The sequence below is a fragment of the Azolla caroliniana genome, unplaced genomic scaffold, assembly GCF_043228905.1.
Source record: "Azolla caroliniana isolate FFs.n. ecotype wild unplaced genomic scaffold, voAzoCaro1.0.p SCAF_2, whole genome shotgun sequence".
NCBI lineage: Eukaryota > Viridiplantae > Streptophyta > Polypodiopsida > Salviniales > Salviniaceae > Azolla > Azolla caroliniana.
Window position 1 is genome coordinate 8,182,747 of NW_028230437.1, and position 72,089 is coordinate 8,254,835.

A 72,089-nucleotide genomic window follows, 5' to 3' on the forward strand; every position below is an offset into this window, starting at 1 on the left:
AAGTGTTGCATTTCATTAAAGCAATAAAAGAGAGGCCATCCTCAACGTCACTTATCATGTTTATTGAGCAAATGTTGATAATAAATGGCATTTCCACATTTTGCTACCAAGAAAAAAGAAAACATGCACAACTTACAATGGGAGTTATTCAAAGTGGGTAAGGTGACATAACTAAACATCAAGGATACCTTTTATTCCAATATGGGGCTACATATGAGTACTAGGATGAAACATTTCATTAATATATGTGGTGCACTTTTATAGTAATGCTAGATGCAATGGATACCCAAACATATGTGTGTACAAGTTATCACTTATGACAATTATTTTGCCTTTTGTAAAAAGTTACTTGGGCCCTAGGTCTATGCACTTATGTAAGGTGTTGGTCGCTTTCTAAATCATTTTAGAGAACATGGGAGCATAACATGTGTTTAAACTTTAAAGCAACTACATTCTTGTCTTTCTATAAGATATCAACTTTGGTCAATTGGTTTATACATGCTTGAATACCAATCACTCACAATTATCCATATGCTCTACATTCATATTTAATTGTTTACAAAATGTTAATTGTAGATTAAAAGACATTAGATTGTAGATTTTAACATTTGCTTACCTTAGACAATCTCACTTTACAATTTGCTTACCACAAACGGAAGCAAACACCACAAAATAACTAATGTAAATAGGTCATAGAAACGACAGGTTACTTGTAACAAAATACTTTCATGGTATCTTGTTATTTGAATATTTCTTCCCCTCATTCTTAATAAGAATAAAACATTTCTCATTTTGACACAATTAGTTTTAGCATGATCAACAAGATTATGTTAGAAAATGAATGAAACAAATTGGTACCAATATTGGCAAAGCACCATGCATGCATGCATTTTTATCATGATGGCATGCTATGTGGACTAGAACTTAATGATGATATCTAATCTAGAACCTTCTTATTACATTCAATACATTGATATATGCAATTAACTCTTTCTTAGAAGTGAACATCCATTGCCAAGTTCTCTCGATCTCTTTTTTGTGTTCTTGCTTTATCTCTCTATGTTCTATACCATCATTTTCTTCCCTACAAGTGGCAAGATTCACTTCTTCCATCTATTTGTTTTTGCCATGAACCTCATGTAACTCGTTCTTGGGTTAGATTTTCAATTCCATTGTTAAAAACATGATTATGTATGTTCAACTCAGTTATCCTGTCCATAGATAGTTCAATCTATGTATGTGTCAAATTTATGGGGAGGGATATCGTTGGTCTCCCCTAGAAGGATATCTTTCCACGTGAAGGGCATGTTGTGCCAAGATATGCATATACTTTAGATAGAATCATAATAGCTTGTTTGTGCTTTGGGTAGGTGAGGAAGAAGTGGAAAAGAGTTTCAACCTCTGTCCCACATCCATAATACATTTCATTGTCCAAAATTTCGATAGATGATTACCACGATGTTGAAATAGATGTAATTTGGACCTTATTTATCAGTGCTTCAAAACTCCTCTAGAGGGTATTCACAATGCAAACATTGCATCCTTTACCTTATCTTTCGAATAACGTATTAATCTACTTATTTAGAACAACCTTCTAGTTAACATTTTAGAACAAATTGCTTACATTTTTAATGTTTCATTGGAATTCGTATGAGGAAATTTATGGTACATATTTCCAACCATTTCTCTCTCTCTCTCTCTCTCTTTCTCTCTATCTTAACATCTTTATTGCCATTATTTCAATATTTTCATTATAACGGACATTAATATTAGCATTACTATTTTTTTTCAGAGTTTTAAAATGTTAGCATTGTGTTTTGGATTTCTAAATAGTAACGTGCCAATCTACTTTAAATTTTCAAATCGAAAACCGTTTGAGATACTTGAGAGCTTGAAATCAACTAATAGTGGGTTTTCTACTTTGGTGATCTTAAAAATATCTTGATGACAATAGCATTGAATGAACATAATGGATATCAATGTTATACATAGGTATTCATTATCATCCTTCTAAGTGAATAAAGATATTATTAAGATCATGTGCCTATCATAATAATTTTTGATGATTCTTAGCTTTGTGTTAAGCAATTCTTTTTTATATTTGGAGACATTGTTCCTAGAATCCATCACCTTCGTTTTCTTTGATTATACTCAGAAGTATACCATCCCTTGAGAAAAGTCCAAAGAAAACATTAAACTTTGTTTGCATTCCAACTGTGAAGGTCTAACAATAGGTGTTGAGTTGGAAATTATGTTGAAGTACACATGATTTGATCAGGATGTTTCACCTATTTTGGAAGATTTGGCGGACTCCTTAAAAGGTGAAAGGAGCAGAAGCATGGTTGAGTGATGGAAAAAAGTTGTCTGAGACAAGTCCATTGGGATGGTGAAATAGTTGATTGAAGTTGTTGACAAGTTGATGTTCGAAACATTAAAAAGAGTTTCAAGACAACTTGTTTTGTCATAAGTTTACACCTTTTAAATTTTTGTTGGAAACTTTTAAATTTGTGACATGTTATCACATGTGCTGTTTGGACAAATATTGGATGATAACTTTCAACTAGAATTAATATATCAACCAACCGTGCTTCCACTCAAAATTGGATCTCGTACTTAACTAGAGAGAGAGAGAGAGAGAGAGAGAGAGAGAGAGAGAGAGAGAGAGAGAGAGATCTCTTTACATTTACTAGAGGACAAGTTAATGCTTAAGACAAAAAATATAGATGTGGAGTATGTGTCCAATGGGCATCCATTACAAAAACAATAGACATGATACAAAAATCAAGCATAAATAATGAGACCATAAAGTAAGGGGGTAACTACTAAGATGGGAATGGTTGGTGTTATGGCATCATCAATAATAAGATGGTAATAAAATTAAGGTCAACACAAATGACTACACTCAATGCTAGGGAGTTTTATAAATGGCTTCTAACCAACATTATTTAAAGTTATTATATGACTTTCATGTTTCGAAAAGGTTGAATGAAGCATGATCACTTAATGCAAAGAAAGCAACAAGTGGAAGAGAAATAAATAGAGTGTGAGCAACGATGGCAGCGATAAACAGAGTGCGATGAGCGATGGCAGAACAACGGCCAATACCTGATTCGATGCACAGAGGGGGTTCCGGTGTACCTCCCCTCGATCAACCTTCTACCTCTCCCCATATTTCAGGTAAGGTCGTCTCACTCTCCTTGTCAGATAATGATAAGAATATTGTGTTAGCAGAAGTACAATGACTACAAGAGGTTTCTCTGGTAGCTCATATGGAAGGATCAAGGCCAAATAGGCCTGAGTTGCGTCGAATGTTGTACGCTTCCTTCCCAGAAGAAATCAACACTGTTATGGACATCCAATTCATGGGCAAAGGATGTTATTATTTGGAGTTTGCCGATTCTTCTTCAGTGGATCGTTTGTTGAAGATCAAACATACAACAATGCAAGGCAATTGGATATCTTTCTACAGGTGGACTCATAATGTGGTTGCAGATGACATTTTGCAGCACAAAGAAGCCCAGATGATCTTTTCAGCCGTTTTTCCAGGATTGAAGAAAGAATGGCATCAAGTATTAGCTCAAATAGGTTCTCTTTTAGGTACTGTAATAGTGATTAAAGATGAGGCATCACAGGAAGATGTGCGTATACGAGGAGCACCAACGGTGAGGATTTTGGCCCCTCGAAATAGTGTTTTACCATCTTCAGTGTTGCTACCAAATTTGCAAGAAAATAAAGAGCCATTGCCCCAAAGGATTGTGTATCAGGGGCTTCCGGATTAATGTTTTATATGTAGGCATTTTGGGCATTTCGGGAAGGATTGTCCTCGGAAACGTTATCGATCAGAGGAGGCCCCTAAGCCGACTACTAAGGTGGGGAGATCTGACTGGACTCCAGTAGCAGCTAAACATACTTTTAAACAAATTAACTCACCAGTCAATTCTATAGTTTTGTTCGATGGTAATTTGTACAATACTTTGAATAACGATGAAGATAGGAATATCTCCTCGCACAATATTGTAAGGGAGAAGAATAACGTTGTTGAAATACAGAATCCAACAACCTCGAAACATGATCATGAAGCCTTGCCTATTAAAGAAAGTAAGGATAAACATCATGGTAATCGTTTGGGGGATAAAGGGAAGCATATCATTCAATCCTTGCCTCACCCGGTGCCTCAGGACAAGGCGCGCCAAATTGATTGTTCGGGGATTGACATGGATTGTGAAAAGGAGTTATCGTTAGTAATCTATGAAGAGGATCCATCAAAACAAAAGTCTCTCTCCATAGTGGAAACGATGGTTGCTCAAGATATTAATGATTTTTCCTTTTCGGCAGTAACTTTGGTTCCACATGATAGTATGACATTGGACAAAGCAATGCTAGCTCGTGCACATAAATACTCCAGTAAAGATATGATGATAACTAGAAGACAATTACGTGTTGCTGAAGAGGGAAAACGCTGAGGAGAAGTTTTGGCTGGAAAAAGGACAGTTTCATAATATTTAGTTTATTATTATTATTAATGGATGTTCTAAATATAATCTCATGGAATGTTCAAGGATTAGGAGGTAGTAGGTTTCGAAGAATGAGAGGGGTTTTTAGACAGGAGTTAAAAAAGCCTTATGTAGGACCAATAGATGTCCTCATTATTCAGGAGCATCATTTAGGGGAACGACGCATCTTAAAATATGGGAATCTTCTCCCCGGGAGGTGGCAACAATTCTGGTTGTCGGCTTTTGGACCGAATGATACCCAGGGAGGTTTATGTATTGCGGTTTCACAGATTTGGGCTGCACATGTAAGTATGTCTGGATCATTAGCAAATAAAAGGGCACAATATATTGTTTTTCAAATAGGAGCGATTAAGTGGGGTTTGCTTAACCTTTATGCACCGAACTATGAAGCAGCGAGGTCTCGTTTTTCTGATCATTCACCTCTTAAGTTAAAATTAGGAATCTTACCTGGTTGTTCTTTTTTTGATCATTCACCTCTTAAGTTAAAATTCTTTTTATCATCAACTAGAAGGGCTAGTAGATTTAGAATCCCTAATTCCGTTTTTCTTAGAGATGATTGTAAACATTTTGTTCAAAGTATTTGGTTTCGATATCATTATGATGGGGAATCCGATATCTTGTTTAATGTGGTGCATGTGTTGAAAGAAATTCAAGAATTTTTTCAAAGTAAAGCGAAAGCTTTGTACCTTGATTATGATTCCAAGATTGGAAGATACAAACGAGCTTTGACAGCGTTACAACATTTGCAACAAAGGTGGCCTAGGTCTGTAGATTTAGCTGCGAGAATTATTGATGTTGGGAAAACAATTACTGATATGCAATTGCAGAAGTCAGATTTTTGGTATCATAAATCCTTTGCAAGATGGACTAGACAGGTGGATACAATTTGTAAAGGGTTTTTTGAACCTCATCGCATTAAATCACATAAGTCTCAACCGACGAGTATGAGACGAGTTGATGGGTCTTTTACATTGAATGTGATAGAGATGAGGGACATAACATCCTCTTTTTATAGTCATTTGTTGACAGCAGTTCCAATTTCAAGCAATAATGTGATTAAGAGGGATGTTGTTTGGGTTTCGGTCTCTAATCGAGTTTAATTGGAAATGCAAATTTCTTTGCTTGCATCGTTGCAACCTTCTGAGGTTTTGTTAGCAGCAAAGGCTTTAGGTAAGGATGTGTGTCCAGGTGTTGATGGGATGGGGGTTTCATGGTATATAGAGTATTGGGATATCATTGGTAATGTTTTGACTTCTGCCTACCAACAAATTCTTGACCATGGTTATATGCCTTAGGAATGGACAGAAGGCCTAATATATTTGATTCCAAAGGGGGATGGCCCTTTGGATGATATTCGAAAATGGAGACCTATAACACTACTTAATGTTGTGTATAAGATCTTCGCTAAAATAATAGCAACGAGGCTGCAACCTTTTTTACCTCAACTAATTCATGATTCCCAGACGGGTTTTGTTCAAGAGAGAAGTATTTTTTATAACATTTTTTTGTTTTGGGAAATGGTGGCTATTGTAGAGCAACAACAACAAGATTTGGCTATTTTGTTTTTAGATTTTGAGAAGGCCTATGACAGAGTAGATTGGGATTTCATGGAAGGGACATTACAATGAATGGGCTTTCCAATGCAATGGATTAGGGCTGTCGCAACTTTGTATAGGACCGCTCATAGTTCTCTTTTGTTTGCAGGTGATGTTGGTTGTAGATTTCCAATTTCGAGATCAGTAAGACAAGGGTGTCCACTAGCTCCCTTTTTGTTTATTTTAGTCTCTGAAGCTTTTTCTGATTACCTTAGGAGTAGGAATGTACAAACTCGTGGTATAGCCTTACCGATACAAGGATATGCAACCATGATTGTTGATTCAGAATTTGCTGATGACATCGCTTTATATGTTTCTGCAGATAAGGAGAATTTGTTGAATCTTCAACAAGCAATAACAGATTTTTGTGATGCTTCAAGAGCTTTGATTAATTGGAACAAGTCTATGGGATTTTGGGTCGCGTCTTCCTCTCCTCCACAAGATGTGCCAACTCCAGGTTTTATTTTGGTGCCTCGGGGTATAGCAATAAGGTATCTGGGTTGTCAAGTAGGGCTAGAATTGTCAGCAGAAGATATGGTAACACCCCTTTTATTACGAGTTAGAAATAAATTGTTATATTGGGATACAACTAATTTGTCTTTACCTGGAAGGGTAGTTGTGGCAAACTCTGTTTTACTCGCATCAATGTGGTTATTTTCACGTTCCATTATATTGAAATTACAACGCTTAGTTCGTAATTTTATTTGGGGAGCTTTGTTGGGATCAAGGGCTATTGCAAAAGTTGCTTGGTCGTGTCAAGATTCGAACTCTTGACATGACCAAGTTATAATCGAGTGTTATGTGTTAACCACACATCTAACATATAATCATGTATATACTTCCTCATTGTAGGTTTTAGCTAGCATCATGTGCATAATTTCTCCCTTGTATTATTTATACTTGGCACATGCATGCGTTCCTACTGCCTACATGCTCTATTGTATCACATGCATGCAACAGGTATGCATGCCACTTAGTATAAATAGTTGAGTTCACCTTGAAGGAATTCAAGGTGAACAACGCCAGTCATGGACATATCAATCTAGTATTCTCATTTCACCCAATCTTGTCTCCTTAATCTTCATCTCTATCATTATGCTCTTGTGTCATTCCGTCATCGCTCCGCCATAGCCTCATCATCCGTGCTCCGTCTTAGTCCACGCTTGGTGTGTCCGTGACAGGTCGGTTTTAATCCGGCCAATAAGGGAAGGTGGACTAGGCTTAATAGATCCTATGCTCCAGAGTAAGGCTCTTCTTGCGAAGCATGTTGTGAGAGGATTTATGCCTGGGGATGAGTTGTGGAAAAAGTTATGGGTGTCAGATATTCGTAACATTAAGCCTACTTTAGGAGGACAGTGGCAAGATAGTTGTAGATGGTTGTTTAATTCTGAATTTCCAATTAAGGCTCAATATGTTGGTTCTAGAAGATTTTTTACAGGTATTTTGAGGGCATGGAAGGACATTAGAGAGGCTCTATTATTTCAACTGCCTTCAACAGAAACCCAATTTCTAAGACAACCATTGCTATGGAATCCTTTATTTACTGATAGCTCTGGTTGTATTTTAGGTATTAGGCCGCATTTATCGTGGGGGAAAATGGACTCGGGACCAGCTACAAGTGTGGCTGATTGGGAACGTTTTCAATTTCTCTCAAATGACGACAAAAAACAATTCTTGTCTTCATTACGTGGGGGATGTTTGATGTCCGTTCAGATTCACCAGGCTTTTCGGAATTGTTAAAGGCAAATTACCTTACATAATAATTATACATGGTACGGTCTTTTCTCACCTTTGGGCATTTTAATAGGTGCCAGGGCTTACATTGATGAGGGTGCAATTGGATTTTATGAGGTTGGAGATGCTGGTCTTTTATATTTAGTGGAAGAAGAAGCTGAAGTTATGCAACTAGCCTCCCAAAAACCCATTAGGGTAATTGCTAGGTTAGAGAAGAAGATGTTCCTGGATCCTAACCCTTTTTTGGCAGACCACGCACGTCAACTGTGGGCATTTCAAAGTAAGCCGGTGGAACACCTTAATTGGGATCCAGCTGATTATGCATGGCGGTTAAATGAACAAGAAAGTAGAACTCTTCCTTTTTTTCAGTATTTTGTGGCCTACGGGAGACGCTTCTTGTTGCAAAGCCATTCTATAAGCCCTGTTGCACAAAAGTACTGGGAATCAGGTGCAATATCGCCTCAATATTTGGCAGTTTATTGGAAAAGTCTATGGACCTTACCATGTTTGTAGAGAGCCATTTCTTTTAAGTGGTTATTACTTCATTATGCTTTACCTGTAGGTTATCATCGAAAAGGATAGGTTCATGATAGTCGTCGTGTGTGTTGCCAATTACAAGAGGAGACTTTGAAACATTTGTTTTGGACTTGTGTTGCAGCTCAACAATATTGGGGAAGAATACTAAGGTTGTTTTCTTGTAAATATAGAGGAGCGATTTTTACATGGGGAGCTGCTTTTTGGGGGTCTTTGGATGTCCAAGTATCAATGTACGAGGGGGAGCAATGTGTGGAAGCATTGTGTGTGTCGGAGAATAGAATCGAAGCAGTTTTTCCGAATAGTCTAGGTGGTAAATATTTTAAACAATCTTTTGTTTGGAATATTGTCTCGATTAATGCTTTATGGGTGTGGTGGAAGTGTAGGTGTAGCAAGAAATATGAAGTTATCGAGTACAATGTGGTGGATATGATAAAGATGTTATGGGACAACTTAGTACATACAGTTAAGGGAGAGTACGATAATATAAAAGGACTAGCAGAAAAGGTGCATAAGAAAAGAAGAAAAATACGTCGGACATGGAGGGCAATACCTCTATGGTTGGATGGGACACATGAAAACTGTTGGAATTATGTGCCACCACGATGGTTGTTTCCTCCGCCTAATCCTTTCTTATTTCAGAGCACATAACAACATAACTTGTTGATAAACATAGTAATTATGTTGTTATGGGAGGAAGAAGTATTCCTATGGTGTGATAGGGAGATATTTATAGACTTCTATTCAAAGAATCTGTATTGTTTGATACTTTTCGGCATGTTTTCTTACTTACCTAATGGACTATGAAGCAGTGTCGTTGGACATGATAAGTGATGCTGTTGGTGGAAATCAAGGACATGGCAAGCCAAAATTTGGTGCTGATTAGCGAGATGGCGAGATGGTTGTTGTGGACGTAAGAAGCAAATTCTTTTTGAAGCAACATTCTTTTGAGGGATAAGGAGGAGTGAAGATGGTGTGGGGTTTGAAGCATATTATCATGAGTTGGTGAGGGAGTTCTTTTACACTAATATGTTTGCTGTCTATATGTCAGGATGCTTTATGCAATCTGAAAATGGACAGATGGTTGATGTTGAAAATGAAGCAGATTTTTATAAAGATGGTGTTGGAGGGGGAAGCAGTTTTTTATGAGTGTCTGAGGAGAGTGATTCTTTCGATTTTTTGATGGTGTAGGGGCTGAAGCATACTTTCATGAGGGGAGAAGGAGAGCACATTGGATGTTGGTCAACGTGTCTTCCAATCTCAAGGACCTTCGTAGTAAAAGATGACAAGGATGAATGACGATGGTGTCGAGGTCAGAAGCATAATTTCATGACGGGATCCGGAGAGTAGTGTCATTATGTTTTTTCTATGTATAGGGCTTCGGTGGTCTGTTGGATGGGGAAAATAAAACAAATTCTTCTTTGATAAGGTCTGCCCCTGAAAACTTCTTTTGCAAGTATATGATGGCTTCTTTTGAATTCCAGGAAGAGTTTTTAGAGAAGTAGAGCTTGGAGAGTCCATAAGATATGCTTTAGGTGATGCTGTTGAAGTGAAATGTGGCTAATGTTCTGAGTCATTAGCTCGCTTTCGAGGAGGCTCTCTGTATATATACCCTTTGTATGGGCTTGGTGAATTAGCACAAGGTTTTGCACGACTGAGTGCAATTTATGGTGGGACATATATGCTTGCAAAACCAGAGTATAAGGTAGAATTTGATGACGAAGGAAAGGTTTGTGGTGTCACATCGGATGGAGAGACGGCGAGGACATGATTCATCATATCTTCCAAACAAGGTGAAAAAGCTAGGCAGGAAATCTGACATGAATTAGTCTTTTGGGACCCGTGGATGAAATTTTCTTTGATACCTATGATAGATTTGTACCAGTCAATGAACCTTCATTGGATCAATGCTATATATCCAGTAGCTATGATGCAACCACCCATTTTGAGACCGTTGTGGAAGATGTTTTGGCAATGTATATAGCTATCATTGGAAAGGTTTTGGATTTTTCTGTGGATTTAAGTGCAGCTACTGCAACTGATGAGTATTTCTTTTTGCCATCTCTCTTTATGGGAGACATACAGTTTATTACAGAGCCAAATTGCAATATTTTTTCTCCATATGTTAAGACTAGCCAGATTTTCTGGTGTCTTGCATAGGGTTTGCCAAGGACAATGATCATGATTACGAATGATTATTATGGTGGGGAGTCAACATCTCTCAATCTTACACAGTTGTGGTCCAAATTTAGAGGCAGTGACAAGCCTCCTATGTTTAAAGCCGTTGATGGGAGCTATGTTTTTAACAAAGGGAAGATCCACAAGGTTCTTGCTACAGATGTAGTAGCATCCCCGCATGGGTCTATTTGAGTTTGACTTGGGAGATGCAAGTTATTTAAGATATATGGGACTGCAAATAGCTTGGAATGTGTCTACAGAATAACTTTCAGATTAGTTGACTAGTTTTCTCTACTTTGGAGTACATAGATTGCTTTCCTCAAACCATCATCTTATAAAGATGAGTGGGGAAAAATATTTTGTATGTTGTTGTTATGACTTTTCTAAAAACTAATGGAAGGATATGTTCTTTTGAAAAAAAAAAAAACAAGTGGAAGAGAAGCATGGTATATTTCCTATGTAAATTAGGGTTTGTTTTGCCAATTGCAAATAGAAAAGAGACTAGAGGATGTGTGATGTAATTGTCGAAATTTGTAATATTCTTGTAGAAATGTGAGAGGATTGTGTTGTTGATTGCTTCACAGAAGCCATCGAGGAACCTTTGGAAGAAGGGGGAGCTTCCATGCCGAACAAGGTTGGCAAATGAGGCCCGCAACTATTGCGGACAAATCGGCCACTGCGAGGAGTGCCGAAAAAGAAGAAGTGAGTCGGCTTCGACAAGTCGACAACTCACGAATTACACCACCAACTCCGAATACGACGACTACGGCGGACTATTTGTAATGAGCCATAGAGCGAACTCTATGTCGGCCTCCGACTCCGCAAACACCTCCAATTCGAAAGACGCGTGGTTCGTTGATTCCGGCACCTCACATCACATGACATCCCACAAAGAGTGGTTCAATGACTTGTGTACAATGGATCGACCCGGCTACATAAAGACGAGCGACGATACCACACATCTCATTCGGCACATCGGCAACGTTCCATTCGGCAACGACGGCAAGAACAATTGCATCAAGAATGTCTTGCACGTGCCTATGATAACGAATAATTTGGTCTCAGTAGGCCAAATCGTGGAGCAAGGAATGGAAGACCGCTTCAACAACGAAGGTTGTTTCATCGAGAAAGATGACCGACTCATAGCCAAGGGACAGAGAGACGGTCATCTTTCTCGATGAAACAACCTTTGTTGTTGAAGCAGACTTCCATTCCTTGCTCCATGATTTGGCCTACCGAGACCAAATTCTTCGTTATTGTAGGCATGTGCAAGACATTCTTGATGCAATTGTTCTTACCGTCGTTGCCGAATGGAACGTTGCCAATGTGCTGAATGAGATGTGTGGTGTCGTCTCCCGTCTCTATGTAGCCGGGTCGATCCGGTGTACGCAAGTCATTGAACCACTCTTTGTGGGATGTCATGTGATGTGAGGTGCTGTAATCGACAAACCACACGTCTTTCGAATTGGAGGTGTTTGCGAAGTCGGAGGTCGACATAGAGTTCGCTCTATGCCTCATTACATAGAGTTCGCCGTAGTCGTCGTATTCGGAGTTGGTGACGTAATTCGTGAGTTGTCGACTTGTCGAAGCCGACTCGCTTCTTCTTTTTCAGCACTCCTCCCCGCCATGGCCAATTTTTCCGCAATAGTTGCAAGTTGCGGTCCTCATTTGCCGACCTTGTTTGGCATGGAAACTGCCCCTTCTTCCAAAGGTTCCTTGATGGCTTCCATGAAGGTTTGAGTTCCCTTCGTGTGATGGGCCGAATTGACCTCTTCTATCGCCGTGACCTCGTCCTCGGCCACCGTCCGAACTTGAGAAGAGCATTTGTCCTTTTGACGTCTTCATCTTGGTTCAGACGTGGTTCTCTTCTACCAATAACATTGATTGGAGGTCGAAGAATGAAGGAGGGTTTTCTCTCCCCAAGATTGCCGTCCGCAATGGATCGAATCATTGTGCGAGGCCGCCCAAGAATACTTGAACCATCTCATCTTCATCCGCAAGAAGCTGGACTTGTCTGCCGTAGGAGAAAAACACTTCGACATTCCCCCTACCGACGTGTTGGAGAAATATTTTGGAGAATATTCAACCTTTGTTAAGGCGTACAGGACGAAAGAGATCCAGAATCCTTTGTTTTGGGAGGTCGCAAAGTTTCTGCTAGAAGTTGCCCGTGCCCACGTCAATGCCTATGGGATGCCAAAGCAGAAGACATGCATCATCATCGACACGTTTGAGGGACGCGTCGTGGATTGGGGGGTAAACACGGGGCTGACACCCAGAGAGGGCCTACACGCATTCCAAGCCGGGAAGAAGTTGCGGCTGATAATACAATAATACCTAACCATACTGTTCCCACCTCGAGGACTCCCTGCCTCGGAGAATAGTAGACCTACGCCCCCACCACAGTCCACGAAACGGTGATTAGCGGAACTCGTAACAACGGAATGTGAGGAAGAACCAAACCCCTCCACCACCAACCCAGAACCGACGCAGACAGAGTAGCAGGACAACCGCGTCAAGACCAGAGAAGCGCCAACCACGACCGGCGAAGAGGAACAAGAGACCAACCGCGGTAGCCCTAGGCCTAAGCGTCGAAGTTTAGATTGGAAGGATGGTCACAGACTAGTAAAGGATATGGCCGCACCAATCGAAACTTCCACCCCCCTGGAACCCACGACCACATTGGAGATAATCCGCGAGCCACGACCAATCATTATGGCTTAGTCTCAACGTGGCAAAGGTGTGCTAACAACGGAAAGCGAAGTCCTGAAATATAAGGACATTCTGGATACGACCCATTAGTTCGGCGCACTATTGCAATTTGGGACGACATACGAACTCATGGAATTCTTGGCGACACGACAGATCAAGGTGTCCTAGAGAATGGTTGGAGAGCACGCTGAACAACAAATGATAGAGCGGGCGCTAACAAGAACGTCGGAAAGCAAAGATGAGGGCCCATTGGCCAAAGTGGGCAGGGAGCGTAATGCGAGGGTCTGCCGTGTGGGCATTGAATTACCTCCATTGAATACGGCCTTAGTAGAAGTGAACAAGGAGTTGGCAAAGGTCAGTCTAGGTGCTAAGGATATGGCTATTAAAAATAAAAATCTATGAAAGACAGTCAAGCTGACTCAGGACCAACTAAATAAGGCACAGGAATGCATTGCGCAATTAGAGAGCAATATGACTACTACGCATCAAAACCCCGAGCCTACCTCCAATGAGGACGAATTGAGGACTTTTACGGGAAAAGGTCGAAGCTCAAACTGCAATAGCCGCAAAAGCGAAAAAGGCTACATAGTTAGACGAGACGGAGATTGACCGCCTCCATGCGGAACTCCGCCAGTCCTTTGATAGAAAGGCGGACATCCAAGCAAAAGGGCACAAGGTGGCGAAGATGATTTAGGACAAGCTCGATGCCGAAATAGCAGCACATGACTGAACGAAGGAAGAGAGGGACAAGCTTCATGAAGAAGGAATAGAAAAGGACAACCTCATTATGGCGTTACGAGAAGCGGCTCGTAAAAAACACGATTGGTATGACGAACAGATCGAGAAAGAGCGTCAACTCAGTCGAGGTGTCGAGATTCGCCTCAACAACGAGATGGGCCGGCTGGAGCAGCTCTATGACAAGGAGTCAAAAATATGGGAACAATTGAAGACGCAATACGAAGAAGTAACGATGGCCAACAAGCGGAAAATAGACAACCTCAAGAAGGATCTGGAGGACTTATAGGCCCGCACGACTTGGAGTACGGATCGTATACGCACCCTCGTCCAAATAAAGCAGGAACGGTTTACGACGTAACTACAAGTAGCCTTGGACAAAGGCTGGACCAGATGGGCAAAACAAGCGGCCGAACTCCACACCTATCGAGCGGACTGGGAAAATCGGCGCAAAGAAGGTAAAGGCTTCTATAAGCTAAATGAAGAGAGCATTTCCGCAGTACGAGAAGATCTCGCGTGGGATTATCAAATGCTAGCCGATCAACATTCTGAGGAACTCACGTAGTTGCTGGAAGATTTCGGGGAAAGTCAAGAAGATACCTTCCGCCATCTGATGGAGATCAGCAGTGAGCATCAGAGGGCGGAGGAATTGAAAAAAGTGGAAGCTATTATGGTACTAGACAATGACCTTGCTGAGCGCAATGAGCCTCAACCTGATGCAAATGACACGCATGAGGTAACAACTACACCGATCAACCCCATGGACGATACGGGCGGAGAAGAGCCGCGCCCGGACGCCTGCCCACGCCAAGAAGAGCCATTGCCGGAGCCACAAGGAAATGTCCCAGGCGGCGTACCAGTCGAGGCCACCACAACAACGCCGCGTGAAGAAGTCGACGCAGAGACCGACGTGCTAGCCGAGTAGAACAACGGAGCACCTACTCACATCACGCCGCCTCTAGTAAATGACAAACGATCAGAGCTGAACATCCTCGACATTTTGGATGATGAATAGAAAGAGGATGGGTTCGACGTGCCACGACACTGTCCCACAGGCGTGACAAGTGTTGTTCGTCGGAATTGTAACTATCAGCCATAATGCATTGTAAATAGATTAGTGTATTAGGGGCGTTAAAGTAATGCATGTAACGGTTCATGCAGGAAGCGTAATTGATCAAAAGCCCTATGTATATGAAGGGTGAAAGAACACTGTAAACAGTTAGCGTATTTTTGAGAGCACCGTTTAATATAGTTTCTGTTTTCTCTGATCTTGGTATTCTGTCTATCAGTCTCTTGTCTCTCATCCTCCATTCTCTATACACGACTGTGTAACAGTAAGCATAGGGTAAGTGCGTGTTGCGTATCCACGTACAATCGGAGGCTCGGTTGTAGCCGTCTCCCTTATGCCTTTTGACCCACTCTACTGCGTAAAGTCCTTACGGTTCACGCACTACGCATTCCTATTCGCATGCAGCATGATCACCTTGAAACCTACTCCGAAGGACTGAGGGCGGGCAGTGTTCCTAACCGGTAACAATTTACGGGGGAGATAACCCCTTACCATTGTATGTAGAAAGAGTAGTCCTTTTACGGGGGAGTTTGTTGGCATAAAAGGCCGACTCCTTCCACTTTGTAACCGTAGTGTGAACACGTCCTCTAGTTAGGGCTTGAGTATATAAGCTCAACCCTATCATTGTAATGATAATCTTCGTATCTTGAGTCTTGGAGTGTAAGAGTTACAGAGAGAAAAAGAAATAATAGAGCTTCCATTAGAACTTCAAACTGTGTCTACGCTTCTGTTTCTTCTTCATATGTCATACTTTCTATGTTGTTTTCTAAGCATAATTCAACAGGTTCTCATACACACTTCTGCCTATCTGTTCGCATACTTGTCCACATAAAATTGCTTAATTTTGTGGGAGGTGGAATTTGGATTTGTATTCAAACTATTCAACATAACACCATTGAACCATACTAACAAGGTTAACAACGAAATGTTTTACACGCCAATCTAAGCACTGTAGTGTTTCATGAAAAAGAGAAAATTTGACGGACATCAAGATGGAACCCGCACCTTTGAATTTTGTAAAATCCGGTGATGCTCCTATCGGTGACGCTCATGACATGGCGAAGGTGGTAAAAGTGGAAGATTTTCCCTGACGAAGAGAAGGTACAACTTTCTTTCATCCGTAGGTTGTTTGGACCTATGCTTTGTGCCTAAGCTCGTAGGACCTAGAACAATTACTTTTAGTGCTAGTGAGAGTTAAACAATAGTTCGATGAGTGCCTCTTTACTACTCTAATGCAATAGAGAGGAAGGGAGAAGGAGAAAGAATTGAGATGACACAATAAACATAACAATCGACTTTGATGACAAACACATGACATTGAACCATAACTATATGGTGTCAAGCCTAGGTTCTAGTTACGTGCATAGCTATAACTGGTCATGAGATAGGTTTTCCCTAGTTCTCCCTAGTTCTCCCTAATCTTATAATAACGATGTGCATGTTAATTATGAAAGGAACGTCGATATGAATTGCAATATTCAAGTCTACAATGTGGGATAACTATCAAGTGTGTTATCACTTGACCACTTCACGTAAAGTAGTCATGTATGAACACACTACGCGTATAGGGTTTCTTCCTATATAAGAAGGCTAGCTACCTTCTTATCAAGGGGACTTAACTTATGTTGAGGTTATTACATTGTGGCTCTGGTTCTTGTTAAGTAAGCATGTGCGATCCTTGCAACCCAAGGTACAACTCGCACAAACCCTTGATGGTATCGGACATCAAGGAGGTTGGGGTCCGTCTCATGCCATTACTAGGGGATGGTCGGGTGGTTTGGAATCCCACTTTCAACTCTTTGGTCTATAATTCCGTATGTTTTGCTTAATTAATTATTTAGACTCTAACAATCCCCCCCCTACACGTACACCTACATTTTCCTCATTCAATAACTCACTTTTCATTTTCCCCCTCAAAAACAAAGAGTTCTAGGATCATGCAATGGTCATTTGATAGGACATTGGATTCGAACCCATGCTTCTAAGTGATTGGCAGTTTCTGTTGAGCCACTCTTGCGAGGAACGTGATCAAATTCTTGGATTAGAAATCTAATCGAAACATTTGACACAAAAGTATTCCTAATTGGAAGGAGAGTGGAATTTGAACCCACACTTTTGAGTGATCAACCCTTCCTTGTTGAGCCACTCCCACAAGGATTGTCACGAAATTTCCAACTCGGAAATCCATGCACTAGATGCAAAGCTACATAAAAAATTGTGGTACCTTCGTCGGAGCTAGGGAGCTTATAATCATCACTCTGTCCCTCAATTAGATCCAAGGACCCCAAAATCATCCATAGGTTCCTTAATCAAACCTAGAGACCTCATCTTCATCCCCTTACTGCTAAAGTATAACACATACACATACACATTTCCATTACATACACAATCACAAATGGGCACACATATAAACACAAACATGAGTGCCCTCATATACATGTAGGTACATATATGCATGTAGACACACATATACATTACATACATTACACATGAATACATGCATACACACACAAACATGAATGCACTAGTATACATATACACACATATATACACGTAGACACACATACAGATTACCCATGAACACATGCGCGCGCGCACACACACACACACACACACACATTCACAAAAATGTGCTCTTTGACAAACATATCAACAAACACACGTATATAAGCACAAGGGAATACATGTATACAAACAAACTCAAACAGAGACACATGCACACACACACACAAACTTCTACACATAAAAACAAATATCGACACATATGCACATCCCTTCACATACACAATTCTCTTCAAGCACACACATACACATACATGTACATTCACAGAAATGTGTTCCTGTGCGATCATATCAACAAAAACCTGTACATAAGCACGTAAAGATCACTCTTTCAAACCACCTACATGTTACACACATTTGCATGTGCACACACAAGAGTTAGACATTTCCATGAGAACATGCACATCCATGCAAATTTGGGCATGTGCACACACCTAACTATCTAAAAAAACAATTACAAAATCCTTTCTTGTGCAAACTCCAATCAAAGGTTCATCAACAGTATGATTACGTCCCAACTTGCACAATCGCCAAATACAAACATAATGCTCACACACATAGTGCATGTTCACAAGGGTTCCATATAGGCCGGGACAAATAATTCCATGTACATGTTGATGCTTGGCTTTTGTGGTTGGTGTAGTTTTCACTCAACCACGTGGTGATTAGCTAGATTTCCATATATATTTCCTAGTTATTAGCTCAACCTAGTTGAATGCAATTATTCTGCAATGGAAAGAGAAGCAATAGAAATTTGAACATTATCTACTTGCGTATTATTTCGTTTCTGCATGAACCACCAGGCATTACTATGCTTTCTTAATAAAACATACTCAACTGATAGAATATCTTGTTGGATCATAACTCTTTTTAAGTTTCACATGGAAAGGAAAGATCACATATTTGTACACAAGTTTTTTCTAAGCTTGATAATGGCAAAAAAACCCATAGGAAAGATGGCAAAGCATAGGATGCAACCCTCTTCATCAAAGATGTCATACACGAGTGGGCCTCTACCATCGTTCAAGAATTTAAAAAAGGGCTATCATATTTACAATAACTTAATAAGGGAAAAGCTCACTCACTACTAAAATGGGACAAAGCTTTATTGATGATACAATTCACAATGTGATAATAGCAGTAAGCGAATAAGCACATTGCAAGAGCAACAATGAACATTTTATTGTTGAAGTCTCCTTGAGAGAGATACCCATGTCAGGATATGATGGCCAACACTCTTGAAAGCCAAACCATTAGTAGGTCCAACAATGTGATGAGCATCAACAACATAAACACCCCTTTAAAGCATATTAAATTACCGATGCTAATTGATATCCCTTGGCAACCATTAGAAGAATGGGGGATCGACTACGTACACCCAATTAGTCCAGATTCGAAACCAAAAACACAATATAGTCACCATGCACAAAGTAGGTTGAGGCCCAAGCATGCGTAAGAGGTGACGGTAGAGTTACAACTCCTTGTCGATATGAAAACATGGTTGTCGGTTTACTGGGAGCTCCCTAGAATTAGTGAACCACCGAGGATTGCACTTTCATGATAAAATCTTGGTGACATACACCGGGAAAATACACCCAAGGCCTGCAATGGTGTCAAACGGGAGAGTTCAAGTAAGATCCTCTCCAATATATGTACTCATTAAAGTAGTTGGTGTGTCCAAGCCTAATGATATAGCATGTCAAAGGTTATCTCCCATGGCCACTCAAAAGGCTCTATCTAGCGGGTATGTATGGCCTTGGGTCTTCCACACTCCACACGGACACAAGAGAGCAGATGGAATCACCCTCTGCACAACCATGGCAGCGGGATGCACTAGTGGAGGCCACATGCTACTGGCAGCTCAAAGACTAGAAGACCTCCTCAATGGTCCAACAATGTCAAAGCTCAATCTAGATACCTTACCTTGGCTAAATGGAGGCCTCTCCAATGAAGTATCCTTCTTCAGATGGAATTGTCTCAAGGTTTGGTAATGCATATCCTTTGTTCATTGAAAAGAGAATACCTTAGTGGCCATATTAAAAATGGAATATAGGTTGTATGTGAAGCCAGAGCATACTGGGTTTGTTCATATGAGTATTAAAAATGGAATGTAGGTTGTATGCAAAGCTAGGGCATACTGGGTTTGTTCATATGAGTAAATCAGTGATTTGAGTCCCCCTGGGATGCCGAATCTTATAGCCTTATTAGTACATAATGTTCCATCTGAAAAACAATGCTTCATTGAATTTCAACCACCTACAATGGTAATAATAATGAAGCCTCCATTTAGCTGAGGTACCTTTGTTCATTGAAAAGAGAACACCTTCGCGGCTATATCAAAAATGGAATGTAGGTTATATGAGGGCCAAGGCATGCCGGTTTTCAGGTTTGTACGAGTAAAGCAGTGATTTGAGTCTGCCTGGGTTGTCAAATCTTATAGCCTTGTAATTCTTTTTGAGATCAGTACATAATGCTAGGTCCCTTAAAACTTGATTTAACTCTATCATATACATCCATAAGGCAAAGCAATACAATTGAAGATGAGAAAACCCAATATCTCAGCCCACACCACGGAAAGAAAATAGTTGGAAGATTATCATGCATGACAGGAGATGGAAGGAAACAAGCCAAGTTATGAATTGTGAGATGAACATGTCATCGTTAGCATTAGGACAATAGAAGTAGTACTGGCACTCTGATAGTTTATGCTCAGTGGAACTTCGAAATTTGATGATCAATGCGACATCCCCAAAGTACCACTTCAAGTGCATCGTCATCTATCAATCAATACAATCGGTATATATCATAAAAAATAATAGTCATCTGACACTGTACCAAGACCCAAAATAAGAAAGTACCACTTCGTCTCCATGGTTTTTGGTGAAGTATCATTGCACTTCACAAATCTAAGGGGAACCTCTCTAGATTCTACACTCAATACAACCAAGAACAATACAACTATGGTTGCTTCTGCTTAGGGTATATGTCAAAATTTTATTTAAGAGAAAAAAAACATTTTACAACTTTGCAGCTAGTTTTTATGATGCTAGAGAGCTACAAATCAATAGAGTATTTAAGCATTTCGTTAAGAATAACTTTCACTTCATATGGCATGCAATAGTAATGCCACAATGCAACCAAGTAATGCACCAGCAACTACCTGCCAATGAAAATAAAAGTGACTATCTAGAGTTAACTTGAGAATTCTCAAAACCTTTCAAGCATTACCAGAACAACCTTATGCAGTGCAAAAATTTTCTACTGTAGCGGGATGTTCTATTCAATTTTCAAAATTTAGGAGTATTTTATCTAAAAGCCTGTATGCAATGTCCAAACATTCAGAAATATAATCGTATCAAATTCATAGTGTCGCCATACACTTTCAGTATAAGGCAAAATTAGTTCACCTGTGCTGGTGTGTGACCAAGTGGTTCGCGAAGAGGCCTGGAATCTGCTAAACGATGCTCTGGTGGTAGTTCAATTACAATCTGATTTAGGATCTACATAAAAACACATTCTCACAATCATTTTTTATCGGAAAATCTGAAGGCAAAAAAACTTATAACCCATACAAAAATCATATAGTATTTTTAATGTATGTCTAAGCATCTTTTTGATTCCATATATAAATCATATCTCGAACTTCTCTTGCTTATACAACGTCTGTTTTTAGACTTAATATGTCCCAAACACGTCTAGGAAGTAAAAGAAAAACAATTCCCTGAACATTTGATCTTCATGTGTACTTTCCTCAAATAGACATTTGTAGTTGCATGTTTTGTTTTTATTTCGTAAACATGTCTAGAAGGATATGGCATGCCAAGATATAATTACCTTTTTTTCATGGGAGGGAGGGTAAGCTAGGTGCACAAGAAAAGTATATCGTCATAGTCGCTATTTCTGCTTAAACATTTGGAAAATTAAGAGTTCTACAGTGTAATGCTGTACATTGATTTTCATGATCAGTTTGAGCATCTGAATTAAAACAATTAGCGGATCATCTTCATGATCTGAGTGCAAGTCTGAAGATCATCGTCTTCATCACAGTCACTCACGAAATAGATTCAACACATGATAAAGACCAGTTAGAAGAAACAAGGAGAATGGTGAACTCATTGAAATATTTATCAGTATGTGCCAAATACAAATAGGTTGTCATTACCTGAGCTTGTTTTCCTGCTTGTAGTCTTACTCCAGATGCGTCATACATCACCTGGTAAATTAGATATTGGATCCACAGTTTGACAAAATTGAGTATTCAACAAAACCGAAAAAAAGAGGAAAAACAGAAAAGCACCCTAACTCTTTAAATATTTATCAGAATACAACTCCTTCAGTTTTTACAGCTTACTAAATTACCCCTCTATAGCACATTCTATTACCAAGGGTATGCATTGTAGCTTAAAGCACATAGGGGGAATTACAATAAATATCCAGAAAAGTTAGATATAGCTGATGTATTGCACTAGAAAAAACAAGGGGAAAGAACCCAAAATACCCTGTATTTTTTCTTTAGTCCCCCCCAACCCAAAAGAAAAAATGCCAGTGTTTCATCATTTACCCAAACGCCATTGGTCATCTCAGAAATATTCTAGACGTTTTCCCCAAAATACCAAGTGTCCATTATGGACTAGTTTGAAAATTAATTGATGAGCGTACCACACTTGCTAGAACTAATGCGATAGCAAAAAGGGATCCACCCAGACCATCACTCAATCCTATGGCTGCCGCAAGGCCCATGACAGTTGCTGAGTGAGAGGATGGCATCCCCCCAGAGCCAATAAGCCTTTTTGCTTCCCACCGCTTCTCTGTTAACCTAGAATAAATATAAATGATACCCATGTGATTCAATAGCCTCCTCAAACATAAACAATATCCAGGAGATACTTCTATATTCATAGGTGCTATTGCGAAAAGTAAGAAAATTTACAGTCGCGGAAGAACTGGAATCGTGTACATTTTTTTATTTCAAGAAATTAGAACATGGTTACTTGATGAATATTTGTTAATATTCAGATATGCTTTTACTAGGTGCCAAGAGAGAAACTCCAATCAAGTGCGCATTGATTTCAACTATTACATCAACAGATTGAATTCAAGTCGTGAGAGTTAAAACTGTTCTGAGGAAACGGCTAGACAAAGCGTTTAAATTTCAATAGTATAAGAGTCATACTGAGAAATATTGGTATGTGTGACTGTCCATCCACTTAATTCGCACTTAACTATTTCAGGTTCTTGTGGAAAATTAAAAAATTCAACAACAACATGCAGTGCATCTTTGAGGGATACCACTTTAATAACTCTACATCTCTGAAATGGTTTGGTGCCTAAATATTACTGCCATCTCTTATAGGTGAAGTGGAAGCAAAATAAAATAAATCATTTCTTTGACGAAATATATGCTCTAAACTTTTAGATCTATAACTTGAGACTTGCAAAACAATTACGACTGAAGATTGTTATTATCTTACTTCTGAAGCCAATTATTTACTCCTTTCTTTAGGGACAGTACTACTACATAACAGATCTTGCAATTGACAAAGGTAACTAGCTCCATGGACATCTATGGTATACTGCACTAGGCTTTCATAGAATTAACTGTCCAGTACTTTATGATTGCTTTGAAATGACAGAACCCCCAAGCTTTTGTGTGATATCGCTCTGAAGCAATTTTCTTTTGGTCTCAAATGCTAGTAATAACACACTAAGGCAATTTTGGCTTGGTTGCAAGAAACTTCCTATGGTTATAAAGTCCTCAAGCATCTAAAGTTTGACAGAAATGCGTTGAAGACATAGACCCAGGATGACATTACACTGAAAATAAAAATATATATGCTGGAGATCAATATATGGAACTCAAGTGATTCAGTCTAATCCATGCCAGATCAAACATGAGGACTATATCACATTAAATCTATCCATAAGTAACATTTTATATACAGAACAGATATTTCAACAAAAAACAGAGCTCATGTCTATAATAAAATCACAGGAAACAAGCCTAATGTAGTGAAGCTGATTCTCTGCAGATCACATTCTTCATGACAGACTATATTATATATAAGTATGTGCAAGCACAACTTTTTGGATACAGACAATAGGTCAGCTATTACTCCTGATGTTTGATGCAAACACAGAACATATGCCTATATTACATACAAATTTATCACATTTTGTATACAGGAGAATAGCTATTTAACACTTTGAAAGGAAAACAAAACGAAAGATATGGAGTGGATAATAAAGCAATGGCATTCCAGATCTTTTCCATATGAGTATATTACGTGGAAAATTTATGCACAGGTAGGATTTTGAAAGCAGACGAACCTATTTGACACTCGGAAACACACAGACAAAAAGTAATGCCAATTAATTTCAGATCACCATTTGAATATGATGACACCATTGCGAATGTCAATTTGTATACAGAAGAGCAGCTATTTAGCACTTGAAAGAATAACAAACGGATAGATATGAAGCAAGAGAAGTACCGAGTAGTGAGAACCTTCAGAAACTGAGCGAGCATGAATGCGACCAGGGCGGCCTTGAGAGGCTGATTCGAGAACAAAGATACAGAGGGGTGAAGGGGGGATGAATTGTTAGAAGAAGAAAAAGAATCCATCGTTTCTTCTGCTTATATTCCCGTTTCCTTTCCGTTACTCTAGTTTCTTCCTTAATTCGTCTTGATTCTTCTCCTTCACCTCCTCCTTGCTTGTCTCTCGTCAGCTCTTCTTGCTTCTGTCTTTTCTTGATGATAATATCCTCTTCCTTATTCCTTATTTCTAGCTTCCCCTTCCTAATTTCTGATATGCGTCTCTTCCTGGTCTCTTCAACCACTCCTACCTGCTTCTTTATTACCTGCCTCCTCCTCCTCCTCCTCCTCCTCTTTTTTTCTTCTTCTTCTTCTTCTTCTTCTGATGCAGCCTTGTTGCTTCAGTTACTTCCTTTGCTTGCTCTTCTTTTCCGAATTCTCTTCCCTTCTGTTTAGTATTTCCCCTTCGTCCCTTGTGTGCTGTCTTCTCCTGTTCCTGATCCTGCTCCTTCTTTCCTCGTTTCGTCTGTGTGATTCGTGAAGACACACGCACAGAGAAAGAGAGAGAGAGAGAGAGAGAGAGAGAGAGAGGCAGGGGGAGGAATTCTGCTGCAGGGGAAGTGGTGTCGGGAAATGGCGACCAAGAAGAAGAAGAAGAAGAAGCAGAAGAAGAAGAAGAAGAAGAAGAAGGAAAATCTTACGATGTAATTTACAGATACAAACATAACATGATACACATAAAAAAATAAGACACCCTCTTTTCACAACACACATCTCAACACATTATAAACAAATACATATACATATGTACATATCCAATACAATACATACACTCTTTCTCTTTCTCTTGCAAACTCTTTGTGATTCATGGATCATTCAATGATGAGCACAACAACACATTTGAGAGGAGTGGCAACTCGGAGTTGCCCCCCCCCCCCCCCCCCCCCCGGTTGTGACACCTCCGATGCCATCCGTCTGGACCCCCCTGCCCACCCATTCCGATGCTCCATGGCTTTCGCCTGCCATCTGGCCGCCCATACCAGCTTCTAGTTGCAGAACCACCCCGCGAGGCAACCCCCCCTTTCCCCATGGGCCACGCCGAAACTGGAACCCTTCCTATCGCCAACATCCCGAATATCCTTGCCATCCCTTTAATCCTCTTGGCTTTCGGAAGCATTTTCGTAGGATACTTGGCCATCCGTAGCCAGAACGGACATGGCTCCCATTCATGTATACCCAAGGCATCACACGTGTGGAGGCTTATTACGTTCACCCCGGAACCTCCATCGATTACTGTGCCGGGAAGTTCGTGCCCTTTGACAATAGCTGTAATCACCGGACTATTAGTGTCCACCACCGTCGGTCCCTCCTCCAGATTCGAGAAGAGGACTGGTGCCGGTGGGGCTATACCGTCTGTCATGCCCGTTTTTAGTCCTTCCGTAAATCGCGGCAGGAGCTGCAAGAGTCTTCCTAATGGCAACGTGATCTGACATTCTTGCAGTGCTTGCCATGTCTCGTTTTCTGGGTGGCTACCGCCGGCACTCCCTATGGTGTTCGCCTTTTGCCGTTCCGCGTCCGCGACGTTCCTTTCATTGGCTTCCTTCACCCATTCCGTCGCCTGTTTTCGTATGGCCTCTTGTGTTTCCCACTCTTTGGCCATGCCTTTCGACCGTGTGGTTACTTGCTGTACATCCGCCACTTCCGGAACCACCATATTAACTGCTGGTCGTTTATCGTAGCTCTTTGCCGGGCATTGGTTATTGTAGTGGCCTTCCTGCCTGCAGTAATAGCAGTACTCTTTACGGGTATTGCTGGATTCAGCATTGCTGGTATCCGGATTCGGTCCCGTAGTGAGTGGTGCGTTCTGTGCCGGTTGGCTCCTTGGGGTTCCATGTTCCGGGTCCCTAGTGTGACCACCTTTCTTGAAATTACGTTTCTTATTATTCTTATTTTTATTTCAGTAGTCCGGTCGTGGTGGATCGTAAAATCGGCCGTAGTCCTCCTGGTGCCTTCGGTAACCAGGGGAATGGTCTCTGTCGTATTGCTCGTGTCGTCTGTTGGACTCCCGATAACGGTCCGATCGCTCATACCGGTCGTAGTTATCATGCCGATTCCCGTACCGGCCATCATTCTCTTGTCTGTCTCCGTACCGGACATCCTGTGCCGGTCGGTACCGGTTCATTCTTTGCCAACGATCGTCATCTTCGTCTCGACTGCTTCTTGGCTCGATCCGTCGGACGGGTGGTGCTTGTCGGTTTAGCAGGTTATACTCGCACCGGTCCGTTGTATGACTCTTGGATTGACAAATCACACACTGGGTTCGCATGGTGCACTCCACTGCCGAGTGTCCGGCATTCAAGCAGATTGTGCATTGAATTGCCTGCCGGAACCGGAGATCTTCATCTGTGGGTAACGCCCGTTGTAGTGCTACTTAGACTGCTTAGACTGCTTCCGTCGTCCTGGTCGCGAGTTTGTTGTAACCGAAGAGATTCCTCCGCGACTCTCCGGATCTCGTTGGAGAACGAACGATCCGAGCGAATTTCGTGCGCTGCTTGCTGGAAAGTCTCACGCCGTCTTTGCCGTTCGGCGAGACGTCGAGCTCGGTCTGTAACCAGGTCGTGCGTTGGTCTCGTCATCCATTAAGCCGTCGTTCGCTGCGAGAGAGCAGGAATTGTGGTCGCCAAAACTGTGTTATTCTCTGACCGGACAAGGCCTAACACAAGGTGTCACGGAGACACTTCACCAAAGGGTGATTACGGCATAGGATTAAGATTCAACAATTACACTGACTTACGTAGGTTACACGATTAGATCGCTTTTGTTAATTACACGCGTAAGATATAACAGTAAGTACAGAACGGAAATCAACACAGAAGTATAAACACCATATGCTCTATTAATTATCCGCTGCGATTACAATGGGGTCCGGGCCTTTAAATAGGTTTCCGGCCCGTAGTACAAAACGGTGCCTATCGCACCTATTCGGGATCCGTCCGGATTTGGAACGGCATACCGTTTCCAGTCCGTCCGTCCATACTAGGCTTATTTACAACCATCCTTCATTAATTCCTTCACTCCGTATTTTGGACTCCTTGACGATAGTTGCACACCTTGGGAGGTACCAAAGGATTTAGAACTAGACACATTGTCGTACCCATATCCGTGATACAATGAGGAAGCCGATGAGGAGGCGCATGTCCGAACTTTCCTCACCACGTGGCAAGCTAACCACATGTCACAACGATTGGCCATGGCCGATGTGGAAACATCCATAATCACCGAGTTCAGATTGTTGCGAGATGGACAAGCATCAAATTGGTACTCCCAACACGACTTGGGAGAGTTTCAGTTATTCAGTTTTTTCATGATGGGTCCCAAAGCGGGAACTAGATTTTTCACAAAACTCAATCGAGTAGGTAATTGATCATGTCTTAACGATGGATAACTATAACACGCCTTGCCAAAAGATGAAGAAATCCGGTTTTGGCAAGCGGTGAAGTGCACAACATGTTTGAATCTGGGTCTCTCGGCGATTGAGTGCACACTAAGAACGCATTGCCCCATCTGCCACTCCCACGCACACACATTGGAACAGTGTGAATACAACCTACTTGTAAAAGAATGGCATGTGGAAGCTTGTAGACAAACCGGCTCAGTTAGATTACAATAATAAAACAGAGAATGAGGATTTAATGGAAGCTTAGAATACACAGTACACGGGAGTGGGAGAGATAGAGAGAGCAGAAAGCATAAACTATATTAAAAAATGATAACATTCTGTACATACAATGTGCTTAGTGAGCACTTTTATGCAAGTCCTTATACGGACTGACAGAAGTACTCACAAGTACTTCAATGCTCATACGAGCGACTGACACTGACTCCAAGGAATCTACCTATGTACTAGGCTAGATTCGTAGGCCTCTAACGGCCTACCGGTTACAATCTGATCCATCTTTACAATCCGGATATGGTTGAGCTTGTTCGCTCAACACTCCCCCTCAAGCTCAACTTGAGGTCGGATCGCGGTGTCTGTGTTTGTGGTAGTTGGTCCTCTCCTCCAGCTCCCCCTGGCGTCCTCTCGCCTTGCTTGCGTTCCTCGATCCGTCTGGTCCCGCGCACCTCGACCTTCTCGGTCGGCTTGTCTGCTCATAAGGCCCATCTCAACTCCTTTGCTATTATGACTTCGGCGCTTCTTGACTCGTTGGTTCCTCCATGTTGGTGTCAACTTCAGTTGCGTCCTTGTCCGTTTGTCCTTCAGTTGATCTGGCTCCACCGAACCGAACTCCTCTTCAAAATCGGTTGCCTCCGATTTGTTCCAGCTCTTGTCCGAATTGGCAATCTCCAATTCGTCATCAAGTTTTCAGACCCTTTACCACATCGAACCACGTCCGGGTCTTGGCCTTCCGGTTGGCTCCATCCTTCTTGACTTTGCCGTCATCACAGCTTATTCCAAATTTATCGGATGTGCCGACTTCTTCAGTCGACTCGGCTTCCTTTTTCTTCTTCTTGTCTCCCCCTATCTCTCCGCCTCTTTGTCTAGTGCCATCACCTATTTTCCCAGTTTCCGTTCCGGTTCTCCCCCTCAAGCGTGGCATGTTGAGATGCTGAAGACCAAGTATCTCCGAAAAATGTTGCAACTTGTCTAGGCCGAGAGGTTTGGTGAAGATGTCGGCAACTTGTAGTAGCCGCCGAAGCCAAATGGCTTCATAGGTCGCAATGATAGCTCCTCTGTATTCAGCCTTAGTGCTCGATAGAGCCACTGTCAACTACTTCTTGTTGCTCCATACAATAGTCACGCTCCTGAGAGAAAACATAAAACCGGATGTTGACCGACGATCCGACGCATCACCGGCCCAGTCGGCATCAGTATAACCAACTAATTGTTTGGTTATACCATGCTAGTACAACAGTCCCTGATCCTTCGTGCCACTCACGTATCGCAGTAGTTGATGCGCGCATTGAAGGTGCTCAACAGTCGGTCACTGCATGTATTGACTAATCACCCCGATGGGATGGCTGATGTCGAGTCGCGTGATAGTCGGATATATCAAGCTTTTGACAATTTTTTGGAACCGTTTCTCATTGTAGTCTAGTCCAAAGTTGGGATGTAGCTTCAAATTCTAGTGAAGGGTCGTTGAGATGGGTCGGCAATCAGTCATGCTGAACTTGAACAACATATTCAGAATGGAAAAAGAAAGTGGTAACTGATGGTGCAGAGCCGAAGAAATTTCCAAACAAAAAGGGCACCTCAGAAATCGCGACAAGTGAGGAGGAGTTGTTGTTGATTTGTGAGAAGAATGAAGTGAACCTTGTCAGGGATGAAACGACGTGTGGTTGATTCCGAAGCGTCGTTCCATTTGACTCCCAACTGGAAATGTTTCTCATCGTACACAACCAATGATCACGGATATGTAAAGGTGGGAAATGAAGGAGCATGCCAAATCATCAATATTGGAGATGTGTGTATGTTAATGTAAACCGAGTGCAAATTGGTGTTAAAGGATGTATGACACATTCAGGAGGTTAGATTGAATCTAATATCAACCGATCGACTGGATGATGAAGGCTACACGGATAGCTTCCAGAACGACACTCTAAAGTTTTGCAAGGGAATCCTGATTGTGTCCTGATCATGGAAGACAAACACATTGTATATGATGCATGCTTGATTATGTTGGGAGGAAGTAAATGTGGCAGTTGGTGCAACCGGTGAGTTGTGGCACAAGAGGCTATGCCACATGCGTGAGAAAGGGATGTGGAATCCTGTCGAGGATAACCTCATTCCGGAGATGAAGAATGTGCATCTTGACAAATGCACCAATTTCTTGGACAACAAGCAGAACAAAACCTCCTTCCAATCTAGACCCCTGATGAAAAAGAAAGCACCGTTAGAACTCGTGCATACGGATGTATGCTATGTGGATATGAAGTCACATGTTGGCTCACAATACTTGGTGACATTCATTGATGACCATTGCCAAAAACTGTGGGCTTCGATATTGAAGACGAAGGACCAAGTACTATCCGTCTTCAAGGAGTTCCAAGAGAGGGCAGAAAGAGAGACCGGCCGGAAGCTAAAAGTTGTTTGAGTAGATAACGGAGGTGAATACTGAGGGTAGTTCGAGGAGTACTACCAGTCTAAGGGAATCCAACTCAAATACATTGTGCCGAAGAGGCCAAAGTTGAATAGGCTAACCGATAGAATGAACTGAACCATTATGGAGAGAGTCTGAAGCATGCTTTGTTGAGAAACATGTCCCTCTGGATGGGAAGACGACAAGTCGAATCGATCTGGTCCGCAGGAAAGAACCGAGTGAAGATCAAGGTGGGACGGATTGGATGGATCCGAAGCTAGACTAGATCCGGAAGGCATTCGGCCGACCCCAGAGATGAATCCGGGAAAGGAGATACTTGTAAATATGTTCTAATACTCCTATTGAGGCTATATTTGTAAATATCCCTAAAGTTATATTAGTATAAATATAACTAGGGCAAAAACATTAGGTGCATGTTGTTGAACAAAGTTAGTTGTAACCGACGTATAGTGGAGAGAGAGAGAGAGAGAGAGAGAGAGAGAGAGAGTCACGAACACACCAAGTGCGGACTAAGACGAAGCACGGATGATGAGGCTACGACGGAGCGATGACAGAATGACACAAGAGCATAAAGATAGAAATGAAGATTAAGGAGAGAAGATGGGCAAAACGAGAATACTAGATTGATATGTCCATGATTGGCGAGGAAGATAGGAAATGAAGCGATGTTCATGATGGTACGGTGACGATGGTAACTCTAGAAGCAAGGGCGATGACGGAGATGGGTGATGCTTCTAGTTGGAAGGTGAATAAACTGTCACGGGAAGGCCACATGGTCGCTCACTCGTTCCTGTTCTATTTCTCGGTGAGGACAACATGGTTGCTCACGCCCGTTGGTGTTCGTGTTCCAACTCTCAGCGAGGACCGTTCCAGTTCCCGGCAAGGACCCCACATGGTTACTCATGCCCCTTGGTGTTCATGCTCCCCGTGAGTGTTATTCTCTGACCGGACAAGGCCTAACACAAGGTGTCACGGAGACACTTCACCAAAGGGTGATTACGGCATAGGATTAAGATTCAACAATTACACCGACTTACGTAGGTTACACGATTAGATCGCTTTTGTTAATTACACACGTAAGATATAACAGTAAGTACATAACGGAAATCAACACAGAAGTATAAACACCATATGCTCTATTAATTATCCGCTGCGATTACAATGGGGTTCGGGCCTTTAAATAGGTTTCCGGCCCGTAGTACAAAACGGTGCCTATCGCACCTATTCGGGATCCGTCCGGATCTGGAACGGCATACCGTTTCCAGTCCGTCCGTCCATACTAGGCTTATTTACAACCATCCTTCATTAATTCCTTCACTCCGTATTTTGGACTCCTTGCTGGCCGGTAACACATGGCACGCCCGTGGGACAGTACCTTGTACGTCGAACCCTTCTCGGCCCCTTCATTGTTCACCCAGATTGTCCAAAATACTTTGTTCCAGAGTTTCCACTTGTTCTTCTGGTTGTGGTTGTTGCGGCTGTGCTTGCTGCTGCTGCTGTGGTTGCGGTTGGGACTGAGGCTGCTCCGGCTGCTCTATAGGCGGCTGCTCCGTTTGTTTCTCTGACTCCGGCATCCCCGTTTGACTGCTTCCGGTCCGGTCTCCTTCCAGTAACGGTTCCTCATCACTGAGGTTGACCGTAACCGGTTCTCGTGCTTTCTCTTCCCGGATCCGGGACCTCTCGTAGCTTTCAAACTGGATCTGCGCCTCCAGCCTGTCGTCGTCCAGCTGAGCTACAAGTTGCCGGACTTGCCCTAGTTGGTCCTCTGCCAAGGCTTGAAAGTCTTCGGCCAGCTCATCTCTTATGCCGGTGAAGTCTTCGGAAGTCAGCATATAGCAATCATCTCCCTCCTTCCGCCGGTTCTCCACGTCGGCCCGGAGCAATTGGAGTTCCGCTGCGTTCGTGGCCCACTTGGTCCACCATTTGACGGAACCGTTGTCAATCAAGCTCTTGGTCTGGTTCAACCAGGCCCGCATGATATCCTGGATGTGACTTGCTCCCATTTGCGCTCTACTTTCCACAACTTGTCGTTCCTCCTTCAACTGCTTGATGAGATTAGCCGTATCCTCCGCCTGCTCTGTGTAGCGCGTCAGCTGCCCTTGATATGTTGTTTGCAGCCTCTGCAGTACCTCCGCCGCTCTTTCTTTTTCCGCCTGCTGTTGCCTGAGGAGCTCTGTCCGAACCTTCTCCGCCTCTTCCAACCGTCTTCTGGTTTCCGCTTGTTCATTAGCGTATGCCGTTGCGGTCCGATCAACTGCTTGCCGGAGCTCATCCGTCCGTTCCTTGTGCTCCGTTTGCAACCGTTTATACTCCCGGTGCAAGTGCTCAAATTCCTCCGTTTTTTGTTTGAGCTTGCCGTTGATCTGGCGATGGTTCCGGTCCTCCCGGTCCTTTAGCTGCCGGAGTTCCTCTTTCAGGCGCTCTATTTCTGTTTCGGCGTTTCTCCGGAGCCTGTCCTTCTCTTGCAGCATTTTCTCCTTCTCCTCCTTGAGCCTGTCGTACGCTTGGTGGCCTTTTCGTAAGCTCTCCTCGGCCCGGCGTAGATTCTCAGCAGTCTTTTTGAGTTCTGCCTCCGCTGTCGTCTTCAATTCTCTTTCGCGGCTCCTCAGCGCTTCTTGGGCAGCTAGCTCATCCTTTAAGTCCGCAAGCTCTTGGGCTTGTGCCGCATTTCTCTCCGGAACGGTTTCCGTTGCCGGGGTCTGATTGCTATGTACAGGTTGATCTGACGCTTTATTCTGTACATTGCCCGGAGTCACCGGTGCTTGGACTTGTGTTGTCAAAGCCAATTGAGCCATTTCCCTTGTGACCCTGTCCAAGTCTTGTTCAAGGCTCCGGATTCTGGACCGGGCCGTCTCTAGATCTACGGTTGTGACGAGCAACTGTTCGTGGTGCGCTCTCTCCTCCGCCTCTATGTACTCGACCACTCCGGCGATCTGCTCGCCTACCCACCGTAGCCACATGCTACTGGTGCCTTGCTGCTGTACTGGTCGGGTCGGCTCGTTCACTGTGGAATTGTCTGGCCTGAGTGCCTGTATCTGTCGTTCTGGTTCTACTTCTTGGCCGCCGTGTGTGCTGGCTGGGCTCGCCGGCTGTTGAGTTCCAGTTCTCGCCGTCTCTGGAGCCGTTGGAATGACTTCTGGTATAGAAGTCGACAAGGCCGGTTCTATACGCACCGGTTCTGGTTCCTCCCTTGTGGTTTGCTCAGGTTGAGTTGGGGGCGTTTCTTCCTTTTGCGGGTCCGAACGCTCCCCCGCTGTCCCGGCGGTCCTACTTCTTGACCGTCGTTGGAGGTGCTCTACTGGCTCCTCCGTTTCCTCTTCCTGGGTAGCGGCATGTATCTGTGCTGTCAAGGGTTCCGGTTCCTTCTTCCCGGTCGCCGTATGGTTATCTTAACGGGTCGGACCGGTGACACCTCCTCCGGGTCTGGGAGCCGTTTCTTCCCTTTCGTCGCCTTCGACGCCAGCAGCTGCTGTCGTTTGGACGCGGGTTTCGAGGTGCTTCCTTCCGATAATCTTGGCCGCTTCTTTGGCTTAACGGTCTCGACCGGCGGCACGAGCAATGTTATCCACTGCACTACGGCATGCCACAGCTTCCGGCCCTCCTTGCCGTCCTTTCCTCGTACCGTGTCGATTGCCGCGCACAAACCGTCTGCGATCAACACCGGCCAATCCACCTTGATCCCTTCATAGGTGGCTATGATCATCCCTGCCCGATTTTTTGGCATGACAGGGGGTCGGGGGTACACGTGGCCGTACTCATGGAGCACTCGAGCTATCTCCCTGAATAGCGGATCTTCGCCGCCCTGCGTTCGATAGCCTTTGCCGGCTACAGAGTACTCACCGAAATATCGGATGAGTTGCTCCGAGGTTGGGTTATCAATCTGAAAAATACCTCCCTCCGGAAGGCCTGTTAGCGCACGGATCGCTTCCTCGGTGATGACTTCTTTGTCGAGCTCCTTGATGACCTGGTCGGCTTCTTTGTGCGGTGGTGCCTCCATGATGGTCAAGAACCCATCCAGTCCGTGTTGCCTGAGCCATTTCCTGGCCGCTTCCGACAGCGTTTGTGGTTCCATGTCTGCTTCGAGGTCGAGGAAAGATGGCGAGGTAGAGTGGTGATGAGAGTGAGAGCGAGAGAGAGAGCGTTCCGAACGTGGGGGTTCTCTGAGTGCAGGTTCGCGTTTGCTAAGCTTCCACTGCCTTGGTGCTTCTGTGCTTCTTGGCTCGCGAAAAAAAAAGGTCTCCATGCGTTCTTCTTTTTCTCTGTGCGTCTTGGCGCCTTTTTCGAGCATGCGCACGTCGTGTACCAATTTAGTATTAAGCAATGTGGCGGCTCTTAAATGCCCACTACGTACCTTTTCGCTCCTTGCTTTCACGTCCGTTCATACCTCGATTTTTAATGATTTTTTTTTTTTTTTTTTAAATGACGGTATGTGATCTTACACATCCGTAGGTCCCTTCGGACCCTTACCGTTTTCCTTGCGGGTTGCCGTGTCTTCCTTCGCCTCTGCTACGGGTTCCCCGTTGTCTTTTTCTTCCATCCGTACCGTTCCCGGTATAGTGCCGGTGGGCTGCATAAACGGGTTCTTTGGCATCGGTCCTTTATAGGGCTTTAATCTAAATCCGTTGACCCACTTGCCTAGCACTTCACCGGCAAGTGTCCCTAACTGATAGGACCCGTTGTATTCCCGTGTCAGCCAATACGGGCCTGTCCATCTAAACCGGAGTTTACCCGGCATCTTGCCCATCTTCGTTTGGAATACTAGCACCGGCTTTCCGATTTCGAACATCTTTTCATTACCTTTCCAGTGACGGTCAACGAACGCTTTCCGTCGTCGTTGCTCCAGTTCCATGTGTAGGATGCTGGGCAGCCGTTGCTCCTCCAGTTCGCATAGTGCTGCTAGCCGCATTTCTTCCGACTCCTTTTCATTCAGCCGTTCCCGTAGTTGGATCCGTAAGCTTGGTACCTGAAATTCCACCGGCATGACCGCCTCTAAGCCGAACGCTAACCGGAACGGCGTTGTCCGGATACTTGTTTTGTATGCCGTTCGGTACGCCCATAGCGCGCTATGGAGCTTTGTATCCCAGTCCGTCCGGTTTTCATTGACGATTTTGCGGAGAATGTTCTGGAGCGTTTTGTTGGTTGACTCTGCTAACCCGTTCGCTTGTGGGTAGTACGGTGTGCTCCGTTTATGGACCACGGCATAGAACGTTGTTAAGCTTTCAACTACCTGGCCGAGGAAGTGCCCTCCTTGGTCGCTGATTAATTCAATCGGACATCCATATCGGCACCAAATGTTCTCGTACAGGAATTTTGCTGTGGATGACGCGGTATTGTCTCTCAAGGCCTTAGCCTCCACCCATTTAGTGCAATAATCTGTTGCCACGATGACATAACGATTACCTGTTCTCATTGCCGGTGGCTTGAACGGTCCGACAAAATCCAACCCCCACTTCTGGAATGGCTCTAGTGGAAGTACCGGTTGGTGTGGCATCCGTGCTTGCTCCGTAGGCTGGCCCATTCGTTGGCATAGGTCACATTCCTTAGCATACTTGACGGCGTTTTTTAACGTCGTGGGCCACCATAAGCCGCTCTGCCATACTTTCCTTGCCGTCGCTTCCCCGACATAGTGTCCTCTGGCAACCCCACAGTGTGCTTCCCGTAAGATTACTTGTTTCTCGTCACTACGGACTGCCTGTCTCCATATTCCATCTGCTCCTTTGTGGTAGAGAGTGTCCCGTAACAGACAGAAATTGCGGCTCTGCACCGCCAGTCGTTTCCTCTCGTCCCGGTTCATTTCCTCCGGTGGCAGGCCCGTGCTTAGGAACTGGTGCATGTTTGTCAGCCACCTATCTTCTGATGCCACCGTGTCGTCCGCTGCCGTTTCCGGGGTGATACAGAATAACTCTACGTCCGGGAATTCATCCGATACTCCGTCGCCTGATTCTCCGGAATCTAACCGGCTCAGGTAGTCTGCTACGGCATGCTGGATACCGGGCCGGTGGAAGATCTCGAATTCGAACTCCTGCAACAGCAAGGTCCAACGGGCCAACTTACCGGTCAGGGATGCCTTGGACACTAAGTACAGGAGCGCCGAGTGATCCACATGAAAGGAGAACTTCCTTCCCAATAGGTAATGACGAAACTTTGTGACACTGTAGATCATGCCCAGGGCCTCCCGTTCCGTCATCGAATAGTTCTTCTCCGCTTGGGACAGCTTCCGGCTGGCGTAATATACCGGCCGGTACCATTTAGGCTCCGTAAGTTGCATTAAGGCGCTGCCGATAGCGATGTTGGAAGCGTCAACGAACACATGAAATTCCTTGCTCCAATCCGGAGGCTGCACGACGGGTGCTTGCGACAAAAGTACCTTCAGGGCATTGTATGCCTTATCCTCCGTATCCGTCCATTGGAATGGTGTCCGATGTACCGCGGTGTGTAATGGTGTAGCCAAGTCAGCCAAGTGACGGAGCATCCGGCTGTGCCACCGGATCTGTCCTAAGAATCGGCTTAGTGCTTTGGCCGTTTTCGGCGCCGGTGCCCCTAGTATCGCGTTTACTTTGTCCGGGTCGACCGCAATGCCCTCCTTACTTACAATGTGTCCCAGTAAGATTCCACTTGAAACCCCAAAGATGCATTTTGCTGGGTTTAAGCTTAGCCGGTATAACCTACACTTTTCAAGGCATAACCGTAGGTGCTGCAAATGGTCTTTTCCCCGACTATAGACTGCAAAATCATCCAGGAAAACCTGCATGAAGGCAGGAATGTATTCGCCGAAGATCTCCATGATGATTCGCTGGAAAGTTGCTGGTGCCGTTTTTAGGCCGAACATCATTACTTCGGCCACGAACACCCCCCATTCGGTGACGAACGTTGTCTTCTCCTGGTCGTCAGGGTGCATCCGGATTTGATTGTATCCGCTGAACCCGTCTAAAAAACTATAAACTTCATGGCCGGCGACGGCATCCAGTACTCCATCCGTGAACGGAAGAGGGAATGCATCCGTAATTGTGGCTGCATTTAGTTTCCTGTAATCTACACACACGCGGATTTTACCGTTCTTCTTTGGGACGACGACGATGGGGCTCAGCCACGTCGCTTTCTTTACCGGCCGGATGAAGCCCACTCTTAGGAGTTTGTCGATTTCCTCCTTCACTTTGGCGGCGTAGTTGGGGTTCATTCGGTAACGTCTTTGCGCCACTGGTTTCGCGTCCTTGCCTAAGTGGATCTGATGCTGATATAATTGAGGGTCCAACCCTCACATGTCTTCGTATGACCAGGCGAATACGTCGCGAAACTCCGTGAGAAGTTTGATCATCGCCGCTTTATCTTCCGGCTTCATTTCTTTGGCGATGTGTACCGGCTTTGATTTGTCCTTGCTTCCTAGGTTCACTTCGTCGAGCTGGGATGTTTTTACCCGTTGGGAAACGGCCATTTCCCATTCCAACGCTTCCTGTGCTTGCCGTAATTCCCGAATCGAATCTTTGTCTGGTTCGGCCTCGGTTTCGTCCCGCTGCGGCAAGTATGGCGCTACGGCTTCAGCTACGTCAATCTCGAAGAGTGGTACGATCTTCGGGTGTTCCTCCAAGTACTGGGCTTCTTCGTCGTCTGCCAACCCTTCAAGCATGTTCACGCATTCCGCATATAGCGGTGTGCATTCCTTACCGTTGCTCGTCCGTGGTTGTGTCGGTACCCGGACCTTGGCTTTTCCGCGCCGGAAGGTAATCATATTTTTCCGCCAATTTTGCTTGATGTGTGTTGTTTTAAACCATGGTCTGCCCAGCAATAGTGGGTACGCGCCTTGCGCCTGTAGCTACAGCACTACGGCCGAGATGTGAAATGTGTGACCTCCTATGGTGACTTCCAATTTCCGTATTAAGCCCGTCGGCCGTACAGAGCTCGTATCCGCCATCCGTAGCCAGAACGGACATGGCTCCCATTCATGTATACCCAAGGCATCACACGTGTGGAGGCTTATTACGTTCACCCCGGAACCTCCATCGATTACTGTGCCGGGAAGTTCGTGCCCTTTGACAATAGCTGTAATCACCGGACTACTAGTGTCCACCACCGTCGGTCCCTCCTCCAGATTCGAGAAGAGGACTGGTGCCGGTGGGGCTATACCGTCTGTCATGCCCGTTTTTAGTCCTTCCGTAAATCGCGGCAGGAGCTGCAAGAGTCTTCCTAATGGCAACGTGATCTGACATTCTTGCAGTGCTTGCCATGTCTCGTTTTCTGGGTGGCTACCGCCGGCACTCCCTATGGTGTTCGCCTTTTGCCGTTCCGCGTCCGCGACGTTCCTTTCATTGGCTTCCTTCACCCATTCCGTCGCCTGTTTTCGTATGGCCTCTTGTGTTTCCCACTCTTTGGCCATGCCTTTCGACCGTGTGGTTACTTGCTGTACATCCGCCACTTCCGGAACCACCATATTAACTGCTGGTCGTTTATCGTAGCTCTTTGCCGGGCATTGGTTATTGTAGTGGCCTTCCTGCCTGCAGTAATAGCAGTACTCTTTACGGGTATTGCTGGATTCAGCATTGCTGGTATCCGGATTCGGTCCCGTAGTGAGTGGTGCGTTCTGTGCCGGTTGGCTCCTTGGGGTTCCATGTTCCGGGTCCCTAGTGTGACCACCTTTCTTGAAATTACGTTTCTTATTATTCTTATTTTTATTTCAGTAGTCCGGTCGTGGTGGATCGTAAAATCGGCCGTAGTCCTCCTGGTGCCTTCGGTAACCAGGGGAATGGTCTCTGTCGTATTGCTCGTGTCGTCTGTTGGACTCCCGATAACGGTCCGATCGCTCATACCGGTCGTAGTTATCATGCCGATTCCCGTACCGGCCATCATTCTCTTGTCTGTCTCCGTACCGGACATCCTGTGCCGGTCGGTACCGGTTCATTCTTTGCCAACGATCGTCATCTTCGTCTCGACTGCTTCTTGGCTCGATCCGTCGGACGGGTGGTGCTTGTCGGTTTAGCAGGTTATACTCGCACCGGTCCGTTGTATGACTCTTGGATTGACAAATCACACACTGGGTTCGCATGGTGCACTCCACTGCCGAGTGTCCGGCATTCAAGCAGATTGTGCATTGAATTGCCTGCCGGAACCGGAGATCTTCATCTGTGGGTAACGCCCGTTGTAGTGCTACTTAGACTGCTTAGACTGCTTCCGTCGTCCTGGTCGCGAGTTTGTTGTAACCGAAGAGATTCCTCCGCGACTCTCCGGATCTCGTTGGAGAACGAACGATCCGAGCGAATTTCGTGCGCTGCTTGCTGGAAAGTCTCACGCCGTCTTTGCCGTTCGGCGAGACGTCGAGCTCGGTCTGTAACCAGGTCGTGCGTTGGTCTCGTCATCCATTAAGCCGTCGTTCGCTGCGAGAGAGCAGGAATTGTGGTCGCCAAAACTGTGTTATTCTCTGACCGGACAAGGCCTAACACAAGGTGTCACGGAGACACTTCACCAAAGGGTGATTACGGCATAGGATTAAGATTCAACAATTACACTGACTTACGTAGGTTACACGATTAGATCGCTTTTGTTAATTACACGCGTAAGATATAACAGTAAGTACAGAACGGAAATCAACACAGAAGTATAAACACCATATGCTCTATTAATTATCCGCTGCGATTACAATGGGGTCCGGGCCTTTAAATAGGTTTCCGGCCCGTAGTACAAAACGGTGCCTATCGCACCTATTCGGGATCCGTCCGGATTTGGAACGGCATACCGTTTCCAGTCCGTCCGTCCATACTAGGCTTATTTACAACCATCCTTCATTAATTCCTTCACTCCGTATTTTGGACTCCTTGACGATAGTTGCACACCTTGGGAGGTACCAAAGGATTTAGAACTAGACACATTGTCGTACCCATATCCGTGATACAATGAGGAAGCCGATGAGGAGGCGCATGTCCGAACTTTCCTCACCACGTGGCAAGCTAACCACATGTCACAACGATTGGCCATGGCCGATGTGGAAACATCCATAATCACCGAGTTCAGATTGTTGCGAGATGGACAAGCATCAAATTGGTACTCCCAACACGACTTGGGAGAGTTTCAGTTATTCAGTTTTTTCATGATGGGTCCCAAAGCGGGAACTAGATTTTTCACAAAACTCAATCGAGTAGGTAATTGATCATGTCTTAACGATGGATAACTATAACACGCCTTGCCAAAAGATGAAGAAATCCGGTTTTGGCAAGCGGTGAAGTGCACAACATGTTTGAATCTGGGTCTCTCGGCGATTGAGTGCACACTAAGAACGCATTGCCCCATCTGCCACTCCCACGCACACACATTGGAACAGTGTGAATACAACCTACTTGTAAAAGAATGGCATGTGGAAGCTTGTAGACAAACCGGCTCAGTTAGATTACAATAATAAAACAGAGAATGAGGATTTAATGGAAGCTTAGAATACACAGTACACGGGAGTGGGAGAGATAGAGAGAGCAGAAAGCATAAACTATATTAAAAAATGATAACATTCTGTACATACAATGTGCTTAGTGAGCACTTTTATACAAGTCCTTATACGGACTGACAGAAGTACTCACAAGTACTTCAATGCTCATACGAGCGACTGACACTGACTCCAAGGAATCTACCTATGTACTAGGCTAGATTCGTAGGCCTCTAACGGCCTACCGGTTACAATCTGATCCATCTTTACAATCCGGATATGGTTGAGCTTGTTCGCTCAACACTCCCCCTCAAGCTCAACTTGAGGTCGGATCGCGGTGTCTGTGTTTGTGGTAGTTGGTCCTCTCCTCCAGCTCCCCCTGGCGTCCTCTCGCCTTGCTTGCGTTCCTCGATCCGTCTGGTCCCGCGCACCTCGACCTTCTCGGTCGGCTTGTCTGCTCATAAGGCCCATCTCAACTCCTTTGCTATTATGACTTCGGCGCTTCTTGACTCGTTGGTTCCTCCATGTTGGTGTCAACTTCAGTTGCGTCCTTGTCCGTTTGTCCTTCAGTTGATCTGGCTCCACCGAACCGAACTCCTCTTCAAAATCGGTTGCCTCCGATTTGTTCCAGCTCTTGTCCGAATTGGCAATCTCCAATTCGTCATCAAGTTTTCAGACCCTTTACCACATCGAACCACGTCCGGGTCTTGGCCTTCCGGTTGGCTCCATCCTTCTTGACTTTGCCGTCATCACAGCTTATTCCAAATTTATCGGATGTGCCGACTTCTTCAGTCGACTCGGCTTCCTTTTTCTTCTTCTTGTCTCCCCCTATCTCTCCGCCTCTTTGTCTAGTGCCATCACCTATTTTCCCAGTTTCCGTTCCGGTTCTCCCCCTCAAGCGTGGCATGTTGAGATGCTGAAGACCAAGTATCTCCGAAAAATGTTGCAACTTGTCTAGGCCGAGAGGTTTGGTGAAGATGTCGGCAACTTGTAGTAGCCGCCGAAGCCAAATGGCTTCATAGGTCGCAATGATAGCTCCTCTGTATTCAGCCTTAGTGCTCGATAGAGCCACTGTCAACTACTTCTTGTTGCTCCATACAATAGTCACGCTCCTGAGAGAAAACATAAAACCGGATGTTGACCGACGATCCGACGCATCACCGGCCCAGTCGGCATCAGTATAACCAACTAATTGTTTGGTTATACCATGCTAGTACAACAGTCCCTGATCCTTCGTGCCACTCACGTATCGCAGTAGTTGATGCGCGCATTGAAGGTGCTCAACAGTCGGTCACTGCATGTATTGACTAATCACCCCGATGGGATGGCTGATGTCGAGTCGCGTGATAGTCGGATATATCAAGCTTTTGACAATTTTTTGGAACCGTTTCTCATTGTAGTCTAGTCCAAAGTTGGGATGTAGCTTCAAATTCTAGTGAAGGGTCGTTGAGATGGGTCGGCAATCAGTCATGCTGAACTTGAACAACATATTCAGAATGGAAAAAGAAAGTGGTAACTGATGGTGCAGAGCCGAAGAAATTTCCAAACAAAAAGGGCACCTCAGAAATCGCGACAAGTGAGGAGGAGTTGTTGTTGATTTGTGAGAAGAATGAAGTGAACCTTGTCAGGGATGAAACGACGTGTGGTTGATTCCGAAGCGTCGTTCCATTTGACTCCCAACTGGAAATGTTTCTCATCGTACACAACCAATGATCACGGATATGTAAAGGTGGGAAATGAAGGAGCATGCCAAATCATCAATATTGGAGATGTGTGTATGTTAATGTAAACCGAGTGCAAATTGGTGTTAAAGGATGTATGACACATTCAGGAGGTTAGATTGAATCTAATATCAACCGATCGACTGGATGATGAAGGCTACACGGATAGCTTCCAGAACGACACTCTAAAGTTTTGCAAGGGAATCCTGATTGTGTCCTGATCATGGAAGACAAACACATTGTATATGATGCATGCTTGATTATGTTGGGAGGAAGTAAATGTGGCAGTTGGCGCAACCGGTGAGTTGTGGCACAAGAGGCTATGCCACATGCGTGAGAAAGGGATGTGGAATCCTGTCGAGGATAACCTCATTCCGGAGATGAAGAATGTGCATCTTGACAAATGCACCAATTGCTTGGACAACAAGCAGAACAAAACCTCCTTCCAATCTAGACCCCTGATGAAAAAGAAAGCACCGTTAGAACTCGTGCATACGGATGTATGCTATGTGGATATGAAGTCACATGTTGGCTCACAATACTTGGTGACATTCATTGATGACCATTGCCAAAAACTGTGGGCTTCGATATTGAAGACGAAGGACCAAGTACTATCCGTCTTCAAGGAGTTCCAAGAGAGGGCAGAAAGAGAGACCGGCCGGAAGCTAAAAGTTGTTTGAGTAGATAACGGAGGTGAATACTGAGGGTAGTTCGAGGAGTACTACCAGTCTAAGGGAATCCAACTCAAATACATTGTGCCGAAGAGGCCAAAGTTGAATAGGCTAACCGATAGAATGAACTGAACCATTATGGAGAGAGTCTGAAGCATGCTTTGTTGAGAAACATGTCCCTCTGGATGGGAAGACGACAAGTCGAATCGATCTGGCCCGCAGGAAAGAACCGAGTGAAGATCAAGGTGGGACGGATTGGATGGATCCGAAGCTAGACTAGATCCGGAAGGCATTCGGCCGACCCCAGAGATGAATCCGGGAAAGGAGATACTTGTAAATATGTTCTAATACTCCTATTGAGGCTATATTTGTAAATATCCCTAAAGTTATATTAGTATAAATATAACTAGGGCAAAAACATTAGGTGCATGTTGTTGAACAAAGTTAGTTGTAACCGACGTATAGTGGAGAGAGAGAGAGAGAGAGAGAGAGAGAGAGAGTCACGAACACACCAAGTGCGGACTAAGACGAAGCACGGATGATGAGGCTACGACGGAGCGATGACAGAATGACACAAGAGCATAAAGATAGAGATGAAGATTAAGGAGAGGAGATGGGCAAAACGAGAATACTAGATTGATATGTCCATGATTGGCGAGGAAGATAGGAAATGAAGCGATGTTCATGATGGTACGGTGACGATGGTAACTCTAGAAGCAAGGGCGATGACGGAGACGGGTGATGCTTCTAGTTGGAAGGTGAATAAACTGTCACGGGAAGGCCACATGGTCACTCACTCGTTCCTGTTCTATTTCTCGGTGAGGACAACATGGTTGCTCACGCCCGTTGGTGTTCGTGTTCCAACTCTCAGCGAGGACCGTTCCAGTTCCCGGCAAGGACCCCACATGGTTACTCATGCCCCTTGGTGTTCATGCTCCCCGTGAGGACCGCACATGGTCGCCCATGCCCATTGGTGTTAAATACGTCGTCTTGTGGAAGGGTTACTCCTTGTCTAGGATTTACAAAATACTTTTGAGGTGATCTAAGATTTTCATCAACAATATCCCCTTAAGCCGACAAACGATTTGGGAAGGCGCTTGGTGTGTCCGTGATAGTTTGTTCACCTTCCAACTAGAAGCATCACCCGTCTCCATCATCGCCCTTGCTTCTAGAGTTACCATTGTCACCGTACCATCATGAACATCACTTCATTTCCTATCTTCCTCGCCAGTCATGGACATATCAATCTAGTATTCTCATTTCGCCCATCTTCTCTCCTTAATCTTCATCTCTATCTTTATGCTCTTGTGTCATTCTGTCATCGCTCCATCGTAGCCTCATCCTCTGTGCTCCGTCTTAGTCCGCACTTGGTGTGTCCGTGACAAAGAGAGAGAGAGGGTAGTATCTCTATTGTAATTGTTGCCTGACGAGGAAGAGCTCAAGGTTGTTGCCTTTAGAGTCTCTTGTTGTATTTTTTCTCCCCATTAGTGATTTTGTTCGGAGTCTGTGGGCTCCTGTGGGTTTTCCCATTTGTGGGTTTCCACGTTAACATCATGTGTTGCTTTGTCTCTATGTGTGCACAATATTCTAATTTTCACCTTGTGCTTGAACCTCGGTTGTGGCCGAGACCCATTTTCTATCAAACTAGTATTAGAGAAAAGGATCGCAACCCTCAAGTGAAAGGAAACGAAAGACTCGTTCAATGGAATCTTCAAGCTAACCGGCTCCAACTACTTAGTGTGAAAGTTGAAGATGAGAGACATGTTGGTATGTAGAGATCTCTGGATGTCGGTGCAGTTTAGAGATAAAAGGCCAAACAAGGTCGATGCACCGACCTGGGAAGTTTTGCATCTGAAGACGACGGCCTACATGAGAAGTTTTATAGACATGAGTCTATATAACAACTTCAACGAAGAGACTGAGACAAACATCCTCTAGGAGAAGATCGACATAATATTTGAGAAAAAGAATGCCGTCAACAGAGTCTTAGTTTTCATGAAGATCGTAAGACTCCGGTATCAAGATGGCTCCAACAAGGCGGAGCATCTGAATGCCTTCCAAGGACTAATCAACCAAACCACCTCTCTAGAAGTACCTCTAGCCAACGAGGTATTAGCATTGTTGCTGCTAGGGTTCCTCATGGACAACTGGGAGACACTCGTTGTCATGTTGGGCAATGCTGAACTGGAAAGGAAGCACTTATCCCTGGAGAAGGTAAAGTCGAGCTTGCTGAATGAAGAAGCTCTCTAGAAAGACAGAGAGATCATTTCCTACTCGAAGGCCCTAGTCATGGAAGGTGACATCAATCGGGGAAGAGGTCGAAATAGAAGTCCCAGAATCGAGAGAAGTTGGGGACGAGGTCAAAGTCGAGGGGGAGGCCCACTTGCTTCTATTGTGGGAAGTTGGGGTACTTCTAGAAGAATTGTCGACACTATTGGAAAGACAAAGGGGAAGCCGACGGTGCCGAATCGAAGAAGATTCCGGAAAGAAGAGGTACTTCGGCAATCACGACAAGTGAGGAGGAGTTGTTGCTCATTATTGAGCAAAGTGAGCTAAACCTTGTCTGTGATGAATCGACATGGGTGGTTGATTCGGGCACATCATTCCACCTGACCCCAGATAGAGGTTGCTTCTCATCGTATACAACTGGTGAGCATGGTTTGTGAAGATGGGAAATGAAGGAGCATGTCGAATCGTCGGCATAGGAGATGTGTGTTTGACAACTTCAACTGGGTGCAGACTGGTATTGAAAGATGTGCGACACGTTCTGGATGTCAGATTGAATCTGATATCAGTCGGTCAGCTAGATGATGAAGGCTACACGGGTAACATCCAGAATGACACACTTAAGTTCTACAAGGGAAGTTTCATTGTGGCCCGAGCCCGGAAGACAAACACATTGTATGTGATGCATGCTTGATTATGCCGGGAGGAGGCAAATGTGACAGTTCTTGTGACTTGAGAGTAGGACAGAGAGAAAGATAAAAAAGATGATGATAAAAGGTATAGAAAGAGAGAAAGAACACTAGAAATGGAAACAAAGTTTATATTATAAGAGAACAAGGGTTACAAAGAGTAGGCTAACAGGTTGAAGACGGGAGTTGAACCGAATGAGTTATTATGAATGTATAGATACCTATTTATAGGTCCTGATGGAGTATTCTCGAATGTTCTAGAATATTTATGATATTTAAGATAATCATGAAATATTCTAGAATGTTCCAGAATACTCTAGAATGTTCTAGAATACTCTAAATATATTGTAATAACTAATGATATAATATACACCATATATGTTATTATAATGGTTAAAGGTTTATCACAATGACCAAGAAGTTGTCGGTTTGAATCCATGTAAGCCAAAATGTATGTCTTCATGACATTATCCCCCCTTTTTGACGACAATTTCCACGCGTCGGAAGACAAGATTTCAGACTTGGCTTATGGGGATATTTGTTGTGAAATGCAACAACCATGTTAGAGGCATTAGCAAGATTCTTGACAGGCTCCCATGTTCGATCATTAGGAGTCAACTAGGTAATATAGTTTGTTGTAGAAAATCTTGGAGTCGAAAATGGCAACAACTTCATATTCAGAACCATCGGAAACTTCAATTGGAGGTGGGGGAGAAGTAAGACGACCTGAAATAGAGCTTGTTGTGTAGGGCTCCAAAAGTGAAACATGGAACACCGGGTGAAGACACATATGAGGGGGAAGATCAAGGCGAAATACCACGCCATTGATCTTATCAAAGTTCACATATGGGCCAAAACATTGATAATCCAGTTTGCAACAAGGTCTTGTGGTTTTAATGCTACCTTGTAAGAGCCATACTCGATCTCCCACTTGAAACGTAGTCGATGAATTGCGTCAATGATAGTCGACAACCTTCTTTTGATTGTTTTGAGCATCACATAAATGGTGTGAAAGTATATCCAAGGTTAATTTCTTGGAGTCAGGTGAGCCGATCTTCAGCTGCCGGGTTTGTTGGAAGTTCGGGATGTTCAAGAATCATCAAACGAGGATGGTACCCAATGTTTGCAAAAAATGGGGAATATCTAGTAGAAGAATGCTTTGAGTTGTTGTAAGAAAATTCTGCCAAATGTAATAGATTAACCCTATCATCTTGTTGATAGTTGACAAAACAACAAAGATATTGCACAATTGGTTGGTTGGTGCACTCACTCTGTCTGATAGTTTCTGGATGGTAGTCGGAAGAGAGTTTGCAAGAAGTATGTAAGAGTTTGAACATATGGAAATTTTGAGATGAATTGGGAACCCCGATCACTGATAATATCATTTGGAAGACCACAATGCCGAAACACCTCTCGCATGAGTAAATCGGTTGTCTCTTGGCTAGTAATGGCTTTCGTGCATGGAAGTGCTCCTTCTTCGTAAAATGATCTACTACAGTGAGAATAGATTATGAGCAAGAAGCACGATATGGGATAAGATGGTTCAAAATCTCTTGGTCGAATTCATCAGTCTCAATATGCTACCAAATGGAATCAAGAAGACTTGAATCTCTAGGTGTGTTCATAGTATGACTTGCCATGAGTCGTAGACGGTCAAGACCTAAGAGGATTTGCTTTTGACTCTCAAATGCAACCTCTTTTGGTTGAAGTTCCATATACGAAAGTCGAGATAAAGCATCTGCTTTTCCTTGTTGCATCCCAGGGCGATATAGAATTGTTAATAATTAGGTAATTAACTATGGTTAATTAATGACTAATTATGTGAGTAGTTAAGTAGCGGAAGATTATGTGATATGTGTGCGTGTGTGTGTGAGAGGGAGAGAGAGAGGAATATACAACTATGAACAATAATGTAAATGGGGGATGATTAATGAGAGTGTATATTAAAAAGCATCATCAAATACAAAAATACCCACAATGAGGTATATATACAACTCATGTGCAAAGGTGCACGTGTGTGAGTAGAATATAGGTACAAAGGTGTAACTCCTATATTAAATGAACATTGGAGTGGAGGATCTACAATGTATCCCACTCAAGTACAAAATCCTATTTAAGGCTTTAAGGTCAACACACTAACTAGACTCTATCTAGGTAACTACTAAGTTATGTGTGTTGAATAACGAACTAAATCTACTTGAGCTTGATATCTCAACACACCCCCTCAAGCTCAAGTGTGAGGCTTCATCCGCTTCCATCCGGCCTTCGGTTTTCTTCGGCTTTTCCAAGGTAGTCTCGGTTCCTCCCCCTCAAGCCGGTGACGAAGGCTTGTAGTGTTAGATGGTCAAAGGTCGAGTGCTTCCATCTGTCGTGGGTTACGAGCCACTACTGTAGAGCTCTCGGGCTCTTGTTCAGCCGCTACCTTCATCGCGAAGGCATAATGATGGGCCATGTACTCGTTGTAGCTGAGCCGAGTGATGTGGTTCTTCTCTCGAGATGAGTGTTGAAGTTTTTCACTCACCAATGTGAGCGCCTTCTTTACTCCGGGTGTCTGCATGATGGGTACACCAAACTCATTGTCTAGTGAGGGAGCCAACACATCCGAATGACTTTCGTCAGGGTGATCAACCTCATATTCGGGCATCTTACCTTTGCCTTTGTCCAAGTTTGTAGTTGGTTGTGATGTGTTTGGAATGCTTGAACTCTCATGTGGTCCACTTAGCTCGGTAGAGCTTGGATGACCCTTTGGTGAAAGACTTGACTGAATATCATCCTCTGAGTTGACATTCATCCCTTCCTTGATCAGGTTGGATGGAACCGAATTGGGCTTATACTAAGATGCCAATTCGTTGAAGACTACGTCTCGACTCACCCGAACAACTCAGGTCAAAGGGTTATAGCACTTGTATGCTTTTTTCTCGAACAAGTATCCTACGAGGATACATGTCTCCGACTTCGCGTTAGGCTTCTGTCGTTGTTCATTCGGGATGTGTACATTCACAATGCTTCCGAACACTTTGAGGTGCGACAAGATCAGCTTCCTTTCGACAAGGAGCTCACATGGAGTTAGCTCATGCACTCCATTAATGGTGCACTGGTTCAACAATCACTAGGAGGCTCCTAGTACTTCATCACCTTTGTAGATGATTGTACACGGAAGTTTTGGCCCTACTCGATCAGGTACAAAGACGAAGCGCTCGAGGTCTTCACTCTGTGGATATCTGAAGTGGAGAACCGGTCGGGACACAGAGTGAAGACACTAAGATCTAACAATGGAGGTGAGTACACCTCTAGAGCCTTCAAAAAGTACCTGTCCAACAAAGGGATTTGGCATCAAAAGACTATTCCTTTCACACCCATGTAGAATGGAGTGGTAGAACGGATCAACCGAAATCCAGGAGAGGGTGACGGCAAAGCTCCAGCAAGCTGAACTGAAGCTGGAATTCTGGGCAGAAGCTTTGTAGACGGTAGCATACCTGATAAATCTGGTGCCGTCAAGAGCAATTAGGTTTGAAGTGCCATAGACACTATGGTCAGGCAAACAACCCACCTACGATAGGCTCTGTGTATTCGGATGCGAAGCCTACGCATTCATCCCTAGGGATAAAAGGACAAAATTGGCACCCCATGCAACGAAATGCATATTTCTCGGTTATAGAACCGATGGGGAATTCAACTACAGGCTATGGGACCCTGAGAACCGGAAATTGATCCGAAGTAGTGATGTAGTCTTCAATGAAGACTCTATCTTCCCTCAGCGGAACCAACAGAGAACAGTTGGTAAGAAGGTATCCTTCGAAGACGACAGAGTTGTCATAGAAGAACCACCCCACCCAGCCGAATTAGAGATTTGACAAACAGTCGAACTCGAAAAGGCCAACAATATACTTGCCAACTCCGATCGGGAACAGGTCCACTAGTCGAACTCGAAGACAAAGCCATCAAAGACAGAGCCGATTCGACAAGAGTCGAACAAGGCAAAGTCAACAAGATGGGAGTAGGAAACAGAACCGAGTCGACACAGTCTAGAGGGGAGGACAACGTGATACCACCGAAATCCTGATTTGGGGGCGGGTCACCTAACAAGAATCCTGGCACAAATGGTTCCACAAATACCGATTGCCCAATCGAGTTGATTGAAGAATCCGAACCACTTATCCTAGCACCCAAGAGATCTGGATGAGCTCGAAGGCCAACAGAGTTTTTTCAACCAAGCGTCGACTACATCAGCTAAACTGATGCAGGTGAACCAAGCACTTATGAAGAAGTTATGGCTGCAACGGACGCCGACACATGGCTACAAGCTATGAGATGTGAAAGTGACTCAATTCACAAGAATCAAACATGGGAACTGGTTGAAATACCAGCTGGAAGGAAGCCGCTACCTTGCAAATGGGTTTTCTGATACAAATATGTATTCGACTCAGAAAAACCCAAGTACAAAGCTTGGCTCGTCGCAAAGGGATTCAAACAAGAATACGGGTCGATTATGACGAGATATTCTCACGAGTAGTCAAGATGACCACCCTCTGACTCTTACTAGGAGTTGTTGTGACAGAAGACCTAGAGCTAGAGCAGCTGGATGTAAAGACGACATTCCTACATGGAGATCTGGAAGAAGACATCTATATGTCTCAACTGGCAAGCTTCATGGCGACGGGGGAGGACAGTCACCTCAATGTCGGTTAAAGAAAAGTCTATATGGCTTGAAACAAGCATCGAGGATGTGGTACCAGAAGTTTGACTCCTACATCAGATAGCTTGGATACTACCGATCTGACTCCGACCCATGTATGTACACTCGGCAACTCGCCGACGAGTCTAGGATTTATCTGATCCTATACATCGACGACATGCTGATTGCAGGAAGCAATCTAGCAGAGATAGGAAAGCTGAAGTAGAGCCTTCATGAATTTTCTTGATCAATTATCGGATATCAAGTCTCTAAGTGTGAGAGACAGAGAACGTAATAGAGCTTTGATTAAAGCTTCAATCTGTGCATATCTTTGCTTCTCTTTCTGTGTTTTTTTCTGAGTACGAACTGAGGCAGATCCTTACGTACACTTACGCAACAATATCATGCCCCTCTGAGTAGATCAAGATACCATCTAGGTAAACTATGATGAAGATATCGAGGAAGTCTCGAAAAATGTCATTCGCCATATGTTGAAAAACTGTCGCTGCATTAGTGAGACCAAATGTCATCATTGTATACTCAAAATGACCATAGCACGTGTGGAAAGTAGTCTTCCATTCATCCCCCGGACAAATTCGAAAAAGGTTGTCGGCACCACAAAGTTCTAACTTCGTGAAATATTGTGCTCCGCTGAGGCGTTCTAGAAAGCTTGAGATCAATGGTAGAGAATATTGGTTTCAAATAGTCACTTTATTCAATCCTTGATAATCCATGACCATACGAAGCGAATGAAAAAGATGGGAGATCTTGAATATTGGATAAAACCATTTGCCAGGTTCTCATCGATATATTCTTGGAGAACCTCTAACTCTGTGGGTGAAAGGTTATAAATTGGCCCCCATGGAGGCTCTTTTCATGGTTGCAAATCAATCGGGCAATCATATGGTCAATACTCTGGTAGTCTATTGGCCTTCACCTTATCGAACACATCAGAGAATTTTGTATACTTCTTTGGTAGTTGGACCCCCAATTCTTATGAGCTAGATGAGGGAGTTGCTAAAACTGTGAACACAAACATGTCTTCCTTCCTTCCTTCCTCATGTAACTGATGTATAGAGATTATTGAAATCTTGTGGAATCCTAGATTCCTTGTTAGAGTTGTAAGAGACTCAGACTGTACCATGACCTTTTCAATAGTTCTTTTTCTCCAATCAATACTTGGGTTATGTAGCTCAAACCATGGAAGACCAAGAACGAGGGAATGCTCTGGACTACTAGTGATGTTGAATGAGATGACACCGGCCAAATTACCTAGGACTACATGAATTGGTTCAGACTCTTCAACTATATCACCTGATGTTATGGGGTGTTTGTCAATGACTCCAATAGCCACTAGGTTTGGGAGCTTGTGCAACTTGATATTATGCATTCTAACGAAGTCATGATCCATGAAACAAGAGTTGGCTCTAGAATCTAAGAGGGCCAAAGCCGAGACTCGATGGCACCTAGATGTGGTAAGCTCAACTTGTGCGGAGAAAACTCAACTAACTTGACCTGATGCAATGGAACCACTACTAGGGACCAACGTTATATGCCTAGGGCTGTCCAACCAAATGAATCTGATTTTGGCTGGACTTACTCGTTTAATGTTGCGAATCACCGGTTTGATTCACCTTCTCCGCTCGGCCACAACCGAGTAATCGCGGATCAATGCAGCAGAAAATAGGAAATACAGAGAAAGACGCGATACACAGGGATTAACGTGGAAAACCCTATACGGGAAAAACCACGGGAGTGCGAGACTCCAAACCAAACTATGCACAGAGAAATATATACAATGGCGAGCTGCAAGGCGACGACCTTGAGCTCGCTGTCCTCGCCACAGGCGGCGGTATTACACAGAGGCGTCGACCTCTTCGTTTCTCTCTCTCTCTCTCTCTCTCTCTCGGCTGCTCTCACTCCGCTCTCTCGACTAGAACATAAAATGAGCAACAACATAAAACTGTTTGCCCTAAGTCATATTTATACACATATGACTTTCGGGCTATTTACAAATATAGCCTCAAGGGCTCTTGGCAAACATATTCACAAATATGTCCCCGCATCCGGATCTCTCTCCGGGTACATTCGTCATCCGGCTCCGTAGCCGGGGTCTACATCATCCGGCTCCGTAGCCGGGTCTTCGTCATCCGGCTCCGTAACCGGGTCTTCGTCATCCGGCTCCGTGACCGGGTCTTCGTCATCCGGCTCCGTGACCGGGTCTTCGTCATCCGGCTCCGTGCCGGGTACTATTTATCATCCGGTTCCGTAACCAGAACCGGGCTTGCCGTCATTCATCTCCGGACATCCCATCCGGAGGGACCGAGATCCCAACAAACTCCCCCTTCACTTCGGCATGGGATGTCTCTCCAATCCGATCCTCTTCCGGCATGCTTCTAGCTTGTCGGGTGTGAGCACTTTGGTCAGCATATCTGACCCGTTCTCGTCCGTGTGGATCTTCGTCAACACGAACTCCTGGTCTTCTATCCTTTCCCGGATCCAGTGATATCTTCGCTGGATGTGCTTCGTCCGGGAGTGATAGGCCGCGTTCTTCGCAAGGTGGATGGCACTCTGACTGTCGCAGTAGAGTCGGTACTCCTCCTGCCGGATACCGAGCTCTCTAATGAAGTCCTTCATCCATATTATTTCCTTGCCGGCTTCAACAGCCGCCATGTACTCCGCCTCCGTGGTTGACAACGCAACCGTCTTCTGCAGCCTCGACTGCCACGAAACAGCTCCCCCTGCATATGTCATCACATACCCTGATGTGGACCGGCTGGTATCTGCATCAGCCGACATATCCGAATCGGTAAATCCATCGAGTTCGGGCTTACCGGAGCCGAATCGGAGGCACACGTTTGCCGTGCCCTTCAGGTATCGGAGCATCCACTTGACCGCGTTCCAGTGCTCCGTGCCGGGGTTACTCATGTACCGGCTCACCACTCCGACTGCATATCCTATGTCCGGTCTTGTACACACCATTGCGTACATCAAGCTTCCGACGGCAGAGGCATATGGTACTTTCATCATGTCCTCCTTCTCAGCCTTTGTCTTGGGACTTTGCTTGCTGGACAGCTTGCAGTTTGCCGGGAGGGTCGATCCGACCGGTCTTGCCTCCGACATGTTGAACCGGTGAAGCACCTTCGTCACGTACTTCTCCTGTGACAGCCACAACTGCTTCTTCTTCCGGTCCCGGATGATGTGCATCCCTAATATTTGCCTCGCCTGACCCAGGTCCTTCATTGAGAAGGTTCGGTGAAGAGCCTTCTTCAGCATCCGTATCTTGACCTGGTCCCGTTCGACGATCAACATGTCGTCCACGTACAGGAGGAGTATTAGAAAGTCTCCTCCTTCGAACTTCTTCACAAACACGCAGTGGTCGGACTGCGTTTTGAGGTACCCCTCGTCGGTCATGAAGGAGTCGAACTTCCGGTACCATTGCCGGGGAGCCTGCTTCAGTCCGTAAAGGCTCTTCTTCAACCGGCATACCAGGTGCTCCTTCTCTTTCTTCTCGAATCCTTCCGGTTGCTGCATGTAGATCTCTTCTTCGAGGTCACCGTGAAGGAATGCCGTCTTCACGTCCATCTGTTCTACCTCGAGGTCCATGCTTGCCGCTATGCTCAGCACCGTCCGGATGGAGGTCATCTTCACTACCGGGGCAAATATCTCGTCGAAGTCGACGCCCTTCTTCTGCTGGAACCCCTTCACCACGATCCTGGCTTTGTATCTTGGGGGGTTTCCGGCATCTCCCGGTTTCAGCTTGAACACCCACTTGTTACGGAGTGCCCGTTTTCCTTTCGGCAACTCCACAAGTTCATATGTGTGGTTCTCATGCAGGGAATCCATCTCCTCCTGCATGGCACTTAACCACCTGCGGCTATGGGTGTCATGCTTCGCTTCTTCAAAGCTCTCCGGCTCCCCCTCGTCGGTTAGCAGCACGTGCTCTGGTTCCGGAAATCTCCGGGGGGCCCTTCTCTCTCTTAGAGGATATCTCCGTTCCGGAGCTTCGGTAACCGGTTCTTCCGATTCTTCTTCATCCGAATCCATTTCGGGATCGGGGCCGGTTCCGGTATCATATTCATCTTCTTCGGCCGGTTCTGTTTCTTCACCGTCTTCGGCCGGATCCTCGAGTGCTAACCGGTCCCTTGCCGGTCGGGACTGCTCCTCGTAGAGTTGATTCTCACCGGTCGACTTGGAGCTCTTCATCTTCTTCTCCGACTCCCAGTCGGCGAGTGTCTTGTCCTCCATGAAGATGATATCACGACTCCTGAATATCTTCTTGTCGACCGGGTCCCATACTCGGTAGCCGAACTCATCGTCGCCGTAACCGAGGAATATGCATGGACGGGTCTTTGGATCTAGCTTTCCTCTCCGGTCCTTTGCCACATGCACATATGCGAGACACCCGAACACCTTCAGATGCCGGTAGGACACTTCCCTACCGGTCCACACTCTCTGCGGCGTGTCTCCGTCCAAAGGTACTGAGGGTGATCTGTTAATTACGTATGTCGCCGTCGACATTGCCTCAGCCCAAAACCCCTTGGGTAATCTCGCATGCGCCAGCATACTCCGGACCCTCTCCATTATGGTCCGGTTCATCCTCTCGGCCAGCCCGTTCAGTTCCGGCGTCTTCGGCACTGTAAACTCGAGCCGGATTCCCTTCGAGCGACAGTACTCCTGGAACTGCCCCCGGTATTCCCCTCCGTTATCCGCTCGTATCGCTTTCAGCTCCTTGCCGGATTCTCTTTCCACTCTCGCGTGGAGTTCTTTGAAGACGGACAATACTTGGTCCTTTGTCTTCAACGGTGCCGTCCACAGCTTCCGGCTGTGGTCATCAATGAATGTCACGAAGTACTGGGCTCCGCCATGTGACTTCGTTTCCACTTGACACACGTCAGTGTGCACCAACTCCAATGGTGCGCTACGTCTCGTCGGTGGCCTTGAGTGGAAGGAGGTTCGGTTCTGCTTACCGGCCAGGCAATTGGTGCACTTCTCCAGGTGCACATGCTTCACTGGAATGAGGTTGTCATCTGCAAGCCTCTTCATCCCCTTCTCACTCATGTGGCACAGTCTCTTGTGCCACAGCTCACCGGCAGCGTCAGCTGCCACGTTCAGCTCCTCCGGACATAGCCGGGAATTCATCAGGTACAGTGTGTTGACTTTCCGGGCCCGAGCCACTATCAGACTCCCCTTGCTGAACTTCATGACACCGTTCCGGATGCTACCCGTGTAGCCTTCATCGTCTAGCCTCCCAGCCGAAATCAGGTTCAATCGAACCTCCGGAACGTGTCGAACATCCTTCAGCAGCATTTTGCATCCGGTTGATGTCATCAGCCACACGTCTCCTATGCCGGCAATCCGGCACGTACCTTCATTTCCCATCCGGACACAGCCATGCTCACTGGCTGTGTAGGATGAGAAGTATTTCTTCTCCGGGGTCAGGTGGAACGACGCTCCGGAATCGACCACCCAGGTCATCTCTTCTCCGGCAAGGTTCAGCTCCCTCTCTTCGGTAATGAGCATTATCTCTTCTTCACTTGCCGCGAGTGCTGTCGTTCCTTTCCGGTCCTGCCCTCGCCGATCCGGACCTCTCCGGTCCGTGGCTCCCCGGTATGCACCGTTTCTCTCCGGTGACTTCTTCAAATCGGTGTCGTCGGCTCCGTTGTCCTTTCGGTAATGCCGACAATTCTTCCGGAAGTGCCCCGGCTTCCCACAGTGGAAGCATGTAGGCCTTCCTCTTGACTGCGACCGGGTCCCCGACTTTTCCCGTCTTTGCGGACTCCGGTTCCATTGTCTTCCCCGATCCGATTCGGTAAGCAGCGCCTTCGTGTCGGAGACCGGTTCTTTATCTCTCCGACGCGCTTCTTCGTTCAAAATACTTGTCTTTACCGTTTGTAGGGACAAGTTGTCTTCCGTGCAGGAGGTGCTGAGAGTCACCACCAAGTTCTCCCAGCTGTCCGGCAATGTACACATCAGGATGATGGCTTGCATTGCATCCTCCAACGGGAACTTAATCGCCGCAAGCTGGTTCACGAATCCCATGAACGTGCTTACGTGTTCCACCATACTCTCGCCGTCCCGGTACTTGAGATTCACTATCTTCCTCATCAGGGAGGTCCGGTTCAACGCATTCTTCCTCTCGTAGAGGCCCGACAGCTTCTTCCACATCTCGTATGCGTTGGTGTCGTTCGCCACGTGTTGTAGGACGCTTACATCGACATATTGTCGGATCGTTGCTACGGCTTTCCGGTTCAGGAGCTTCCACTCCGACTCAAGTACCCCTTTCGGTATTTCCGACCTGTCAATCGGTTCGTACAGGTCCCGAACAATCAGAAGATCCTCCATCTTGATCTTCCAGTCGGCGTAGTTCTGCGCATTCAGCACCATCATCCCCGGCTGCCCGCTGCTGCCGCCTTCCATTTTCTGCACTGCCGTCGCTCTGATACCAGTTTGTTGCGAATCACCGGTTTGATTCACCTTCTCCGCTCGGCCACAACCGAGTAATCGCGGATCAATGCAGCAGAAAATAGGAAATACAGAGAAAGACGCGATACACAGGGATTAACGTGGAAAACCCTATACGGGAAAAACCACGGGAGTGCGAGACTCCAAACCAAACTATGCACAGAGAAATATATACAATGGCGAGCTGCAAGGCGACGACCTTGAGCTCGCTGTCCTCGCCACAGGCGGCGGTATTACACAGAGGCGTCAACCTCTTTGTTTCTCTCTCTCTCTCTCTCTCTCTCGGCTGCTCTCACTCCGCTCTCTCGACTAGAACATAAAATGAGCAACAACATAAAACTGTTTGCCCTAAGTCATATTTATACACATATGACTTTCGGGCTATTTACAAATATAGCCTCAAGGGCTCTTGGCAAACATATTCACAAATATGTCCCCGCATCCGGATCTCTCTCCGGGTACATTCGTCATCCGGCTCCGTAGCCGGGGTCTACATCATCCGGCTCCGTAGCCGGGTCTTCGTCATCCGGCTCCGTAACCGGGTCTTCGTCATCCGGCTCCGTGACCGGGTCTTCGTCATCCGGCTCCGTGACCGGGTCTTCGTCATCCGGCTCCGTGCCGGGTACTATTTATCATCCGGTTCCGTAACCAGAACCGGGCTTGCCGTCATTCATCTCCGGACATCCCATCCGGAGGGACCGAGATCCCAACATTTAACACATCATCTAATTGGCTCAAGACATCAAATGTATTTTTATGACAGGGTCTACTAGGCCTACTTAGGTTACGAGAAGGCGGCACTACCGGAGAGCTATGGCACAAGAGGCTATGCGACATGAGTGAGAAAGGGATGCAGAAGCTTTCCGATGATGACCTCATTCTAGAGGTAAAGAATGTGCATCTTGACAAGTGCACAGATTGCTTGGCCAACAAACAAAACAAAGCTTCCTTCCAATCTAGGCCCCCGGTGAGGAAGAAGACGGATGTATGCTACGTTGACACAAAGTCACATGTTGGTGCCCAATATTTTGTGACCTTCATAGATGACTATAGCCAAAAATCGTGGGTTTCCACATTGAAGACAAAGGACTAAGTGTTGTCCATCTTCAAAAAATTCCAGGCAAGAGAATCCGAACAAAAGTTGATGGTTATCCGAACGGATTATGGAGGGGAGTACAGAGGACAGTTCGAGGAATATTGTTGGGCTCAGGGTATGTGGCTAGAATACATAGTGCCAAAGACTCCGAAACTGAATGGAATGGCCGAAAGGATGAACCAGACCGTGATGGAGAGAGTCCGATGCATGTTGGCACATACTAAGTTACCAAAGACCTACTGGGCAGAGGCTTTGAAGACAACTATTTATGTCAGAAACAGGTCTCCCTCAGCCCCTTTAGAAGGCAACATCCCACAAAGGGCGTGGACAGGGAAAGAAGTATCATACTAACATCTAAGGGTGTTCTGTTGTCTGGCATATGTACACATTGCTAAGGACTGGAGGGGGAAGCTCGATCCTAAGAGTTGACCATGTATCTTCCTAGGATACATGGAAAGGGTTGCCCATGTATCTTCTTGGGATATGTGGAAGATGAATTGGGATATTGGCCCATGATCGATAAGAAGATCATCAAGAGCCGAGACATAGTCTTCATGGACAAAAAGATTGTTGTTGACCAGGAAACAAAGAAGAAATGATCATCCCCCGAGTTGACCGATAGAGAGGAGCTGGATGGAATAAGTACCCATCCGATCGGAAGCCAGATGCTAGCCGAAGAACCAAACGCACCGGCCGGATTCATCAAGGAACCGAATCAACTGAAGGAGAACCGGATACCGGATCTGGATAGGGATCCGAATCGGATTGACATGAAGATAAGATTGAGTAGGAAGATATAGAATCGATGGTGAATAACCAAGGCATGAGATATCCTCTGAGAGAGACAAGAGCCCTCGTAGATTTTCGGATGAAGAACGTGTACTACTAACTGATGAGGGGGAGCCAGAAAGCTTCGAGGAAGCAAAGAGGGACACCCACAACTATAAGTGGTTGAGTGCCATGTAGGATGAGATGGATTCCTTGCATGAGAACCACACATATGAGCTAACGAAGTTGCCGAAAGGAAAGAGGGCACTTCGGAACAAGTGGATGTATAAACTGAAACTGGGACATGGTGGAAATCCACCAAGGTACAAAGCCCACATTGTGGTAAAGGGCTTCCAGTAGAAGAAAAGGGATCCACCACAACTAATCAAATGTATAAAGGAGAAGGAATCATCTATCGACATTGGCAAGCAAGAAGAGGAAAGCATAACAATTGATGAATATTCGTGGGATAGGGAAAACAAATCATTCCACATGGTGTCTAAGGAGGAAGAAGTCATTGAAGAGAAAAGTATTATCACCCTAAAGGGGAAAAAGAAGATGATTTCAAACGATGTCCAAGGAGAAGAGGATCTAAGGTTTATTTCTCTCTTTTTTAAGTTTACAAAGTTATTCATAAATGAGTATTCACAGATAAGAGTAGAAGGCATCAAGCACCACATCAAGTTGGAGAATTTGAAGTTTGTCTCACTTATTGTGGTTGTTCCAAAGGAGAAAGACGTCAACTTCCAATCCTTGAATGATTCAACCAAACGAGATTTATTTTTGCTTCCTTTTCGAGATGAGATTCTAGATGAAATGGTCATACATAAAAAACAAGGTAATGTGGAGAATGTGGTGTGCCAAGAAGAAAGTCATGTTGATGAAGCAAAGATTGACATAATTCAAAATATGACAATTCTGACAAGTCTCGAAGCTTTGAAGGTATTTGTACAAAAGGTTCGCTCGCTCGAAAGATTTATTCATATGTTAACATGCTTACTTCTATCAAGAGTTATGTATCACATAGACCTACTTCTGTTTGGAAAGTTGATGAAGATATACTAATTGTTGTAACCTCTTTCTTTGTGTTGACAAGGAGAAAGATGGTGATGGCAATTGTCAATGTGTATGTGTGTGTGTTTAGAAGTGTGAGGTTTTTCCTATCGACTAGCGGGGGTTTTACTCACATAGTTTGTTTCTTTTCTATTTATTTTCTCCTTCTTTGTCTATAGCCATGAATAAGGCGAAGGAGAACCTTTAGTTTTATTAGTAGCTTAGGGTTCACCATAAATGGTTCACAAAAAAGCAAGGGGGAGGGCTAAATGTGAAAGTGTTTTTAGAATTCAAGGTATTGAAGTCTACAAGAATATAAGGTATGGTGCGTTCACATCCGGAGGGCAAGATCACGAGCTAAGGTCTTGAGGATAAGTCAAACAAAAAGCAAGTCACGTGGAGAAAAGTAAAAGAAGAAAAAAGCGGGCACCAAAATGCAGTCTACAACGAACGCTCATAACTCATTCGTTTGGAAGCCAAATATAATGTGTAAATATGGGTTGGAAAGTTTGTGAAGAGAGCTATCCGTAGCTTTTTAAAACTCTAAATTTGGAGCATGGATGAGGGAGATATGACGATTAGAAGATCATTGTGTCATAGCTAAGAATAGGAGATGGAAAAGCTCTAAAAAAAGCGTGGAAAAGAAAGCAAGCGAAACTTATCTACTAGAGGAGAACTTCATATAAAGCAAGAAGAGTGAGGTGGTGAGGAGGGGCCTTTTTTGTGGGGTTTTTCTTGCCTATTCATGTAGTGCGTTTTTTTCTAGTGATCAATTCATCCTTGTAGGCTTGAGTTTATGTATCTTCTTTCTCTTGTTTCTAGGATCATCACTCCTTATTAATATATCTTTGTAGATTTGGGTTTCTATATCTTCCTTCTCTCTCTTTTCTATCATCATCTCTCTTTTCATTTTTGGCGCTCCAGGGAGGGCCGATCCTTTCTGTATAACGGGAGGAACGGTTGTCCACTAATTGATGGTTGGATCTACCGATTCATCATCAAACTAATGGCACGATATGGAGTTCGCGATGCGACAGATCTACGAAGAGAACTTTTCCAATTGCGTATGGTTTCACCAATGTGCTACCTCGAGTATGAGAAGACGTTTTTGGATATATGGTCCACTTGGATTGGACTTGTTGGAGGCGTTGAAGATGTATACTTCAAGATGGAAAGATTCAAAGCAGGGCTAGATCCATATTTTCAATATGAAGTGCATATGAAGTACCCAAGGTCTTTCCATGATTTGCTTCGAGTATGTCAAAGTTATGATCAACAATTGAAGAAGTTGTTATTCGGTGAAGCATATGGATTATCGGCGTCATATACCATAAATCCAAGCTATAATAATTGTGGATCGGTCATGAGCCAACAACCAGCCTACTTGCAATGTCCGATTCAACAGGTTCCCTCATATCATTATTCTAATTTTTGGAGTTATAATGATGTCTATGAAGGTGATTCCAGAGACAATGAAGAAGAGGTGATGAATGTGGAGTCCCCCCATCTAGTTCATGAGGACAACCATGATATAAAGAATGATGATGTGAAAGACGAATCTAAGGAGATAGTTATGAGAAGCGATGTTATGGATGGTGATGCCAATGTACATCATGTTGAGGACATTATTGATACAACAAGTGATATGGTGGTTGATGATGAATATGTGCAAGATGAAATGGAAGATATGACAAAAGAAGTTGTTGATGGTGAAGTACCCACAACGAAGTTGCAAGATGAAGAAGGTAACCTAGAAGTGATAGCTGGAGATTGGCTTTTGGAGATCAATGCGTGTAAGGAAGCATTGGTAAGTGCCAAGTTGCAGTGTATGAAGGTGTTCATGCATGATTTATGTTTTGGATTTGCATTGAGTAGCAACAAAGTTATGTGGGCATCAACTCTTCAACAACAATTTGACCAAGAGCCAAGAGATTTACTTGTAATGCATGATTGGAGTATCATTAACTTATCACCATCAAAGGATCCACCACAACTAATCAAATGTATAAAGGAGAAGGAATCATCTATCGACATTGGCAAGCAAGAAGAGGAAAGCATAACAATTGATGAATATTCGTGGGATAGGGAAAACAAATCATTCCACATGGTGTCTAAGGAGGAAGAAGTCATTGAAGAGAAAAGTATTATCACCCTAAAGGGGAAAAAGAAGATGATTTCAAACGATGTCCAAGGAGAAGAGGATCTAAGGTTTATTTCTCTCTTTTTTAAGTTTACAAAGTTATTCATAAATGAGTATTCACAGATAAGAGTAGAAGGCATCAAGCACCACATCAAGTTGGAGAATTTGAAGTTTGTCTCACTTATTGTGGTTGTTCCAAAGGAGAAAGACGTCAACTTCCAATCCTTGAATGATTCAACCAAACGAGATTTATTTTTGCTTCCTTTTCGAGATGAGATTCTAGATGAAATGGTCATACATAAAAAACAAGGTAATGTGGAGAATGTGGTGTGCCAAGAAGAAAGTCATGTTGATGAAGCAAAGATTGACATAATTCAAAATATGACAATTCTGACAAGTCTCGAAGCTTTGAAGGTATTTGTACAAAAGGTTCGCTCGCTCGAAAGATTTATTCATATGTTAACATGCTTACTTCTATCAAGAGTTATGTATCACATAGACCTACTTCTGTTTGGAAAGTTGATGAAGATATACTAATTGTTGTAACCTCTTTCTTTGTGTTGACAAGGAGAAAGATGGTGATGGCAATTGTCAATGTGTATGTGTGTGTGTTTAGAAGTGTGAGGTTTTTCCTATCGACTAGCGGGGGTTTTACTCACATAGTTTGTTTCTTTTCTATTTATTTTCTCCTTCTTTGTCTATAGCCATGAATAAGGCGAAGGAGAACCTTTAGTTTTATTAGTAGCTTAGGGTTCACCATAAATGGTTCACAAAAAAGCAAGGGGGAGGGCTAAATGTGAAAGTGTTTTTAGAATTCAAGGTATTGAAGTCTACAAGAATATAAGGTATGGTGCGTTCACATCCGGAGGGCAAGATCACGAGCTAAGGTCTTGAGGATAAGTCAAACAAAAAGCAAGTCACGTGGAGAAAAGTAAAAGAAGAAAAAAGCGGGCACCAAAATGCAGTCTACAACGAACGCTCATAACTCATTCGTTTGGAAGCCAAATATAATGTGTAAATATGGGTTGGAAAGTTTGTGAAGAGAGCTATCCGTAGCTTTTTAAAACTCTAAATTTGGAGCATGGATGAGGGAGATATGACGATTAGAAGATCATTGTGTCATAGCTAAGAATAGGAGATGGAAAAGCTCTAAAAAAAGCGTGGAAAAGAAAGCAAGCGAAACTTATCTACTAGAGGAGAACTTCATATAAAGCAAGAAGAGTGAGGTGGTGAGGAGGGGCCTTTTTTGTGGGGTTTTTCTTGCCTATTCATGTAGTGCGTTTTTTTCTAGTGATCAATTCATCCTTGTAGGCTTGAGTTTATGTATCTTCTTTCTCTTGTTTCTAGGATCATCACTCCTTATTAATATATCTTTGTAGATTTGGGTTTCTATATCTTCCTTCTCTCTCTTTTCTATCATCATCTCTCTTTTCATTTTTGGCGCTCCAGGGAGGGCCGATCCTTTCTGTATAACGGGAGGAACGGTTGTCCACTAATTGATGGTTGGATCTACCGATTCATCATCAAACTAATGGCACGATATGGAGTTCGCGATGCGACAGATCTACGAAGAGAACTTTTCCAATTGCGTATGGTTTCACCAATGTGCTACCTCGAGTATGAGAAGACGTTTTTGGATATATGGTCCACTTGGATTGGACTTGTTGGAGGCGTTGAAGATGTATACTTCAAGATGGAAAGATTCAAAGCAGGGCTAGATCCATATTTTCAATATGAAGTGCATATGAAGTACCCAAGGTCTTTCCATGATTTGCTTCGAGTATGTCAAAGTTATGATCAACAATTGAAGAAGTTGTTATTCGGTGAAGCATATGGATTATCGGCGTCATATACCATAAATCCAAGCTATAATAATTGTGGATCGGTCATGAGCCAACAACCAGCCTACTTGCAATGTCCGATTCAACAGGTTCCCTCATATCATTATTCTAATTTTTGGAGTTATAATGATGTCTATGAAGGTGATTCCAGAGACAATGAAGAAGAGGTGATGAATGTGGAGTCCCCCCATCTAGTTCATGAGGACAACCATGATATAAAGAATGATGATGTGAAAGACGAATCTAAGGAGATAGTTATGAGAAGCGATGTTATGGATGGTGATGCCAATGTACATCATGTTGAGGACATTATTGATACAACAAGTGATATGGTGGTTGATGATGAATATGTGCAAGATGAAATGGAAGATATGACAAAAGAAGTTGTTGATGGTGAAGTACCCACAACGAAGTTGCAAGATGAAGAAGGTAACCTAGAAGTGATAGCTGGAGATTGGCTTTTGGAGATCAATGCGTGTAAGGAAGCATTGGTAAGTGCCAAGTTGCAGTGTATGAAGGTGTTCATGCATGATTTATGTTTTGGATTTGCATTGAGTAGCAACAAAGTTATGTGGGCATCAACTCTTCAACAACAATTTGACCAAGAGCCAAGAGATTTACTTGTAATGCATGATTGGAGTATCATTAACTTATCACCATCAAAGGATCCACCACAACTAATCAAATGTATAAAGGAGAAGGAATCATCTATCGACATTGGCAAGCAAGAAGAGGAAAGCATAACAATTGATGAATATTCGTGGGATAGGGAAAACAAATCATTCCACATGGTGTCTAAGGAGGAAGAAGTCATTGAAGAGAAAAGTATTATCACCCTAAAGGGGAAAAAGAAGATGATTTCAAACGATGTCCAAGGAGAAGAGGATCTAAGGTTTATTTCTCTCTTTTTTAAGTTTACAAAGTTATTCATAAATGAGTATTCACAGATAAGAGTAGAAGGCATCAAGCACCACATCAAGTTGGAGAATTTGAAGTTTGTCTCACTTATTGTGGTTGTTCCAAAGGAGAAAGACGTCAACTTCCAATCCTTGAATGATTCAACCAAACGAGATTTATTTTTGCTTCCTTTTCGAGATGAGATTCTAGATGAAATGGTCATACATAAAAAACAAGGTAATGTGGAGAATGTGGTGTGCCAAGAAGAAAGTCATGTTGATGAAGCAAAGATTGACATAATTCAAAATATGACAATTCTGACAAGTCTCGAAGCTTTGAAGGTATTTGTACAAAAGGTTCGCTCGCTCGAAAGATTTATTCATATGTTAACATGCTTACTTCTATCAAGAGTTATGTATCACATAGACCTACTTCTGTTTGGAAAGTTGATGAAGATATACTAATTGTTGTAACCTCTTTCTTTGTGTTGACAAGGAGAAAGATGGTGATGGCAATTGTCAATGTGTATGTGTGTGTGTTTAGAAGTGTGAGGTTTTTCCTATCGACTAGCGGGGGTTTTACTCACATAGTTTGTTTCTTTTCTATTTATTTTCTCCTTCTTTGTCTATAGCCATGAATAAGGCGAAGGAGAACCTTTAGTTTTATTAGTAGCTTAGGGTTCACCATAAATGGTTCACAAAAAAGCAAGGGGGAGGGCTAAATGTGAAAGTGTTTTTAGAATTCAAGGTATTGAAGTCTACAAGAATATAAGGTATGGTGCGTTCACATCCGGAGGGCAAGATCACGAGCTAAGGTCTTGAGGATAAGTCAAACAAAAAGCAAGTCACGTGGAGAAAAGTAAAAGAAGAAAAAAGCGGGCACCAAAATGCAGTCTACAACGAACGCTCATAACTCATTCGTTTGGAAGCCAAATATAATGTGTAAATATGGGTTGGAAAGTTTGTGAAGAGAGCTATCCGTAGCTTTTTAAAACTCTAAATTTGGAGCATGGATGAGGGAGATATGACGATTAGAAGATCATTGTGTCATAGCTAAGAATAGGAGATGGAAAAGCTCTAAAAAAAGCGTGGAAAAGAAAGCAAGCGAAACTTATCTACTAGAGGAGAACTTCATATAAAGCAAGAAGAGTGAGGTGGTGAGGAGGGGCCTTTTTTGTGGGGTTTTTCTTGCCTATTCATGTAGTGCGTTTTTTTCTAGTGATCAATTCATCCTTGTAGGCTTGAGTTTATGTATCTTCTTTCTCTTGTTTCTAGGATCATCACTCCTTATTAATATATCTTTGTAGATTTGGGTTTCTATATCTTCCTTCTCTCTCTTTTCTATCATCATCTCTCTTTTCATTTTTGGCGCTCCAGGGAGGGCCGATCCTTTCTGTATAACGGGAGGAACGGTTGTCCACTAATTGATGGTTGGATCTACCGATTCATCATCAAACTAATGGCACGATATGGAGTTCGCGATGCGACAGATCTACGAAGAGAACTTTTCCAATTGCGTATGGTTTCACCAATGTGCTACCTCGAGTATGAGAAGACGTTTTTGGATATATGGTCCACTTGGATTGGACTTGTTGGAGGCGTTGAAGATGTATACTTCAAGATGGAAAGATTCAAAGCAGGGCTAGATCCATATTTTCAATATGAAGTGCATATGAAGTACCCAAGGTCTTTCCATGATTTGCTTCGAGTATGTCAAAGTTATGATCAACAATTGAAGAAGTTGTTATTCGGTGAAGCATATGGATTATCGGCGTCATATACCATAAATCCAAGCTATAATAATTGTGGATCGGTCATGAGCCAACAACCAGCCTACTTGCAATGTCCGATTCAACAGGTTCCCTCATATCATTATTCTAATTTTTGGAGTTATAATGATGTCTATGAAGGTGATTCCAGAGACAATGAAGAAGAGGTGATGAATGTGGAGTCCCCCCATCTAGTTCATGAGGACAACCATGATATAAAGAATGATGATGTGAAAGACGAATCTAAGGAGATAGTTATGAGAAGCGATGTTATGGATGGTGATGCCAATGTACATCATGTTGAGGACATTATTGATACAACAAGTGATATGGTGGTTGATGATGAATATGTGCAAGATGAAATGGAAGATATGACAAAAGAAGTTGTTGATGGTGAAGTACCCACAACGAAGTTGCAAGATGAAGAAGGTAACCTAGAAGTGATAGCTGGAGATTGGCTTTTGGAGATCAATGCGTGTAAGGAAGCATTGGTAAGTGCCAAGTTGCAGTGTATGAAGGTGTTCATGCATGATTTATGTTTTGGATTTGCATTGAGTAGCAACAAAGTTATGTGGGCATCAACTCTTCAACAACAATTTGACCAAGAGCCAAGAGATTTACTTGTAATGCATGATTGGAGTATCATTAACTTATCACCATCAAAGGATCCACCACAACTAATCAAATGTATAAAGGAGAAGGAATCATCTATCGACATTGGCAAGCAAGAAGAGGAAAGCATAACAATTGATGAATATTCGTGGGATAGGGAAAACAAATCATTCCACATGGTGTCTAAGGAGGAAGAAGTCATTGAAGAGAAAAGTATTATCACCCTAAAGGGGAAAAAGAAGATGATTTCAAACGATGTCCAAGGAGAAGAGGATCTAAGGTTTATTTCTCTCTTTTTTAAGTTTACAAAGTTATTCATAAATGAGTATTCACAGATAAGAGTAGAAGGCATCAAGCACCACATCAAGTTGGAGAATTTGAAGTTTGTCTCACTTATTGTGGTTGTTCCAAAGGAGAAAGACGTCAACTTCCAATCCTTGAATGATTCAACCAAACGAGATTTATTTTTGCTTCCTTTTCGAGATGAGATTCTAGATGAAATGGTCATACATAAAAAACAAGGTAATGTGGAGAATGTGGTGTGCCAAGAAGAAAGTCATGTTGATGAAGCAAAGATTGACATAATTCAAAATATGACAATTCTGACAAGTCTCGAAGCTTTGAAGGTATTTGTACAAAAGGTTCGCTCGCTCGAAAGATTTATTCATATGTTAACATGCTTACTTCTATCAAGAGTTATGTATCACATAGACCTACTTCTGTTTGGAAAGTTGATGAAGATATACTAATTGTTGTAACCTCTTTCTTTGTGTTGACAAGGAGAAAGATGGTGATGGCAATTGTCAATGTGTATGTGTGTGTGTTTAGAAGTGTGAGGTTTTTCCTATCGACTAGCGGGGGTTTTACTCACATAGTTTGTTTCTTTTCTATTTATTTTCTCCTTCTTTGTCTATAGCCATGAATAAGGCGAAGGAGAACCTTTAGTTTTATTAGTAGCTTAGGGTTCACCATAAATGGTTCACAAAAAAGCAAGGGGGAGGGCTAAATGTGAAAGTGTTTTTAGAATTCAAGGTATTGAAGTCTACAAGAATATAAGGTATGGTGCGTTCACATCCGGAGGGCAAGATCACGAGCTAAGGTCTTGAGGATAAGTCAAACAAAAAGCAAGTCACGTGGAGAAAAGTAAAAGAAGAAAAAAGCGGGCACCAAAATGCAGTCTACAACGAACGCTCATAACTCATTCGTTTGGAAGCCAAATATAATGTGTAAATATGGGTTGGAAAGTTTGTGAAGAGAGCTATCCGTAGCTTTTTAAAACTCTAAATTTGGAGCATGGATGAGGGAGATATGACGATTAGAAGATCATTGTGTCATAGCTAAGAATAGGAGATGGAAAAGCTCTAAAAAAAGCGTGGAAAAGAAAGCAAGCGAAACTTATCTACTAGAGGAGAACTTCATATAAAGCAAGAAGAGTGAGGTGGTGAGGAGGGGCCTTTTTTGTGGGGTTTTTCTTGCCTATTCATGTAGTGCGTTTTTTTCTAGTGATCAATTCATCCTTGTAGGCTTGAGTTTATGTATCTTCTTTCTCTTGTTTCTAGGATCATCACTCCTTATTAATATATCTTTGTAGATTTGGGTTTCTATATCTTCCTTCTCTCTCTTTTCTATCATCATCTCTCTTTTCAATATGCAACAACCAGAATGATTCGTCAAAAAGAGACAGGAGAACTTGGTATGCCGGCTGAAGAAGAGTCTTTACGGACTGAAGCATATTCCCTGGCAATGGTACCGGAAGTTCGAATCCTTAATGGCCGACCAAGGATACCACAAGATGCAAGCTAATCACTACATGTTCATGAAGAAGTTTGACGAAGGAGACTTTCTAATCCTATTGTTGTACATAGACAACATGCTGATTATCGGGCAGGACCATATCAAGATCGGAATGTTGAAGAAGGCTTTGAGCAGGTCTTTCTCAATGAAGGATCTGGGTCAGGCAAGGCAAATCCTGGGGATGCACATTGTTCGGGACTCGATAAAGAGGTTATTGTGGTTGTCACATGAGAAGTACGTGACAAAGGTGCTCCAGAGATTCAGCATGGAAAACGCAAAGCCGACCAACTCGACACTACAGACCAACAGTAAGTTGTCTGGGAGACAAAGTTTGAAGATAAAGACGGAGAAAGTTGAGATGATGAAGGTACCCTACACCTCAGCAGTCGGGATTTTGATGTACGCGATGGTGTGTACTAGGGTGGACATCGGATACGTAGTCAGAGTCGTCAGCCAATTCATGAGCAATCGGGGCAGAGAACATTGGGCAACAGTCAAGTGGATACTCCAGTACCTTCAAGACAGCTCAAGCACGTGCCTCTGATTCGGCTTAGATAAACCCATACTAGAAGGTTTTATTGATTCGAACATGTCGGCTAATGTGGATACCGGCCGGTTCACATCCGGATATGTCATGACCTATGCAGGGGCAACTGTCTCGTGGTAGTTGAGGTTGGAGAAGTTCGTGGCACTGTCAACCACTGAAGCGGAGGACATGGCAAAGAAATAATTTGAATGAAAGACTTTATGGAGAGTTGGGGATTCGACAGAAGGAATTCCAACTCTACTGCAATAACCAAAGTGCCATCCACCTTGCAAAGAATGGCGCCTACCAGTTGAGGACCAAGCACATTCAAAGAAGATACCACTAGCTCCTGTCATGAATACATAAACATCATGGTTGCACTTGGGCTTGAACCCAAGGACTTGTAATACATAATCAAGAACCTAACCATTAAGATAGCATATGATCATATGAAATGATAAAAGCTACTTCTTGTAATAGACTCAGTATTTTAAATGTTCTGGAACATTCTAGAATATCCTAGAACATCTTAGACTATTCTAGGTCTAGAACATTCTAGAGCATTATAGAAATCTCTAGGCTATTCTATAGGAACCTATAAATATAGACATACAATTCTTCTCAAACCAATTCGAATCAACACTAGTCTTAAGCTTTCATCGCTTATCTTGTATCCATTTTCATTCTATCTTATTAATACATTCATTCTTCTCTTGTCACTTCATTCCTCTCTTCTTGTGATCTCTTTACATCTTTCTTCTGCCACTCTATCATTTCTCTTAGTTCTGATAGTTTGATTCGAATTCTCTCTCTCTCTCTCTCTCTCTCTCTCTCTCTCTCTCTCTCTCTCCTTTATCCTCCTCGATAAACATCACGAAACCATGGTTGCCATTAACTCAGAAGAATATATCACCTTTGTTGCAGAAATGGAGAATCTTAAATCCAAGTTCGCATCTCTTGAATTAGAGAATCAACGTCTTCTTGGGGATCTACAAAAGGTTACTTTGGAGAAGCAACAACAAGAAGAAGAGTTTACGCGACAGGTGCAACAATTAGAATCGACAATTGTAATTTTACAACAACAAAGGGTCGAAGGTCAAGGAAGTATTAAGAAGCCCAAAATCAGTCTCCCAGCTAAATTTGATGGTTCGAGGGCGCATTTCTGAGGTTTCTTGAATCAAGTGCAGTTGGTAATCCAAATGCATCCCACGCGTTATCCGGCAGATGCATCACGAATCGGGTTAGTGGGCACCTTATTGACTGGCATAGCGTTGTCATGGTTTGCTCCATTACTAGAGACAAATTCTCCTCTACTGCATAATTTCGAGGAGTTTGTCAAAGAATTTAAGGCTTGCTTCGGAGGTACAGATGGGGCAAGAACAACAATTAACAAGATTCATACACTACGTCAAGGTGATCAACCAACCTCAACATATGCAACTATTTTCCATCTCATTGCAACCGATATTCCTTGGGATGAACAAGCCCTAATGCAACAATTTCATTTCGGTCTTCATAGTGATGTGAAGGACTTCTTACCTTCCCCGAGGATCCAAAATCACTTACAGAAGCTATTAGTTGATCAATACATTGTGATAATCATCTTTTTGAGCGTCAATCTGAGCGACAACAACAAATAACAAGATCAAGATACACACCAACTTATGCATCAGTAACGACGCAATCGTCTCCAAGGCAAACGTATAGCCCTGCTCCAACCCCAAGGCAAACACGTAGTCCAACCCCAATGGAAAGGCCGACACCCATGGAGATCGATATGACCCAACAACGAGGAACATTGTTGGACGAAGAAAAGCAACGACGCCGAGCAAACCGTTTGTGCTTATATTTCGGAGGTCCAGGACATATAGCCATTCATTGCTCCCATAGGCCAAGACGTCAGATAAATCAAATTCACTATGACAATAAAAATGAGTCCAACATTTTAGAAGCACTTAGTGATTCTAATATTATGAATGATCCACCCTTGTCCAATAAGTTTGAATTCCTAAGCCAATTAGAAGAGGAGTCAAACGAATAAGTCCGGCCAAAATAGGAGCCATTTGGTTGGACAACCCTAGATCTGTAGTGAAGGTTCCATTTCATCCAAGCATGTTAGTAGAGTCTTCTCAACCCAAGTACAAGTTAGGACACCGAGTTTCCAACTTCACGTCCAAGCCCTCTTGGATACTGGAGCCAATTCTTGTTTCATAGATAGAGATTTTGCCCAAAAACATCAAATATCCTTGCATACACTTCCTTGCCCAGTTTCTGTAGTAGTGATTGATGGACGTCCCATAGCTTCCGGGAAGATATTCGAAGAGTCTGAGCTAATACACATACTCTTAGGTGATTTTGGATGTGTAGTCTCCTTAAACATAATCCGAAGCCTCGAGCATCCAATTGTCCTTGGTTTGCCATGGTTTGAGCTACATAACCCAAGAATAAATTGGAGGAGGCGAGAAATTTGGTGCCCTTCTACAGA

The 72,089-nt window shown here is 43.8% G+C and overlaps 1 protein-coding gene across 1 annotated transcript; it reads right to left on the minus strand.

The window, feature by feature from the left end:
- Positions 1–20,604: 20,604 nt before the first annotated feature.
- Positions 20,605–24,376, minus strand: LOC147867290 (uncharacterized). The gene is made up of 5 exons (XM_087315086.1): positions 24,122–24,376; positions 22,290–22,446; positions 21,793–21,843; positions 21,038–21,130; positions 20,605–20,790 (listed from the first exon to the last, which is right to left on the minus strand). The coding sequence occupies exons 1-5, from the start codon at positions 24,250–24,252 to the stop codon at positions 20,734–20,736; spliced, it is 489 nt and encodes a 162-aa protein (XP_087171212.1). The 5' UTR covers positions 24,253–24,376; the 3' UTR covers positions 20,605–20,733.
- Positions 24,377–72,089: the final 47,713 nt, after the last annotated feature.

What these genes read in the sequence shown, in the direction of transcription:
- LOC147867290 (XM_087315086.1), bottom strand. Translation starts at nt 24,252, where the DNA reads ATGGATTCTTTTTCTTCTTCTAACAATTCATCCCCCCTTCACCCCTCT. An exon ending in CATTAGTTCTAGCAAGTGTG is followed by an intron (nt 21,844 to 22,289) that starts GTACGCTCATCA and finishes CTAATTTACCAG; the next exon opens with GTGATGTATGACGCATCTGG. An exon ending in TTGGTCACACACCAGCACAG is followed by an intron (nt 20,791 to 21,037) that starts GTGAACTAATTT and finishes TTTCATTGGCAG; the next exon opens with GTAGTTGCTGGTGCATTACT.